Source organism: Lampris incognitus, chromosome 7 (genome assembly GCF_029633865.1).
Source record: "Lampris incognitus isolate fLamInc1 chromosome 7, fLamInc1.hap2, whole genome shotgun sequence".
In the NCBI taxonomy this organism is placed as follows: domain Eukaryota; kingdom Metazoa; phylum Chordata; class Actinopteri; order Lampriformes; family Lampridae; genus Lampris; species Lampris incognitus.
The window spans coordinates 66,388,877-66,456,376 of record NC_079217.1 but is presented as its reverse complement, the minus strand read 5'-3'; the positions used below and the strand labels follow the sequence as shown (position 1 = coordinate 66,456,376).

At 45.0% G+C, this 67,500-nt stretch overlaps 1 protein-coding gene across 5 annotated transcripts; it reads right to left on the bottom strand.

Moving 5' to 3' along the window:
• Positions 1 to 24,409: 24,409 nt before the first annotated feature.
• Positions 24,410 to 61,014, bottom strand: LOC130115640 (interleukin-1 receptor accessory protein). Of its 5 annotated transcripts, none has more exons than XM_056283381.1 (10): positions 60,824 to 61,014; positions 58,557 to 58,640; positions 54,405 to 54,612; positions 53,967 to 54,126; positions 50,020 to 50,091; positions 46,021 to 46,147; positions 45,231 to 45,379; positions 32,455 to 32,598; positions 29,820 to 29,963; positions 24,410 to 26,962 (listed from the first exon to the last, which is right to left on the bottom strand). In XM_056283381.1, the coding sequence occupies exons 1-10, from the start codon at positions 61,012 to 61,014 to the stop codon at positions 26,520 to 26,522; spliced, it is 1,722 nt and encodes a 573-aa protein (XP_056139356.1). In that variant the 3' UTR covers positions 24,410 to 26,519. The 5 variants fall into 5 exon arrangements, with proteins under 5 accessions (XP_056139356.1, XP_056139357.1, XP_056139360.1 ...); XM_056283382.1 differs by having other exon boundaries at positions 46,021 to 46,141; XM_056283385.1 differs by lacking the exon at positions 29,820 to 29,963.
• Between the last annotated feature and the right edge of the window lie 6,486 nt (positions 61,015 to 67,500).

Sequence of the window (67,500 nt, the reverse complement as noted above, 5' to 3'; positions counted from 1 at the left end):
CTAGGCGCCGGTCATGGATTTCCTCAGTCTCTCCATGTATAAGGATGTCATCCATGTACACCTCTGTGCCCTCTAGCCCGGTCAGAGTTTCCGCCATCTTTCTCTGGAAAATCTCTGGAGCACTCGTTATACCAAATGGAAGGCGGCAGAAAGCATACCTCCCAAATGGGGTGATGAAAGTGGTGAGCCCCCTGCTGTCTTCATGCAAGGGGATCTGGTAAAACCCACTTGCTGCATCCAACGTTGTGAAGAACTTTGACCCTGCGAGCCTTGGCATTATTTCCTCCATAGTGGGCAGCACGTATTTCTCACGTTTCACCGCTCGATTCAGCCTCCTGAGGTCAGCGCAGCAGCGAACCTCTTTCTTGTTCGGTTTCAGCACCGGCACCATAGCGGCGCACCATTCTGTGGGCTGAGTCACTTTTTCAATAATGCCCTCATTTTCCATGCGCTGCAGTTCTTTCTTAACCAGTGGTACAAGTGGCAGCGGTATCCGTCTGGCTGTATGCACCGCGTATGGCTGGGCACCCTCCACCAGAGCTATTTTCACTGGGTCTGTTTTCAGCAGTCCACTTGAACCGAAAACTCCACTGACCTCATTCATCCGCTTCACTAGACCCATCTCCACTGCCTCTGGACGACTCAGCAGACAGCTGCCTCTCCCCTTGATCACATACACTGGAAAGGAGTATTGTTTCTCCTTGTAGTTGGTTGTGGCTTGAAACTGTCCTATGCAGCTGATGTTTCCACCTGGGCTTACGAAGCATGTGTCAGGAGGTCCCAGTTTTATGTTTGGCTTCAGCTTTTTAAATGTCCCTTGGTTGATAACAGTAGCGTCAGCCCCCGTGTCAATTTTAAAGGTTATTGGTACATCACTTATTGTTAAACTAACAGTCCAATCTTCCTGACTGCTCTCTTTGCCAACTTCTCCCAGAAAGTACAGCTGTTTAACCTCTTCAGTGACTTCTCTCACCGCTTTAGAGTGACATACACGCTCCCAATGTCCCTTTTTATGACACTTGTTGCACTTACTGTTCGTTGCAGGACACTTCCGCTCATCGGTGTGCTGCGTCTTGCCGCACCTCCCGCATTCATCTACTTTGTTGGTTGCAGGTCTGCTGCCACCATGACGCTGTCCGCCCTTTTTGTTTTGGCGTCCGTCCCGCCGTCGGACAACATTGACGTTAGCCAGCAGGGCCTCTGGTTGGTTAGCTTGGAGGCTGAGCTGCTTTGTTATTGCCTCCGCCTGGCGCACTTGTTCAATGACTTTCACCAGAGCAAGGTCCGCTGTGAGCTGGAACTGACGGGAGAGCACCTTATCTTTTATGCCCACTACCAGACGATCTCTGATATGTTCATCCCTCTTGTCCCCAAACTCACAGTGTTCAGACAGCTCATACAATGTCCGGATGTACATCTCCGCTGTCTCTCCTGGCTGCTGGCTACGTTGATAGAAGCCCGCCCTCTCATGTATGATGTTACGGCGGGGAATAAAGTAGCCGTCGAACTTTTTCAGTACGATATCATAGTCCACTTTATCACCCTCCGCGGCGAAGTCAAACGAGCTGAATATCTTTTCAGCCTCGCTGCCCATTGCATAAATCAGCGAACTCACTTGAATCTCCCCGTCGTCTTTATCCAGCTTTGTCGCGAGCCTGAAGCGCGAAAACCGTTGTTTCCACTCCGGCCATTCAACGGGGCAGTCAAACTTGAATTCACTCGGCGGATTAAACTTCGGCATGACCGCTCGTGTTCCGATACACAGACTATTCTGACACCATGTAATGTCCGTAGACGCCTTGTCTTACTGACATAAGAATAATTCAAGAACGAGCCGACTTCGTAGGTTCTTAACTGTGTAGCTTTTACTAGCGTTCATCCGACATACAACCTTCATAACATGCGCTTCTAACTTCCTGTATACGTCACACGCACTGCACGTACATCCGTGAGTAGGTCAAGTTAAACACGTGACCTTTCATTCATTACACATGGTGTAGTTGAACTTGACTGGGATCTAACTGCACAGGAGACGTATTAATGATGGGATACATTGGAGTGGTTATGGGGCTACATAATTCCCCTTATTGAGCTGGTAGGAACGTTAGTTTACAGCTGCTGTTTCCTCGGTTCGGGTTTACAGTGACACACTTCCGCTGCGCGGGTTTTTTGTTGTAATGGTGGAAGGAATAAATGGTGCAGGTTGTGTAGCCGAAAGAGAAAGTTGTCACGACTCCTGCTTGAGCTCCTCTACAAGATGCTATTATATTGTAACGTGCATGGCTAAGTAGACACGTTGGTCCTTGACTAGCGGGTCGGACCCTTTAGTCGACTGGTCAACGTTGTCGCTTGCGGAGCGGGAGACAAAGGTTCGCGTCCCGGCCCATGGCGACGGTCTCCCAGACTGCCCCCCGAATTCGCCACAATATATTTACCTTCTCACTGTTTGCCACCAAATACTCTGATGACACTCTGTGTCTTATAAGTTTGCTTGCCTCTAAATCGTTTTGGGTAAAAGCATGCCCTAATGAACTACACTACAGCCAGATGACCCGACAGCGGCCATCTTTTGACCTCACAGACGTCACAGCGACGTGCTCGAGACAGGAAGACACGGCGGTTTGCTTGCTCTTGCTTTCCATTTGTCCATTATTTCCATAATGAAGGCTGAAATATCAATTCATCTTGCGTTGCATTTCTTTTTTCCGTCAGTGTATTTCAGATATGTCAGATGAACTGCCCACCACTGTCTTGGAGCCTAGTTTTGTTTTTAACATCATTTCATTAAGACTGTTATTTCTAAATGTGTTTCTGTAACGAGGCGGCCAATCGGTCGATTCAGCGTTAATAGGCGCACTGTCTCTTTAAGAGTCACGACAGTGAGCACATCTTTACGGCTGTAGCGCAGGGATATCAGAGCGGGAGAGTTCGCGGGGTCGCTTGACGGTAGAGACGAGAGAAGACTTAGCCGAGCGTTGGCTGCGGCTGTCAGGCCTCGTCACCGCCTCTGCCATGTTTCCCGGCGAGGTGAGCGCTTGTGTTGTGCCTGTATTTGTTCTGTGGAAAGAGGTTATTTTCTTGTATATGAGTCAATGTTCCTTTTAGGAAGTCAGAAGGGTAATCGCTAGCAACTTGCTAATCGCTAGAAAATTGCTAATCGCTAACTAATTGCGAACCGCTGGCTAATTAATAATCGTAGCTAATCGCTAGCTAATCGCTAATTCATGGCCAATAGCTGATCAGCCAGCACTCAAAGGAAGTAGCCCATGTTTGAAGGGTAGTAGCAGCTAGCTAGCTACCTCATAAAAATGTAAATGCGGCTACTCCGTTGTAATTGAGTTACAGTAATTGTTTAGAATTGCTTGTGTGTTTCATATTCTAAACGCTGAATATACTCTCTATAGTACCATAGTAATACTCTATATAGTACTCTACCCATCGCATACGGCGTTCTAAATTACTTCACTTGACTAAATGCTAGCGAAGACTTAGCCAAGTGTTGCCAGCCCCCCCCCAACACATTTTATTAATAAATTGCAAGAATAAATGGCGTCAATCAGTCAACAACAATATATACAGACATATGCCAGGGCTTGTGAGGTAAATAAAATATAAAATGAAAGAAAAAGGAATTAAAAAATAAAAAATAAATCGAGAGAGGTTCAGCAGTTCAGACAGCGATAGTTTACACAGGTCAAGAGTTTTTAAGGCTTTGGGGTTTGTAGAGTGCTAAATGGTTTGTATGTGTTGTTGCACTTCATTTATAAAAATGTTGAATGAAGGTTTTCTGTTATTGTTGCCACAGTCAAGTCACACATCATGACATGTCTGCCATGTTTTCATGCTAGCTGATGGATGGGACGGGAGCCGAGTAGATGCATCATTCAGCTTGGACACTGCAGGCGAGTTGGCCACCATCACCTACCTCTCTGCTCTCGGATCACTTGAGTATCAGAACATTTTTTTTTTCGTATAGAGTGCTATAATATATATATTTTCTTTTGTTTCAACTGTTTACTGGGTCGCATGGATTGAGGCGTGTCAAGTCAAGGATAAAGACATCCCTTTTTCGAGAGGTTTAACTGTTCGTTGTTCTACAACAGGACAAATTACACTTTGGATTAAGACTGAAAGACAAAAAAAAGATATTGAGCAAGACAAGAATCTGATGGACAAGAATCTGATGTTTTTATTTTTCTAAATATCTAAACCCGGGGAAGGTTTTTAAAGAAATTATTTTTTTAGGTGGATAATTTGTCTCTGTATTGGGACATGAGTGTCAGAAAATTACAAATTAATTGATAACTTTTTATTTGTATATTGCAATAATGTATGGTTTCACAAAATCCCATGGCACACCACCTGGACTTGCCCCACGGCACACCGGTGTGCTGCGGCACACCATTTGAGAACCTCTGATCTGAACTATATTGTCATTCTTTCATGTTAGTTATATTTTCATTCATGCATGTCACTCATTCTTTCAGTTATAAGTCAGAATTTATAAATTACAGCAGAAGATAATATATTTTGATTTTTTTTTGTGTTTACTTAAACAAAAGGAAAAACATCTATCTGAAAAGGTGGACATTCATTTGAAGAGAGGTGCATTCCAGTCCATTATTTGATGATTTGGACTTGGGTAGCATGCAACTACCAGACCCAGAAAAAAATGTTCTGTTTTTTTTTCAAGCAATATATTTATTGAATTTTGTTTGCAAATTACATCAAAACAAGTAATAGTACAGTACAGCAAACATTTTCACCCCCCCCCATAACCCCGTCCCTATAACAAGTAATACAATTCAAAGCGGGGTTAAAGAAAATAATAAAAACAAAAATTAAATTAAAAAAAATAAAATAAATAATAATATTAATTTCTTTCACAGACTGATTAGAGGGTGTGGTTTTTTTTCAGTTGCTTTTACCCATATAAACAATCAGATAGAGTTGTTTTACTCCCCCAGAGCTTGTTCTTGCTGAAGCAAGTTACCAACATTAGTATTATGTCTTAAGAAGTACAGAACCAATCCCCAGATTTTATCAAAAACACTTTGTTTATGTCTAACAATATACATTATCTTTTCCATTGACATGTTTGAAGCCATTTCTTTAACCCACATACCAACTCTTGGTCCATCAACACTTTTCCAATTAAGAGCAATTACACGTTTTGCTTGTAATATACACATATCTATAAATCTGAACTCATTGCTATGTAAATGTGGGATGGTAGGATATAAACCAAGAATAAAAAGCTTTGGACTCAATGGTAATTTCTTTGACAAAATTTGATCAATCATATCAACAACATCTTGCCAGAAGGTTTTCACTTCCACACATTCCCATATACAGTGAAACAGCGTCCCCCTTGCCTCACTACACTTAATACAGGTATCAGGGATATTGTCATTAAACTTGTGCAATTTAACAGGAGTTCTATATGTACGCATCAGACATTTATACTGTAGAAGCTTTAGGTTGCTGCTAACTGTCTGTCTCTGGGCCTCTTTACATGCCTCACTCCATTCTTCTAAAGATATTTCCTCCTCTATATCTCCCTCCCATAATCTCAGTTTTGTCTCTGATGATTCATCAGATCCAGATATAAATAAGTCATACATAGTTGAAATTAAACCTTTATCATAACAGTGTTTTGTGACTGCAACTTCTAATATAGAAATGGTAGGGATGTCTAATGAATGGCTTTGACAGGATGATATAAAACTCCTTAGCTGAAGATATTTGAAAAATGATTCCTTGGAATGTCATACTTGGTAGATATTTCCTCAAAGGACATGAATACTTCATCCTCCTCCCTGTACATGTCTTGCACTTTCCTTAACCCCTTTTCAGCCCATAATTTAAATCCCCTATCATTTTGCCCTGGTTTGAAATTGGCATTACCCCAAATAGGACTGAAGCGTGACCGGGACATATTTATATTCAAATACTTACAAGCATCGAACCAAACATCAATCATATTCAATATTATAGGGTTGTCTGTATTTTTCTTCAGATATTTACGGTCTGCTGAATACAAATACAGGTGCAATGGTAAGCCTGGTTTAACAGAGCAGGCTTCCAGATCAATCCAAGCTGGGGCACTTCCAGATGAGAAGTAAAACATAATCGACCTTAATTGTGCTGCCCAGTAATACCATTGGATATTTGGACATTTCAGGCCTCCTCGATCATATGGTAGATAAAGTAAAGATAGACGTAATCTAGGACGTTTATTTTGCCAAATAAAGTTGGTAAACAGTTTCTTGATTTTCGTGAACAAAAATGAAGGAGGGGGTAGGGGGATATTCTGGAACAAATAAAGAAATTTGGGAAGTATATTCATCTTTAGGATATTAATCCTGCCGATCATTGAAATAGGTAAGGATGTCCAACGCTCTATCGAAGCAATACTAGCGTCCAGGATGGGCTCATAATTTGACTGAGCAATCTTATTCACCTCAGGGACAATTTTTATTCCCAAATATGTAAATGTGTCTGTTGGGTTGAAGGTAGAAGCACAAACAAGACCATTCTTCCTCTCTGTTTCATTCAGTAACATTATAGATGATTTGGAGTAATTAACTTTATAACCGGATATTTTCCCAAATGATTCAATAAGGCTTAGGAGCGCTGGGATAGATTTATGCAGATTTTTAAGCATTAATATCACATCATCGGCGAAGAGTGCTACCCTGTGTTCCAGATGTCCCTCTCGAATTCCATAAATATCGCTGTGTCCTCACCGCTATAGCAAATGGTTCTATCGCTAGGATAAAAAGTAAAGGCGATAAAGGGCTCCCTTGAGGGCAATTTCTACAAATGTTAAAAGGTTTAGAAACCTTACTATTTGTCAAAACTTCTGCAGTAAGCCCTGTACAAAGCAATCTTACCCATTTGATAAATGTATCCCCAAGGCCAAATCGTGTTAACACCTCAAACAGATAAGGCCATTCAACACGGTCGAAGGCCTTCTCTGCGTCAAGTGAAAGTAAGGCCGTGTCAGGCGCCTCCCTCTGACTGTATAAAATATTGAGCACTCGTCTAACGTTATGAAAACCCGGTCTCCCTTGAATGAATCCGTTCCGGTCTTCCCCCACTACTCTAGGTAGAAGATCCTCCAATCTTCTTGCAAGAATTTTACAGAGTATTTTTGTATCAGAATTTAGGAGACTAATTGGATGCATATTTTCACATTTTGTATTTGGTTTCCCCGGTTTGGGGAGTAAAGTGGCGCCCCTCATAGATGTAGGGAGAAGACCATTCTCAAAGGATTTCTGAAACATCTCCAAGAGGGGTGGTATTAATTTGGTTTAACATTTTTTATAAATGTCTATAGGGATGCCATCTGGACCCGCTGATTTTCCAGCCTGCATACACCCAATTGCTTCTGCAATTTCCAACGCAGTTACATCTTGATCTAATACTCTACATTCCTCTTCCGAAATTTTAGGAATATTAAGATTGTCTAGGAATTGTGTCTGCGTGTCCAGATTAGCAGAGCACTCAGAGCTGTATAATTTCCCATAGAAGTCTCTAAAGGCTTCATTAATCTCTGTTGGGTCCACTATAGTTCTACCACTTGGGACTTCAATACAGTTAATAGACCTTTCTGTTTGTTGTTGTTTAATGCGCCGTGCTAGAAGTTTTCCGGGCTTTTCCCTCTGATCATAGTAGGACTGTTTGAGTCTCATTAAATCAGCAGCCGCTTTATTAGCTGCCAGTTCATTGTACTGTGCTCTAAGCAGTAGCAGTCTTGCATGAACATCTGTATGTATATGTCTATTATTATATATTTCTGTTTCCAGTTTTTAATTTCCTCATCTAATGTCTTCATTTTAAGTCGTGTAGCCTTTTTCAAAAAATGTCCTGTTACAGTACAATTTAAATCTGGTCTCATCTTGATTTATGTTCATTTAAAGAGGGACAAGTAGATACTTGGCTACATTTCCTCGTTCTCTGTCTACTTGGTGTCTGTTACATGTCTGTCTATTCTGGAGGAAGACTGCTCCTCACCATGTGGTTTGTTTGGACATATCAGACTAAATTTTTGCGCACAGTTATGATTGTATGATGAAGAACCTCTCATGGTTGCAGTGATTAAAAACCTCTAAAAAAAAAATTCTCTCGCTGTCACAGCGCCCCTCTCTCCATTCACTCTGTAATGTAATATTCATTTGATGGCTGGGAGAGTGGGACAGGCTAAGCTAACTGCTAGCCCATGGAGATCAGCAGATCCGATAACACCAAGGGCAGTCTGGCGGCAGGCTCACCTGACATTGACTGTGGTGTTTTTGATGTTGTCGTGAGGAGTCTGGGGAGGTGTGTCGAGGGTGTCTGGCTGGTAGAGCTGGCGCTGGATCGGCTGGGAGAGCTTGGTCTGCTTCATCTGGTGGGTCTGCTTCATTCGGTGGGCCTGGGGACCTGCAGCTCCAGGCCCTCCTCCAGTGCAGCTCCAGGCCGAGGGTGGTCTGACAGGTTATGGAAGCGGGGTGGGCTAAGCTAACTGCTAACCCATGCAGACCGGTGGTTCTGACAGTAATTCTGACTGGCGTTCGTTCTCTTGGACAGTGATTTTTAAAAAAAAATAAATTTTTTTTTAGTTTGGATATGTGTGTTGTAGTTTTTGGATGTGTTGTTGTCTTTGTATTGTGCTGCTGTGGGCTGAGGGAAACGGCATTTCGTTTCATTTCATGTACACAGGTGTATGAAGTGAAATGACAAAGTCCTCCTGATTCCTGAATGAGGTTTCTCTTGGTTCAGGGCTGAAAGACAATAGGATGGAGAGGAAGTGGCTCAGTGTTGTTGAACAATAACCAACAGGTACATTCATCAGAACTGGTTGAAGCCCCGTGTGGAGCTCCTACATGGAGGTCTCTCATACCTTGTTTGTCAATGGACCTAATCTGCCTCAATGGAAGCAGATGATCACCTTTCACTGAATGTGGCATTTCTAGGAGCTGGAGGTTAGATTACAGCACACACACAAAAAAAACAAACCTCGGCCGATTAGCTGAAAGAATGAATGCTGAAGCACTTCTGAGACGTCACAATAGATGTTGAGCAGGTGTGAAAACGTCTGTGGTCTCAGACGTGAACCCATAAAGAACCACGTGACCTTTTAGGTTAAGGAGGTGGAAGATTCTCCCTCTGTCTGTTATCAGTCAGTCATGTGTGTCCCCACACACACACACACAGTGTGGACAGGTAATTAATGTGTGTCAGTCATTGACACGGCTGTCTGCCAACATTCCCCAGAATCATTCATTCTGACCTGAACTGGTAGGATTCTCTGTCTGTCTGTCTGTCTCTCTGTCTGTCTGTCTGTCTGTCTGTCTCTGTCTGTCTCTCGCATTCAAATTCAAAAGTGCTTTATTGGCATGACAAATAGGCCCTTGTATTGCCAGATCAGTCATTACAAACGGAACAAAAAAGTCGCAGCATATACCAAACATGTACTCATACATAGACACATACAAGGAATCAGAACATATATGGGTGCAGTATAAAAACAGATAGGTAATTAGTTACCAGTAATATTTATTAATTATTTATTGTTTAGCTAATATTATCTTTATTTATTTTATTTAAAGCGGTAGGGTAGGACGACTATCTGTGCGTGCATGTGCATTTATGAGTCTCTGTGGGCTTGTGTGTGTGGTCTTGGGCTTCTTTGTGTAAAAAATAGGAAATATGTGTGTGGATATGTGTATCATTCAGTTTCCTCAGATGGTGGCAAGTGAGAAGGTATTGTGCAACTATAGTACAGCTATAGCTCTATATTATAGTATAGTAGTACAGCTATAGCACAGTAATAGTATAGTACAGCTATAGCTCTATAGTATATTGTATTATAGTATAGTACAGCTCTCTTTGTCTTCACCCAATAAGTTTACTGTGGTTTGGTAGAGCGTTGAATTTGGGGTGTTTTTCTCCATATTTTGGGAAGAAGCATCCGGGATTGATGTGAATGTTTTGCACTCTGTTGAAAAGTGCAGCTCTGTCTCAACTACATTGTCTTTGCACTACTGACACACACGTTTGTCTCTTGGCAGCCAAGTTTTTTTGTGTCTGTCAGTTTCTATCGCTAAGCGGTGCTCACTAAGTCTGTATTTCGTCAGTGTATTTCTCATATTTGTTGCTTTTATTTTAGTTAGGTAATCTGCTGATGTATGTTCTCTGTCTAGGGCCAAATAGCATTGCATCTTGATCTGTGATTTTGTTTTGGATTGCCAGTATTCGTAATAATTGTCTTTTAGGTTCGAGGAAATTTTTGTTGTGTATTTCTGGACCTGGTCTTGTGCCTTTAAGGTGTTAGTATGTGTTAGTGGAACAGGATGGCTGAAGACCAGGTTGATAGGAGAGTTCTTATCTTTGCTCAACTCCTGGTATTGCAAGGCTTTATAACAGAAATAGTGTGGGTCACTGAATTTTAGGTGTTTCCAGAATTTGGGCATCCTTTTTTGAAATTTAATCAGAAGAGGATATTGGCCTAATTCTGCTCTGCTGCAATGTTTGTAGTGTGCTGATGGACTTTTAGAATGTTTTTGCAAAACTCAACATGCAGGATCTCATTTGGATGTTTTTCCCATTTATTTAGTTCCTGGCTTGCAAGTGAGCCTCACACTTCACTGCCATAAAGGGCAATTGGTTCTATCACTGATGCAAATATTTTTATCCAAATTCTGATTGGAATTTTGAAAGGAATTTGTCTTTTTATGGCAAGTAAAGCCCTGTGTGCCTTGTCTCTTAGTTCATTCACTGCCATGTTGAATGTTCCTTTACAATTGATTCTAAGGCCTAGGTAGGTGTAATCTAGTGTATGTTCAATTTCATTTGGGCCTAATCTAAATATGTGCTGTCTTCCCTGATATCTGGATCTTTTTTGAAAGATTAATATTTTAGTTTTGTTCATGTTAACTGACAGGGCCCCCGTCTGCCAAAACTTTTGAAGAAGATCTAATTTAATCTGGAGTCCTTCCTCCATTGGAGAAAGAAGAACTAGGTCATCTGCATAGACTAGGAATTTGACCTTACTGTCATGCAGAGTGAATCCAGGTGCCGATGACTTTTCCAGTATGGTCTCCAACTCATTAATATATATGTTAAATAGGCTTGGGCTTAAAGAGCAACCTTATCTCACTTCGCACTCCTGAGGAATATATTGGGTTCTTTTGGATCCAGTTTTAATGCCACACTTAGCTCCTGAGTACATTGATTTTATAATGTCATATGTTTTACCCCCTACACCACTTTCAGTTAATTTGTAGAACAATCCATAATGCCAAATGGAATCGAATGCTTTTTTTCTCTCTCTGTCTGTCAAATTCAAATTCAAATTGCTTTATTGGCAAGACCATAACAAAATATAGTATTGCCAAAGCATTGTACAAATAACGAATGTTAACAAATATACATACAGAAAGAAGACGATAATATATACATAGAACACATAAATAAAAAGAAGGTAACTTAAAACTGGGGCCTGATGTAGATCAGCGTGTCATTCTTGATTCCCTCATGTGGTGGCAGGCAGAGATAAATTAACTGTCCTGCGAGAACGCAACGTCCAGTATCATTTTTTAGTTTTTCCTTATCTGATTTAATAAATTGAGTCTTTATTGCTGAATTTTGAGAAATATTGTTCCCTGATAAGTTTAAATTTTGGGCACTGTGTGAGGAAGTGCTGCTCTGTCTCTACAGCAGCTCCTCCACACTGTTGGCACAGTCGCTCCTCTTTCAGCAGCCATGTTTTCTTATATCTGCCTGTTTCTATGGCCAGGCTATGAGCCTCAGTCTGTACTGTGTTAACGTGTCTGTGTCTAGCATCAGTCTGTACTGTGCTCAGGTAGGTTACCACAGTGTACTGTCTTTTTAGGGCCAGATAGCATTGCATTTTACTTGGTATGTGTGATTTTGTGTTCCAATAGGTGAGGTACTTTTGTGTCTGTTGTGTTATAACTTGGTTGACTCTGATAGTCCTGGTGTCAGACTGGTCCTGAGGCAGAACACTGCTTGAACTGGGACGGAGCGTCAGGACCAGCTGAGTGAGGTGACCTTTGTCTTTGCTCATCTCTTGGCTCTGCAGGGCTTTGTGGTGGTAGGAGCGGGGATCACTTTCTTTTAGATGAAGCCAATATTTAATTGATCATTTTTGGATTTTCAATAATAATGGAAATTGGTCCAATTCAGCTCTGCAGGCATTATTAGTTGTAGTCCTGTACACTTGCAAGATGCTTTTACAAAATTCAGAGTGTGTATTTTCAGTTGGATGTTTTTCCCATTGTTCAAAGCTTAGGTTTGTTTGCGGGCCCCACACTTCGCTTCCATAGAGCAGAATGGGTCTATAATTCCATCCATTATTCAAACCACCAAATTAAAATTGGAATCTGAATGTGACTTTGTCTTTTGATTGCATAAAATGCCCTGTGTGCTTTCTCTCTCAGGTCCTTGACTGCTGGGTTGAAATGTCCAGTGGACTTATTTTCAAGCCTGAATAATCATATTCCAAACAGTTTTCCATTGTATGTGTTCACATTGTAAAGTGATAGTTGTTTCTCTGACTTCTGGATCTTTTTTGAAATATCGTTGTTTTGGTCTTTTTGATGTTAGTTGCAAGGGCCCAGGGCTGACATTCAAGTAACATTCAAGTATGTTCAGCCTCTGTTGAAGTCCATCTTTTGTTGGACTTAACAGTATTAAATCATCTGCGTAGTCGGAATTTGATCTCCGAGTTGTGAAGTGTAAGACCAGGTGCTGTGTCTGTCTGTGTCTCTGTCTCTGACTGTCTCTGACTGTCTGTCTCTGTCGCTCTCTCTGTCTGTCTGTCTCTCGCTCTCTGTCTCTGTCTGTCTGTCTGTCTCTCATGCTCTCTCACACACACACCAGACAACAAAAGAGTGGTGAAGAGTGACATCTAGTGGTTGTCTGAAGGCAGAAACAGCAGGTTGGCAGTTCCTGCTCTGTATTATTGTGTCAAAATAAATCAAACATCCACCTGGTCACCATGCGTCTCAAACAGCGTTTATTTCCTGCTGTCTGACTCCCACACAGCACTTTGCATGTTATCACCTTCACCATCCAGCTGTCACGTGATCAGTAGTGTGACGGACTAACCATTACTTACAATCAGTCCCCAGTAAACTTAACTTTCCCCACCATTTCAGAGATAAAGGTCACAAGGCTGCGTTTATGAACCGAGCTATCTAATTGATTTCCCAAACAATCTTGGGGAAGAAAATCTCTGAAAAAAGACTCAGATTAAAACAGATTACAGCCACGCCAACAGAATGAATAATTGATCTTCCTGACAAACACAACTCATTGAAAAGCTTCAGCTAAAAAAGTGATTAAATACATCAGCACTTTCAGCCCCATGCTATGCATTCATTCCTTTACTTATTTACTTAAATTAGCGATTAGTGCTACACTTGCATGTAATTGTGTGTGTGTGTGTGTGTGTGTGTGTGTGTGTGTGTGTGTGTGTGTGTACACCATGAGATAGAACCGAGTCACTGGTTAATGTGTATAAATATATGTGGTGTATAAATAAAGTCGTGTCTTTCGTCCATGTTGCAGCCTGATGAGCTGCAAGCACCTGCAGGGGTCAGATGTGGTGCAGGCGTGATGCATTATGGGACATGTGTGTCCGTCAGGTAACATCAGCTGTGTACCCATAAATCCTCTCTTCATTTTAGGAGTATCCCCATAGTTAGATCTTTTTTTAAGTCAGAAAGATGCTGAAATGCTCGTTCATGCTGTTATTACTACCGTTTAGACTACTGTAATAAACTCTGTGCATAACCGTAGTCCACTGACTTCCGGTTTCTACTGCAGCGGTCTTACCAGTTTCCTGTTTGTTGGCATGTGCTATTGACGATGGCATATTTTTTGCGACGCCTGCAAGATTTACCATGGATAAATGTCAACGACATGCACACAACTGTCCACAAATTTTCTCCACCTACCTGGAAATGGGTGAAAAGTTTCAAGTTGTACATATCAAGTTATGTCCACAATTCCGTCCATCCGTCTGTCCATCCTCATAATTGTGGACGTAACTTGATATGTACAACTTGAAACTTTTCACCCGTTTGCTGGTAGGTGCAGGTGAAAGTTTGTCGGTGACATTTATCCATGGTAAATCTTGCCGGCATTGTGAAAAATGTGCCACTGTCAATAGCACACACCAACAAACAGGAAACTGATATGACCGCTGCTGTAGAAACCGGAAGTCGGTGGACCACAGTTATGCACAGAGCCGATTGCCTTCTTATGGGATTACCTAACGAGTCCATAAGAGAAGTACAGCTGGTCCAGAATCGTAATGAAAACAAAAACATGGAGCAGGTCAGCCCACAGCTAAAGCCACTGCACTGGCCACCTGTGTCCTGTACAAGTGACTTTACAGCTCTTTTACTTGTTAATGACGCTCTGAAGGACCTTGCTCCTCCCTACATCAGAGATTATTTCATGTTCCAGCCAGCTCCAACTTCCCTTTCAGTTGTTCCTCATATGTCCCACAGAAGATCTGATCTGAGGGGAAGGCTTTTGATTTGATGTCATGTTATGGTCCGACCTGAGGGGGAGGCTTTTAATTTGGAATCATGGTCCAACCTGAGGAGGAGGCTTTTAATTTGAAGTCACGTTATGGTCCGACCTGAGGGGGAGGCTTTTAATCTGAAGTCGTGTGTGTGTGTGTAGATGTGAGAATTTTTTTTTGTCTTTAAACTTTGAATCTTGCTGGTTGAAGCACTTTGAGCTCCATGTTTGTATGAAAGGTAAATAAATAAAAGTTGAAATAAATAAAGTTGAGTCTTGCACATGCAGCTTACACACAAGTGCTTTGTAGACTCTGAACTACACACTACCTGCTTATCTTAAACCACTGGTAGTATGAGTACTATGGATGGTATAGGTAGTAAGGGTAGTGTTAGTAGTAGTAGTAGTACGTCTTTATGCATGCTAAATAATCCAGGTAAGGAAACCACAGAAAGGTGAATCAGTTCATGTGGACACGAGGGTCATCGGGAGAGGTCGTGTTCAGATGAACTGATTCACCTTTCTGTGTGTAGTATTAGTACCATGGGTAGTAAACGGTTGCGGACACAGATCAGGTTTTTTTTTGACTGTGTGTGTGTGTGTGTGTGTGTGTGTGTGTGTGTGTGTGTGTGTGTGGCCAGAGCCATAGTAAGTCTCTTCTATGTTCCCATTTTGCTGGACTCGCTGTACCAAGCTCTTCTCCCTTTTACTGTTCCTACCTTTACTACAAGGAATTCCCTCCACATTTCCATCCGTCTGTCTCCATGTGTCCTCTGACCTCCTGCTGGACTGACTGGTAGCTGGTGGGGTCAGGGGCGGGTTTAACAGTGGGGTCAAGGGTGTTGCTACAGGTGGGGTCAGGGGTAGGGTCAGGTGCAGGGCCAAGGTTAGAGTTAGGTTCATGGGGTGAACCAGTGTTGTGGGTGGAGTTTAAAAGAGAGGCGGGGTCTGGCTGCCTGTCTATCTCTCTGTGACCTACAGCATCTCTCTGACCAACAAAACCAATGCAGCCTGAGCCACTGCCACCCTGTTGTGGCCCAGCCCCTCCTCCTTTTAACCCTGCCTCCCTGCTGCAGCCCTGTTCGCTCTCGCCCCTGGACTTGCCCCTCCCTCTGGGTGGGGCCTCTCTGTCTCTGCTGCTCTCATGACTGGCTCTGGGGCTTGGGTCAGTCCCCGCTATGTTTTGGCAGTTGTGTTTCCTGTGTCTGTGGTTGCGCTGCAGCGCCAGCGCTGCCAGGTCAGAGTGAGACGAGGTGCTGTCAATCAACCGCCTGCCCAGTGCCAGCGGCCGTACCGGCAACACCAAACGCAGCCTCTTCCAGAATCGGGACCCCTGGTGTTCTGAGCGGCTCCCGTGCCAGACCACGGTGCTGCCAGCAGCCTGCCGCAGCTGGGCAACCTCGGCGCAGGGCGTCTTACTGACAGAGCGGTAGTGGATGGGGATGATGGAGACTCGTAGGGCATGGTGAAGGTAGAGCGCCAGACGACACTCCAGCAGACCGAAACTCTTCTCAGCCAGATAGTCTGGACTTAAAACCAACAGCAGTCGACGACTCCGCTGCATGGACCACATAATGGCTTCTGACAGGTCTGACATGGAGAGAGAGACAGAGAGAGAGGACCTCAGACATGTAAAGGATCAACAACATGTAGACCGGACACAGCCTAGTCTGTCTTAATGGATATGAGAAACTCATTTAGTGTTCTTATTGATACTGACCAAATCTGGTCAGACATATTCCATCCTTTCCTCTCGAGCCCATTGTGTTACAGATTTTAATGTCCCCCTAGAAATACTAGAAACTTTTCAGTAAGGATAACTACAACAAAAACAAAAAAAGGATCACACTCTGTTCAAGGCATGATCGACTCATTTTATCAACAATATCAAAAATTTTGCAAAGAATATGTATTAAACACTTAGTTTCAAACTGCAATGTATTTTTCTGTTGCCCAACTGGCCAATGTAAAAACCTGGGCCGAGTTCAGCCCTGAGAAAACAGCAAAATGTTTATGTAAACAGAAACGGTGGTACGTTGACCACCCTGTTGTGTTGCGCAAGCGTTGAAACTATGGCAGCCGAGAACGCCATTATTTGAACTCTTTTTGAAAAATTTTCTGAGCCTGATTAAATTGGTTTAAATTCGTTTAACACTACAAAATGGAAATGTCTTCAATTGTTGCATACACCCGGGTTCGAATTACGGGGGAGCTAAGGGGAGCTCAGCTCCCCTGGAAAGGACAAACAACATCTGAACAAAATGTTTCTGAGTAAATAAACCCTTTAAAACTGCCTATTCCGTTTGTTTCGATGTGAAGGGTTAAATGAAAGCAGTTCTTCGTGTCCCTATAAGAATTTTGCTGCCTCTGCGGTTGCTGGGAAGAAAACATTATGCTTTCAGCTCTGATTGGTGGGCCAGCTATAATATTCCAGAGGTCCGAGCTATAGTAATTCCATGAGAGAATTAATTTCAAATGACAGTAAAATTGACCAATCATATCTTCCCTCTAAATGGGTGGAGTTTGTTATCGCTAACTTAATGACAAGTTCCACCGACTGTGAAGGAACACAAGTAATAAGCTACCAAGAAAAAAATGCAGATGAACTAGCTAGCTAGCTAGACTGTTGGTTCATGATGGTTCGCGGACCCAGCCCTGCCATTGCAGTGGCCAGTACTGGACCAGGATGACACGCAAGTGACCGCCCAGCACCATGCCGTCCAAACGCGCCTTGAGCTCCAGTAGTGCTTGGGATCCACGTGCCGCATATCCCAGACTCGGAACCACCAACAACCTCCGGCTCCGACGCACAAAATTCAGTCTCATCTGTGATGATTAATAGGTTAATGATGGATGATTTGTCGGTGATTTGTCGGTGCCTTGAGAGGATTTGTACCAAGACTGGACTTGCTGTTCACAAACAAATGTCTTCAGATCATATACTCCATTACAAAAATGCTCTTCAACAGCTAAAAAATCTTACTATGCAAATAATATCAGTACAGTTGAAGGGAATACTGGAACGCTCTTCTCCACAGTTAAAAGGTTAATAAATCCACCTGAAGCCAATATGAACAGCAGCCTTTCTAATGAACAATGCTTTGCTTTTTTGTAGTTTTTCAACTCCAAAATTAGTACCATTCATGAGCAGCTATCCTCTACTATCATCATCGGCGGTCACTCGGGGTCGAGTATGACCGTCCTCCCTCTGGGTCCTCAAGTGGGCATAGAGGCCAATCCTGGAGCCGCATAATGGGTGGATACCTGCGCGTGACAGCTTTTTACGTGGAATGGCTGATGCACCTGCAACCACCACACAGTCCTTTGCAGGGAGTGGTCAGAGTCCAATGGCATGGAGAACCGAGACAATTGGGGACCACCCTCTGTTGCAGCCTTCATCCGCCTTCACTGCCATTGTGATCTGGAGATATCTTCCGCCAGTTCTGCTTTTGAGGTCTTTGGGGGGGGGGTCACGCTTCGTCTGGAACCTCCCTTGACCTATCTGCTTTGGGTGACCCTACCAAGAGCCAAGCGTCAGATGACATAGCTCTTGGGATCATTGGTACATGCAAGCTTCTCCACCACAGCAAGGTGGCGATCCAGGAGAAGATGTTAGCCTCTGCTAACATCATGCAGACTGACTTACCATTAGCAAGCACCATGAATTTGCCCCCATCCACTGTCTTATGTGACTTCACTCTTCCAACTGAAAATCACGTTTCTGAACTTATTACTAAGTCTAGCACCTCCATATGTCACCTGGATCCAATTCCCACAACCCTATTGAAAACCCGCCTGCCCTCTATCATCTCCCTGATAACCTCTATCATCAGCTGCTCTCTGTCCACCGGTATAGTTCCCACTTCACTGAAGGTTGCCATAATCGGACCAACTCTGAAAAAACTTTAGATTCTACTGACCAAAACAACTACTATTTTCAATTTACCATTCATCTCTAAACTCTTTGAGGGTGTAGTTGCATCTCAACTCCAGATCTGCCTTGATAACAATAACCTCTGAACAATTCCAATCTTGCTTTCACCCCAAACAGCACAGAAACAGCTCTGGTTAAGATCACTAATGACCTCCTTCGTGCAACTGACTCCATTCTACTCTACCCTCATCCTCTTTGACCTCACCGCAGCCTTTGATATCTCATCAGCTCCTCATGGATTGTCTGGCTAGCATTGGAGTTGGAGGCATTGTATGGCAATGGTTTGCTTTCTACCTTACAGACAGAACACCTTTTGTGCAAATTCAGAATTACCGGTCAGAAAGTTTGATATTTCCTCCTGGAGTTCCACAGGGTTTAGTGTTGGGGCCACTCCTGTTTATTATTTACCTCCTCCCTCTTGGCAACATCTTCTGCCACAATGGTATCCATTTCCACTGCTGTGCTGATGATACACAGCTTTATGTGTCCACTAAGTCCACTTCCACTCTCCCCTCTAGTACCCTCACTGCCTTTCTCCATGATATACAGATATGGATGACTAACAATTATCTGAAATTCAACAGTAGTAAAATGTCTGTGAATATTCTCATTCATCTAGGTCACAGTTATCCAAAGGAGTTGAATCAAGTGCAACTGGACTTGGTATATATCCGTGAAGACGTTAGGTAAACATCGGAACACAAAGAGCCATGGACATCTATAGCTCTGACAACGATTCCAAAGAGGATAAATTCTGAGTCTCATCACCAGCCAGTCAGACTAGTTTAGTCTAGTCAGAAAGGCACGAACTGAGGAAGCCTCTTGGATGAGAGGTGAAACATCTTCACGGATATATACCAAGTCCAGTTGCACTTGATTCAACTCCTTTGGATAACAGCAGTAAAACTGAGTTACTCCTCATTGGCACTAAATCTACTCTCAAAAACCAATATTTCCCTACTACCCATTGCTGGAGCCACCATACCTGTCTCCTCTCAGGCTAAGAGCCTTGGTGTTATCCTAGATAGTACCCTTTTCTTTTCCAGTCATATAAACAATGTCTCCCTGATTGCCTTTTTCCATATGCAAACATCTCCAAACTACGCCCTGCTTTAACACAACACTCCATGGAAGTCTGAGTCAATGCTTTGGTCACATCACACATTGACTATTGCAATGGGATCCTGACAGGCATCCCCAACAAACTTATTCACTGACTTCAACTCATCCAGAATTCTGCCGCATGGATTATTAAGCGATTTGAATAATGGATGGATGGATGGATGGATGGATGGATGGATGGATAAATGCTGATTCACTGGCTTCCTCTGTCAGCGGATTAATTTTGAAATTTTATTATTGACATTCAAAGCTGTTCATAATCTATCCCCTGCTTATCTCACAGACCTCCTTTAGACTTAAACTCCATCTTGCTCCCTGTGGTCTTCACCAGCAGGTCTATTTGCACTACAAGCGATTAACCTCGGCACAATGTGTGCCAGGGCTTTCTCCTATGCTGCAACCAAACTCTGGACATTACGGAATTCAAAACTGCTCTTAAAACTCACCTTTTTAAACAAACATACTCACTTTAACAGCATCAAATTCTTTTTTTAAACTCCTGCTTAAAAAAAAAATTCTCTACTGCTTGTTGTGTTTTGTTGATTGCACTGTTTTTTGGGTTTTTTTTTATTGTATTTGATGTAACTAGCGAATTCGGGGGACAACGCAACCACAGGAACTGCCGCGGCCGCAAGGTAACCTTGAGTGTCATGAAAGGCGCTTTTAAATAAAATATTTATTAATAATAATAATAATATACCCTGCGATGGCCTGGCGGCCTGTCCAGGGTGTCTCCCCGCCTGCTGCCCAACGAATGCTGGCTCCAGCATCCCGGCGACCTTGAGAGCAGGATAAGCAGTTTGGATAATGAAAATGTGATCTGAAAGGGATTGGAGATTGCAAGGTGGTGACGGGCTACAGGCAATGTAACTATGCAGCATCGGATGGTGGGCTTTAGGATGATTTTGGAGATCAAGAAGTGGAAGGGAGTGAAGGTAGAGCCAAGGATCAAATGGTGGAAGTTGAAGAAGGAAGACTTGTGTGGAGTTCAGGGAGGAGTTAAGGCAGACACTGGGTGGTAGTGAGGAGTTGCCGAATGGCTGGGCAAGCACCGCAGAAATAGTGAGGGAGACAGCTAGGAAGATACTTGGTGTGTAATCGGGACAGAGAAAGGAAGACACGGAGACTGGTGGCATGAGGAAGTACAGCAAAGTATACAGAGAAAGAGGTTGGCAAAGAAGAAGTGGGGTAGTCAGAGAGATGAAGAAAGTAGACAGGAGTACAAGGAGATGCAGCATAAAGCGAAGAGATAGGTGGCAAAGTCAAAAGAAAAGGCGTATGGTGAGTTGTATGAGCAGTTAGTCACTTACGGAAGGAGAAAAGGACTTGTACCAATTGGCTAGACAGGATGCCAAGCTAGGAAGGATGTGCAGTAAGTTAGGGTGATGAAGGATAGAGATGGAAATGTGCTGACATGCGTGGAGAGTGTGTTGAGAAGGTGGAGTACTTTGAGGGGCTGATTAATGAAATTGAGAGAGAGAAGGCTGGATGATGTGGGGATAGTGAATCAGGAAGTGCAGTGGATTAGCAAGGAGGAAGTGAGGGCAGCTATGAAGAGTGGAAAGGCAGTTGGTCCTGATGACATACCTGTAGAGGCATGGAGGTGTTTAGGAGAGATGGCAGTGGAGTTTTAACTAGATTGTTTAACACAATCTTGGGAAGTGTGAGGATGCCTGAGAAGTGGAGAAGAAGCATATTGGTACCGATTTTCAAGAACAAGGGTGATGTGCAGAACTGTAGTAATTAGTGTTACGGGATCATTTAGCAGATGCTTTTATCCAAAGCGATGTACAACTGAGAGTTAATACAACACAAGCAAGGATCTAGTCAGGAGACAACAACGCAAGTAAATGCCAAAAAACGAGGGTCAAGTCTGGCAGGACATAGAGGTCAACAGGCAGTGCACAAAGTCAATGCAAAGGGTGCTTGGAAGCGTTTTTTTTTTTTTTTTTTTTTTGATTTATTACCATCATTGAGCTGCGCCTGAGGGGGAGACACCGAGGACGGTCTGACGGGACGCGGAGACGGGTTAGGCTAGGCAAACTGCTAGCTCATCTGGTGGCCGAGCGGAATAAACCGCCGTTCTTGCAGTCCGCTCGTCATGTGGCTGTGAGGGTCGTATCCCAGACTCGCCGTAACCGGTCACGGCCAGAGCGTCCACGGGGTAAGGCATTCATTAGGCCACCCTTACCCGATGGATAGTGGGTGTAGATCGGTGTAGTGTTCGGGGACTCATCATTCTCCAGCGACCCCTCTGGTCCATCTATGCGCCTGCAGCCAAGCGACCGAAAGCATTCTCCTTACGTCTCCTTCGCGGCCTGAAAGTAATGCAATCCATGCGAGGCTTCAGCGTGTAAAATACTGAGAGCAGCCGACACAAGTTTGAAGGAAGCTGGTGTTACGGCTATCTCCTTCCTGTGGAAACGTGAGCCAGGGGAGTTATTCGACAAGAGTTCCGGCCATATGCCATTGGGTTAATCGGTTTGGATAAGGGGAAAAACTAGAAATAAAAACAAAAAAACTGCTAGCTCATGCAGAGACCGGCAGTTCTGTCAGTCATCCTGGCTGGCGTTAGTTCTCTGGAAGGTGGTGTTTTTGGAGTGTGTTGCACTGGGTGGACCATGTTGTTGGCTGTTTGTGTTTATTTTTATTTTATTTTATTTTATTTGCTTTGTTCTCTCTGTTTTTGTGTGTTTTTGGTGGTGTCGTTTTTGGATATGTGTTTTTGTCCTTTGTGTTGCACTGCTGTGGACTGGGGGAAAAAGAATTTCATTTCTTTTGTGTACGTAGCACATAAGATGAAATGACCAATAAATTGTTCCTGATTCCTTATCAGATTTGGAGGTGTTCATGAAAAAGCTGGGTCTTCTTCTTAAAGATGGAGAGGGACTCAGCGGATCTAATGAACTTATTCCACCACCGAGGAACTACAGAAGAGAAGAGTCTGGCTAGTGATTTACGGCCCCATTGTGGCTGAAGTGCCAGGTGCCTTTCATTGGCAGAGCATAGTGAGCGGGACTGAATGTAGACACGAATGAGGGCGTTCAGGTAGGTGGAGCTGTTTTAGTTGCTGTTTTGTAAGCGAGCATCAAGGTTTTGAATTTGATGTGGGCAGCAACTGGGAGCCAGTGGAGGGATATGAACAGTGGAGTGAGGTGCTGTTTTGGGTTGGTTGAAGACCAGACGCACCGCCGTGTTCTGGATCATTTGCAGAGGTTTGGAAGTGCATGCAGGGAGACCTGCCAGTAAGGAGTTGCAGTAGTCAGTGTGTGATATTACAAGAGCCTGTACCAGGAGTTTTGGTGCATGTTCAGACAGGTAGGGTCTAATATTCCTGATGTTGTACGGGGCAAATCAGCACGACCGAGCAATCGAGGCCACGTGAACCTTTAAAGGTTAGTTGGTCATCATGGTTTCAGGCAGACTTTGTGGGCTTGAGTTGAGTTGATCTGAGCTGGATATTGATCTGTTGTTGTATGGATGGACTGGTTGGGATGACAAGGAGATCAGTCTTAGATAGGATAAGCTGAAGGTGGCGTTCTTTCATCCATGCAGAGATACCAGCAAGGCATGACGATATCCGTGCTGAGACTGTGAGGTCATCTGGCTGGAATGTATTTCGAGAGGGAAGAGCTTGAGATGGAATGTACTGTTTAAGGAGATCAGACATGTAAGATGGAGCAAGCCCATTTAGGATTTTATAAGTCTGCAGAAGCACCTTGAAGTCTGATCTAACATGGGTAGGAAGCCCATGAAGGGGGGCAAGAATTGATGTAATGTGGTCAAATTTTCTAGTTTTAGTTAAGATTCTAGCTGCAGCATTTTGAACCATCTGAAGACTTTTAGTACTAGAACGCGGCAGACCTGAGAACAGAACATTACAGTAATCAAGTCTGGATGAAACAAATGCATGTATTAGAGTCTCTGCATCAGCCATGGACAGGAAAGACAGAATTTTAGCTATGTTACGCAAGTGAAAAAGGGCAGTCTTGGTGATTTCTTTAATGTGCTTATCAAAGGAAAGGCTGGGATCAAACGTAACATCAAGATTTTTGTCTGCCACATGTGACCATTACTGTGTAATTATTGTTACTTGATCAAATTGGTGTCTGCGTCTAGCAGGGTCAACGACCAGCATCTCTTTTATCCTAATTTAAAAGCAGAAAATCAAATTTTTCACAGCAGCCAAACAGGCCTCATTTGAGTACGATCATCAACCCTTGATTATTCAATCAAGCTACTGTACTGTATCTCCTGCAGATAGATGTAATGGAAAGATGGACAGATAGAAGATGTGTACTTCAAAAAGTACAAGTCTGCGTCATTATGATGTGAAGTCTGAGACGAGTCCTTAAAAATGGACTGGAGACTGAGTCTGTGCTGAAGTACTATGACGTATATGCTAGTCACAGGTCATAAATGTTCACGTGGTGAGATGGAAATCATCCCGCAAGATATGACAGCTTTTTATTCCCATCGACTTTGACCAGTCATCTAGTCTGACTGACCCCCTCGGTTTGTACATGTGAACAAGTAATTTGTCTGATGGAGAGAAACCAGGACATGAAAAATGAAATGACTGGTGTGTGTGTGTGTGTATTCCTCAAATAACACTAAACATATTTGTATGTATTTCATTCAAATCTGTTGAACGAGTTTTGAACACTATAAGAAAGAGAACTTTAATTGTTCTTAGATAAGTGTAGTAAGTCATGGTGTCAAATGAATTTACACTATCTGTAGTGTGTGTGAGAGAGAGAATCTGAATCATGGGGGGGTATGAAATGGACAGTGACTATGACATGAGGTGAACTCGTTTATTTTAAAACGTATGAAATAAACATCATGTGACGTTAACAGAACAAAGTGCGTTCTCCAATCAGGAGTCCGTTTAAAGGAGGACGAGAATAAACAGACATTACACGATAGAATTTATGCAGGAGATGAATGAATTAACTGTACAAAAATCTGGCTGGTTAAATTTGTCTCGATTCAAATTTCTGACCAATAGGAATCTTTCTCAGAATGACACCAGTACTGCAGTGTATTGTGGGTAATTTGGGTCTTTGGTGGATTTGGTCCAGACTCGATCAACACTTGTTGAAAGTTTTGATCTTTTGGAGTGGGAATTCTCCATGTGGGCTCTGGTCTACAAAGTGGCAGGTCTGGATCCAGTTGAGCTGTGCTGCAGTCTGTTTGTTTAATGGTACAAGTACGTTGTACTGTAAATACGTAGTATTTTGACTCTTTGTCCTGCATACTACATATTGAAATGATGGTCCAATATTGTCTGTTGTGACATCTCTGCTTTCTCACATGCAGACTTAGGGATTCATTTCCTGACCTGCTGTTGTCAGCATATAAACGGGTCTACTAAGCATTATAGCAAAGTTCAGTACATGTAAACATGATCATTACAAACTGCTTCTTACAGTCCTGCTCAAGTCAAGTTTATTTGTATAGCCCAATATCCCAAATCAGGAGTTGAGTCTGTCTGTCCTCTGTCTGTATGAAACATACTTTAATACTAACGCACATGAGAGAATGTGATGTTTCAGTCGTTCAGAAATAAAATGAGCAGACGTTGCAAAAAATAGGCCAAACATGGACAGATGATGTGAAATGCTTCATTTCTGGAAAATCTTGCTACTGATTTTACATCATTTCCTGGCTTTTGTTCTAGGAGCATACACATGAGTAAACCGCACAACTCTGTTCACACCGTCCCAAATAAACCTAACTAAACGTACAAACACACCATCTTCCTTCAAACTGCACCAAACATGTTGCGCGTGAATACAGCCTACCACTGGATGATGTGAAATTACTGGGACAAATACCATGCAACATCTTTCTAGAATCACTGGTAATTTTATTTTATTTATTTGTGGATTTTTTTCCCCTGTTTCCCCCCCCAGTTGTACCCAGCCAATTACCCCACTCTTCCGAGCCACCCCAGTCGCTGATCTGGGGAGGGCTGCAGACTACCACATGCCTCTTCCCATACATGTGGAGTACCAGCTGCTTCTTTCACCTGACAGTGAGGAGTTTCACCTGGGGGACATAGCACATGGGAGGATCACGCTGTTTCCCTCCCCCCTGAACAGGCGCCTCGACCGACCAGAGGAGGTGCTAAGTGCAGCGACCAGGACACATACCCACATCCGGCTTCCCACCCGCAGACACGGCCAATTGTGTCTGTAGGGACGTCCAACCAAGCTGGAGGTAACACGTGTATTCAAACCAGCGATCCCCATGTTGGTAGGCAATGGAATAGACCGCCACGCCACCCTCACACCACTGTGGTAATTCTAAATAGAGTTGTTTTTGAAATGCATCTTTTTCAGGTCTGTCCCTGTTTTACAGCTGAAACACCACACGGTTCAAACCCCTCGTGATTTTTGGACATTTCTGATCTGAAAGGTTGGTCCTGAAGATCGGTGAGTTGGAGAACACAGCTTAACTGGCAACCACATCAGTAGAGAATTCTCCATTTCCCCTCGCACTGCAGATCCGTTTGTACACACCATAGCTTATAAATGGATATAATCAAATAAAATGAGCCTCTTAGCAAGCTGAGCCGACACACAACAACAAGCTGTCTACACAACAGGATGGACCTGCACACAGGGTTCTGAGCCACAGTTCGGTCGACGCCATCAAGGAGCGACTAGCTTACTATAGTATTGGATATGGATGGTGACAGTGTAAATGAAATGTGCGCTGGATGAGAGAGAGTGACAGCGTTCATAATGAGTGGTCCAAACAGAATGAACTGCTTTTCATCTTTTCTGTTTGCAGAGACTTCAATTCATTGTTTTCTTGAAGCTATAGCTGTCTCTTTTTCTGTCTGTCTGTCTTTCAGTTCCATTTTCTCTGTCCATTCCCTTTTTCTCTCCCTGTCTCTCTCGCTCGCTCTTCAATACAAGTTGAGAACTTTCTGTGGTTCTTTCATTGTGTTGGTAATGAGTCCCGTTTGTGAACTGGTGCTGTTCTGACTCTCCAGCCTCCTCGGAGGGACCGCACCCACTTCCCCTGCCACTCCCCCTTCTGGCCTCCTCATGGGCAGCTCCACCCTCAGTCTCTTCCAGAAGTAAGACGTCAGCTCGTTTGACTTGTCTCCCTGCCAGCGGACCAGAGCCAACGCCACGCGGGCCCTCCTCAGCTCGCGGACCCAGGCATGCCGTTGCAGTGGCCGGTACTGGACCAGGATGACCCGCAGGTGGCCGCCCAGCGCCATGCCGTCCAAACCCGCTTTGAGCTCCAGTAGTGCCTGGGATCCACGTGCTGCATAGCCCGGACTCAGAACCACCAACAACCTCCGGCTCCGACGCACAAAAGTCAGAGTCTCATCTGTGATGGCTGTAGGAGAGAGTGCAGAGGTTAGTGGATGGATGGATGATGGCTCAGATGATTAATAGGTTAACGATAGATTTATGAACACTTAATGGGTTAATGGTGGATGAGTAGATGGATTGATTAATGGGTTAATGGATGTAGTAGCGGGGTGGATGGTAGATGACTGATTAATGGGTTGATGGATGTAGTAGCGGGATGGATGGTGGATGACTGATTAATGGGTTGATGGATGAATGGTTTAATGGATGTACAAACCCCAATTCCAATGAAGTTGGGACGTTGTGTAAAACGTGAATAGAAACAAAATACAATGATTTGCAAATCCTTTTCCACCTATATTCAATTGAATACACTACAAAGACAAGATATTTAATGTTCAAACTGATAAACTTTTTTTTTTTCAAATATTCACTCATTTTGAATTTGATGCCTGCAACACATTCCAAAGAAGCTGGGACAGGGGCATGTTCACCACTGTGTTACACCACCTTTCCTTTTAACAACACTCAATAAGCGTTTGGGAACTGAGGACACTAATTGCTGAAGCTTTGTAGGTGGAATTCTTTCCCATTCTTGCTTGATGTACGACTTCAGTTGCTCAACAGTCCGGGGTCTCCGTTGTCGTATTTTGCGCTTCATAATGCGCCACACATTTTCAATGGGAGACAGGTCTGGACTGCAGGCAGGCCAGTCCAGTACCCGCACTCTTTTACTACGAAGCCCCGCTGTTGTAACACGTGCAGAATGTGGCTTGGCATTGTCTTGCTGAAATAAGCAGGGACGTCCCTGAAAAAGACGTCGCTTGGATGGCAGCATATGTTGCTCCAAAACCTGTATGTACCTTTCAGCATTAATGGTGCCTTCACAGATGTGCAAGTTACCCATGATGCCATGGGCCCTAACACCCCCCCCCCCATACCATCACAGATGCTGGCTTTTGGACTCTGCTCTGATAACAATCTGGACGGTCCTCTTTAGCCCGAAGGACACGACGTCCATGATTTCCAGAAACAATATGAAATGTGGACTCGTCAGACCACAGCACACTTGTCCACTTTGCATCAGTCCATCTCAGATGAGCTCGGCCCAGAGAAGCCGGCGGTGTTTCTGGGTGGTGTTGATATCTGGCTTTGGCTTTGCATGGGAGAGTTTTAACTTGCACTTGTAGATGTAGCGACCAACTGTGTTAACTGACGATGGTTTTCCCAAGTATTCCTAAGCCCACGTGGTAATATCCTTTACACAATGATGTCGGTTTTTAATGCAGTGCCGCCTGAGGGGTCGAAGGTCACGGGCATTCAGTGTTGGTTTTGGGCCTTGCCGCTTACGTACAGAGATTTCTCCGGATTCTCTGAATCTTGTGATGATATTATGGACTGGAGATGATGAAATCCCTAAATTCCTTGCAGTTGTACGTTGAGAAACGTTGTTCTTAAACTGTTGGACTATTTGCTCACGCAGTTGTTCACAAAGTGGTGACCCTCGCCCCATCCTTGCTTGTGAACGACTGAGCCTTTCGGGGATGCTCCTTTTATACCCAATCATGACGCTCACCTGTTTCCAGTTAACCTGTTCACCTGTGGAATGTTCCACACAGGTGTTTCTGAGCATTCCTCAACTTTCCCAGTCTTTTGTTGCCCCTGTCCCAGCTTCTTTGGAACGTGTTGCAGGCATCAAATTCAAAATGAGTGAATAGGTGGAAAAGGATTTGCAAATCATTGTATTCTGTTTTTATTCACGTTTTACACAACGTCCCAACTTCATTGGAATTGGGGTTTGTAGTAGCAGGATGGATTAATGGGTTAATTGATGGATTGATTGATCAATAGCGGGTTAAAGGATGGATGGTTGATGGATCAACAGGTTAATGATAGATGGTTGGATGGTTAGATAGATTAATAGAATGATGCATGATGGAGACTAAATAGAAATGGATGGATCAGTGAGTGAGTGCATGTGTGGTAGGGTTCTGTTCCAATGGTCATTGTGTAGCGTTCTCACTCAGGTCCTCATTTTACCATTATGATTAGAAAAAAGATGGTGGCTTCTATTTATCCTTGAGGAAGGAAAGAGTCATCTTTTCTCCTGCACCCCTCACAGGGAGGTCAGAGGTCACCAGCACAACAGAGTTCATGAGGACTTCATGTGTCGCTCAAGGAAACTTCGGCAGAGCAGCGGTGGAATCCAACCTGGGTACTGTGGTTACCGCCTGTCCACTAGTACATGTGTAAGGACTATACAACTAATGTAAATCTTCTTTTTTTTTCTTTTGTATTTTTTCCCTTTTTTTCTCCCCAACTGTGTCCAGCCAATTACTGCACTCTTCTGAGCTTTCCGGTCTCTGCTCCACCCCCTCCGCTGGTCCGGGGAGGGCTGCAGACTACCACATGCCTCCTCCCATACATGTGGAGCCAACAGCCGCTTCTTGTCACCTGACAGTGAAGAGTGTCACCAGGGGGACACAGCGTGTGGGAGGCTCACGCTATTCCCCCCCAAACAGGCGCCCCGACCGACCAGGACACATACCCACATCCGGCTTCCCCCCCGCAGACACGGCCAATTGTGTCTGTAGGGACGCCCGGCCAAGCCGGAGGTAACACAGGGATTTGAACCGGCGATCCCCGTGTTGGTTGGCAACGGAATAGACCGCCACGCTACCCGGATGCCATACTTTTCTGATTTTTCAACACGTGGATTATTGAGCATGCATTAAGATGATAATTGTAGTAGTAGAAGTAATAGTTATAGTGGTAGAAGTAGTACTAGTATTTTTAGTATTAGTAGCAGCTGAATTAATTGTAGTAGTAGTAGTGGCAGTCCAATACTAGTGGTAGCAGCAGTAGTATTGGTGTGTACTCACTCCCTCCAGGCAGGCTGTCTCTGTCAAATATACAGACGGTGTATCCAAGCTCGTTCTCCAGAACCCTCCTCAGCGTGGACAGAACGAAGTTCTCCTCCTCATACTGACGCGCGTATGAGATGTATACGTCAAACTCCTTATCGTCTGTCAGGGGAGACGAGAAACAAACGCACACGCCATCACCTCACACGGACTTACACAACCATTCAGTTTGTTTTCTTCACAGTTGTTAACAGAGCGTGATAATATCATTCAATAATTCATCAACAAAGCAACAAATGACATCACACGCTAACTCCTGTTTATCCGAGCTTCCACCAGTACCTCCTCTCTGGCTATTTTTTAAGTGTCAGCGACCTTCCTCGCGTCCTGTCAGCTCAAAAATAAACTTAAACTAAAAAAAAAAGCACCGGACACCGTGTGTAATCCCCCGAAAGCTTTTCATTTTAATGGAATTCTACAAAAATTGGGTTTTAACCATCTGCCTCGTACATGCTTTTCATTTATCTCAGCAGAAATATGAAGTGGGGGCGTCCGGGTAGCGTGGCGGTCTATTACATTGCCTACCAACACAGGGATCACCGGTTTGAATCCCCGCGTTACCTCCAGCTTGGTCGAGCGTCCCTACAGACACAACTGGCCATGTCTGCAGGTGGGAAGCCGGAATGTGTCCTGGTCGCTGCACTAAAATTTGTTTTAGATCAATTGCACAAAAGTTCTAGAAGATCGACCTAAAACGACCATGGACAGTCATCATGACCGTGAAGTTCATTGCTGTGTCCCAGAAACACACTAGTGTCCGCCAGTGCAGAGAAATAGTCTAAACTTGATGTTTGATTATGTCCCAACATGTCTGGTTACAGACGCACCCTGACTACCACCGAGGCGTTGCAGTATTTACAGCCGTTGGACAGCGGCCATTTTAAATTGTATTAAAGTTGTTAAAATGTTAATTTTGGTGTCAGTTAGTTTCATAACAGACATACTAACACATGTAATGCATTGTCTCAACTGTGTATTTATCTTGACACAGTATAGAGTTTAAAAACCAGCCCTCATTTTGACCGCCTATGGTGGTTTCAGGTAGGAGTGAAATCCCGGTCGTTGTAGTGTTAATGAACACCAGTACAACCCCAATCTGCTACTGTTGGTTACTGGGAGCTGACATCATAACCACAGTTTCAAAATTAAAAGCAGCCATCAGATAAAACTGTAGTAAAGGTGTATTGATGCATGATCAATACTCCAGCTGTAGAATCCCAGAACGTTGAATCAGTTCATATGGACAATGTTTTACTGGGAGAAACATTTCATCACTCAACTAAATGACTGTCAGTCTGACCTGACTGCAGGTATTCCCAACCTTATAAACAGCAGCTGCATAATGACCAAAACCAGCGATTGGTTTCATATGCAAATTGACATGGCCATGTGTACTAGTCACAAAGGATTGAGGAATTAGTTGCAAAGTTTAACTCTGTGGACACCACATCAAGTTCACCAGGGAGGATGTGGAACATGACAGGGTAGCCTTCTTACACTGTGAAACTGCAGTTGGTGATGGGGGACATTTGATTGTTGATGTTTACTGTAAACCAACACATACTGATCAGTACATAAGGTTTGACTCTCATCATCCACTGGAGCACAAACTAGGAGTCATTAGGACGCTGGACCACCGAGCTGACAAAGTCCCCACCGACACAGCGGCCGGGGAAGAGGAGAAATCCCACATTAAACAGGCCCTGGTTAAGTGTGGTTATCCTACCTGGGCATTTCTCAAAGCCAGGAAGACCCCAAACAGTGCACCAGCCAATTGAAGAGAGGAGAAGGACAACAGCTGTCTAAGGGTAAACCAGTGGTGATTCTGTATGTGGTGGGAGTGTCAGAACAGTTGAGACGTGTATTTTCAAAACACCGCGTCTCAGTTGCTATCAGATCCCAAAACTCACTGTACCAGAAGTTGGTCCACCCCAAGGATTGGGTCCACTGGTATAAACAGAGCAGTATAGTGTACGCTGTTAAGTGCCAGGAGGATTGTCGTGGTTTGTACACTGGGGAAACCAAATAGACGCTGGCCAAGAGCATGGCACAACACAGGAGAGCTACCTGGACTACCAGGACTCCACCGTCTACACCAGGGGTGAGCAATCTTATCCAGAAAGGTCCAGTGTGGGTGAAGGTTTTTGTTCCTACCAAGCAGTTACACAGTTCTGGATAAGACTGCCCACCCCTGGTACACCCATCTACAGGCCAGTGACCACTCTTTCAAGGATGAGGATGTACACATCCTTGATAGGGAGGAACGCTGGTTTGAACGGGGAGTCAAAGAGGCCATCTATGTGAAGAGGGAACGACCATCCCTGAACCGGGGGGGGCTAAGAGTACATCTGTCACCACCTTACAATGCAGTGATTGCAGCCATTTCCAAATCCCTCATTTCATTTTTAACATGTGCCTGTACATTGTTTTTAATGACAATAACATTGAATTGAATCCTGTGTGAGTACTACCCGTGGCCATTGTAAAGTAATGGTCATGTTAATTTGCATATGAAACGTGTTAGATAGGCGGTTTTGGGAGTTATGCAGCTGTGCTGTTTCAAAGGTTGGGGATACCCGTTACTGAGTGGTACCTGTGTAGCGTTCATCGGTGCCGAACCAAGAGCGGTAGAAGAGAAGCAGCTCCAGCCAGAAGACGTGATAAACACCGAATAGAATTAACATCAGAACCAGAACCACACCAAGACCACACCCAAGCTCCACTGATGGCAGATTCTCTGAAAGACATGCACAGGCAGACAGACAAGGTAAACTTTTACTCAGACAGCACATTTCATACACAAGGCTTTTCAAAGTGTTTTGTATAAAGCAAAAAAATAAAACAAGACTGCAGTAAAACAAAGAATAAATTTGATCAAAAAGGGAAATAAAACAACAAAACTAAAGTCTCAGATCTTGTGGATTTTATTCTAGAAAACCCACAAGACAGTCGTAATGACCGTCTTGGATTTTCAAAGTTTAATAACTTTGTGGGGGGGGGGGGGATACAGACCTGCCGCTCCCTGAATGCTTCTAAAATTGCATATATTTGCATTAAAATTAGTATTAGATCAGTTGCACAAAAAAAAACCCAAAACAACCATGACTGGTTAAAATAACCATGTAATTTGCGCGTCATGTCAGTATTTATGACGTGTGTTGGTCGCATCATTTCCTTGGTGAAGTTCATTGCTCTGTCCTAGAAACACACTAGCATGCTCCAGTGCAGAGAAATAGTCATAACTTGATTTCTGATTATTGCCAACATGTCTGGTTACAGACGCACCATGTCTACCACCAACCCATTGCAGTATTTACAGGCGTTGGGCAGCGGCCATTTTAAATTGTTTGAAAAATAGTATTAAAGTTGTTAAAATGTTAATTTTGGTGTCAGTTAGTTTCTTAACAGACATAACATGTAATGCATTAATTCTCAGTTTATCTTGATAGAATGTAGAGTTTAAAAACTGACCGTCATTTTGACCGCCCATGGTCGTTTTAGGCAGGAGTGAAATCCCAGTTCTAGTGTAAAATCAGCGTGTAGGCATCACCTAACTCTGGTAGTGAGAGGTGCAGCTGAATCGAGACTATAGATGGTCAAATTTAAGTCACTAGTGAGATTTTCAACAGAGTCAGTCACTACAGTGAAAAGAGCCAAGACTTAAGGCAGCTGCTGGCCAAATGTAGCTACAGTGGAGGGACCAATGTGGCGACATTAACTGGACAGTGCAATAATGCTTCAAATTTGATGAGAAAATGATCTGACACAGCAGATATGGTTGGCAAGACAGTCAGATCAGAGGCTTTACTTAGAGGATCAGCAGCCTTATTCAGATGAATATTGAAATCAAGAATTAGAATCTCATGAGTAACAAGACCTGAGATAAATTCTCCAAATTCTTCAAGAAATATTAAGGGCCAGCAGGTCGATAGAGTATCACAATTTGGACTGACCAGATTCTGTTCATGGCTGAGGAAGATGGACTTAGAATAACAGCCTGAAAAGATTTGAATTTGGATTCAAGTTTAGAAGTTAAATTGAAAATGGACTTGAATACCTTACACACCTTGTTTATTTGCCCAAGCTGTGTGGGCATAAGTATAGTCAGGTGGGGAAGCTTCACTTAAGGTAAGGAAAACATTTGGTTTCAGCCATGTTTCACAACCCAATCATATCTAAACTATGTTCAAGAATCAGATCCTTTATTCGTAAGGCTTTGGTAGACAGTGATCTAATATTTAGGAAACAAAATTTAAGCATCTTGTTGAAGTGATCAGTAGTAGGCAGAACTTGCCAACAGATATATGAATTGGAATTATACACCTTGTCTTATTAGTTGAAGATTTTGAAGACCAGCGCTTTGAACAATGTACGGTCACATCTCTCATGGTGTGCCCGTTACATCGACCAGCTGAAAGAAGCTGCTCTAACACAGATACCTATCTAACTGCCAAACAGTCAACACACACCATCATTTTAATGAGACTGCTTTGACTGCAGTTGCACTAAAGCTAACTGCTAAGCTAGGCTAAGCTCGAAGCTAGTATACAGATGAGGAACAAAAGGCTGTCTATTAAAACACGAGTCTTTTGAGAAGGAGAACTAGCTAAGCACAGAAAATAGAGAAATCAGTTGGATAAATGAAGTGAATGAGGAAGTGCAGTGGATTAGCAAGGAGGACGTGAGGGAAGCTATGAAGAGGATGAAGAGTGGAAAGGCAGTTGGTCCTGATGACATACCTGTGGAGGCATGGAGATGTTTAGGAGAGATGGCAGTGGGGTTTTTAACTAGATTATTTAACACAATCTTGGAAAGCGAGAGGATGCCTGAGGAGTGGAGAAGAAGCATACTGGTACCGATTTTCAAGAATAAGGGCAATGTGCAGAACTGTAACAACTACAGAGGTATAAAGTTGATCAGCCACAGCATGAAGATATGAGAAAGAGTAATAGAAGCTAGGTTAAGAGGAGAGGTGATGATCAGCGAGCAGCAGTATGGTTTCATGCCAGGAAAGAGCACCACAGATGTGATGTTTGCTTTGAGAATATTGATGGAGAAGTATAGAGAGGGTCAGAAGGACTTACATTGTCTTTGTGGATTTAGAGAAAGCATACGACAGGGTGCCGAGAGAGGAGGTGTGGTATTGTATGAGGAAGTCGGGAGTTGCAGAGAAGTATGTAGGAGTGGTGCAGGATATGTATGAGGGCAGTGTGACAATGGTGAGGTGTGTGGTTGGAAAGACAGATGGGTTCAGGGTGGAGGTGGGATTACATCAAGGATCGGCTCTGAGCCCTTTCTTGTTTGCAATGGTGATGGACAGGTTGATGGACGAGATCAGGCAGGAGTCTCCGTGGACTATGATGTTTGCGGACGACATTGTGATCTGCAGCAAGAGTAGGGTGCAGGTTGAGGAGAGCCTGGAGAGGTGGAGGTATGCACTGGAGAGAAGAGGAATGAAAGTAGGAGCAAGACGGAATATCTATGCGTGAATGAGGGTGAGGATGCAAGGAGTACAGGTAACGAAGGCATATGAGTTTAAATACTTGGGGTCAACTGTCCAAAGTAACGGGGAGCACAGAAGAGAGATGAAGAAGCGAGTACAGGCAGGGTGGAGTGGGTGGATAAGAGTGTCAGGAGTGATTTGCGACAGAAGGGTACCAGCAAGAGTTAAAGGGAAGGTTTCCAAGATGGTTGTGAGACCAGCTATGTTATATGGTTTGGAGACAGTGGCACTGACAAAAAGACAGGAGGCGGAGCTGGAGGTGGCAGAGTTGAAGATGTTAAGATTTTCATTGGGAGTGACGAAGAAGGACAGGATTAGAAATGATTATATTAGAGGGACGGCTCAAGTTGGACGGTTTGGAGACAACGCAAGAGAGGCAAGATTGAGATGGCTCGGACATGTGTGGAGGAGAGATGCTGGGTGTATTGGGAGAAGGATGCGGAATATGGAGCTGCCGGGGAAGAGGAAATGAGGAAGGCCAAAGAGGAGGTTTCATGGATGTGGTGAGGGAGGACATGCAGGTGGCTGGTGTGACAGGGGAAGATGCAGAAGACAGGAAGAAATGGAAATGGATGATCCGCTGTGGCAACCCCTAACCAGAACAGCCGAAAGTAGTAATAGTAGTAGGATAAATGAAGAGGTTAGAGCAGAATAAAGATGAGAAGAGAGAGTAAGAAAATAAACAGCAGTTATTGATCTCACAAAGGCAGAAACCGAAAACTCTTCTCCTCGGATTGTCACTTTGTCATGGTGGAGAAGCTTGCGTGGTCCTGAGATCCCGAGAGCAATGCCATCTGGAGCTATGCTGATAGGGTCACCCATGGCGGTAAGGGTAAGGGGGAGTTGTCCCTGACAAAGAGCAATCTCACCAAGACCTCAATGGTGGAACAAGCAGAGGACGATGGCTGACTTCTTTAGGGAAGCATCACAGTTGCTGGGAAGGCGGATGAAGGCTGCAGCAGAAATGGGCACCCGGACCGTGTGGTGGCTGTCTGTGCACCAGTCTCCCCACGTTAAACAAAGTCATACACAGGCGTCCTCCATATAGACCCTTTTACAGCCTACGTCGTCAAAAGTATGTGTGCGCATTTAGGCAACGGAAGTGAAATGCTACCCCCAAGTCTCCCATTCATTCACGGCTTCAGATGAGGAAGAGGAGATTACAAAGTTTATTCAGAAGTATAAGCAGCATCAAAATGTCCGGTTGTTGTGTGTTTGGCTGTACGAATCGCTACTCTACCAATAGCGAACTGAAGTTTTACCGAATCCCGACGGGATCACGGCCATTTCAGAGCAACCGGAGGCGCCTGTGGTTGCAAGCCATCAAACGTATTGATGAGAACTGGACTGAGGACACGATCCAAAATGCTGGCGTTTGCAGTGTCCATTTTCTATCAGGTACGTTATCTATCTACTCTGTGGTTTCACTGGAATGCCTGGTTTAGATGGAGACTAATGTCTACAGTAACCGATAAGCAGCGTTAGCCGCTATTATCTGGCTAATGTGGTGTGTCTGGCTATTTACAGGTGAGGCGTCCCTGGACTCACAGAATCCTGGTTTTGTGCCCTCTGTGTTTAAGTACACAAAACAAAGTCAGAACCTCGAGGCAAAGGTGGAAAGGTCAGAATAATTAGGCCTAACACTTCCTAATGGTTTTAGAATGACTTTCCCCCTCTTTCATTTCATGCTATTCAGAGCACTTTGGAGCTTGCAGCTGCTGGCTTTGAGAAAATGGGGCTGTATTACAAATGTTGACCGTCTTAAGGTTAAAGTGAAGATAGGGATGTCTAAGATAGGATTTTTCTCCAGTTGGTGTTAAGCAAATCATAACCTAATATCTAATCGTAACCAAACAGTTAAGATAGGATCTGCAAGTTAGGAATGTCCTGTAATATGGCCTTTGATCAGTATTTCTGTTCATTAATTTAGCTTTTTTATGTTAAGGTACCATAGGAAGAGGAGACGAGATGAAAGGGTTTACACTCCACCCAATCAGCCTGCTCCTTCTGAAACTCCAGGACAAGTCAGCAGCATGGATCACTGTCCTGGTAAGGAGATATTTTTGTTGCGCAATCAACCAATTTGTTGTGAGCTTGTGCTGGCATATCCTAACTGTTCGCTTTTCTGTTAAAGCTGAAGAGGACATCCCAGTCCCAAGGACAGAATATGATGATCTGAACCTGAGGTACACTCAGCTTCAGAATGACTATGTCAACCTGCAGCAGGAGTGTGAAAACCTACGGGCTGAAAATGAGAAGCTTAAAGAGGAGCTGCAAAACTCTACGTTTTCCTATGCCACTATTAAGTTCAACATGGGACAACTGATTTTTTTCACAGGACTTACCTCCGTTATCTTTGACTGGCTGTGTGCAAAAATAACAGACAGTGTAGAAAGAATTAGCCAAAACCTCTCGCTACAGGATCATCTATTGGTTGTGCTAATGAAATTAAGGCTGGGCCTAACTAATACTGATTTAGCCTATAGATTTAAGGTATCAAAAACCACCTTATCAAATATTTGCTATGGCCATATTCCTCAAGCCACTCATTAAATGGCCAAGTAAGGGAGCTACACTTGACATCTTTCCGGCTTAGGTCTTTCCACACACGCTTCAGCTGTAACTGCTGCTTTCTCTGTCCTCCCCATCCTAACACAGAGCTCAACTTTAAATAAAATTGCTGCTGCATGGCTGCAGCATGACCCAAGTCTGAAATGTGAAAAAGACAGAATAAAACATATTGACTTATCCAATATATGTTTTAATTTGATGACCAGGGCTTGCAATTAACACTTAATCTCAGTCAAAATTAGGCTGTGGCTGAGAAGACTGTAAATTCTACTATATAATTGCGCATTTTTCCACTGCAAATGAATAACATCCACAGCTGGAACTCTGAATCAACAAGACACTGTGTGTAGTTCATGATAATGTGAATTTCATGCCCCGTTTATCAAGACTGACTTACAGGGAAAGGCACATTTTGATGTGATGAGGGGAGAAAATGACAGTAAAATAGAAGCAGATTTCATGTTTGCACAACAACTAGGCCGATATCATTAACCCTGAGAAAACTAGAAAAGCAACAGGACAAAAAATACCCACCCTGCCTTGCAGGTATAATTGGCTGTGAGGACGTAGTTCTCGGGTTTGTTTATGATGACTCATGCCTCGTACATAGCCGTCTTGTGTCCTTGTCTTTGACTTGGCAAGACTTCGGATTTCAGGACACAAAAGTCAGAGTCTATGTCATGGTATTTTACATTTTGTACGTGACCACAGACAGCATAGCTGTAAGCATCCAGTGACTTGTATGCCTGCAACTTCTCTCTTGTGTATACGCTTGGTTTCTCCGCCAAATATGTATATATATCTGGCCACTGGATATTAGGCCACTTACTAATCTCTTCCACCCACTCGGTAATACCACATGGATCTGGAAGTCGGTTGTCGTTCGCCAAAGCTAATTTATTCAGGTAACTTTGGTGATCTTTTGTTGTTAATCCCCTTGCATCGTTTGACAAACTAGCTAACTCCGCCATACTTCCGTTGCCTAAATGCGCGCGCATCCACACCTACGTCATCACTGTTTACAAACAGTAAAAGGGTCTATAGGGGATCCACCCTAACATTATCCTAACATAATATCGTCACCTTAAAACAATGGCCCAAGTCATATTTTCAAGTTTTTGAAAAAAACAGAATAAGCTGAAACAAATATAGAATATATGATATTTCTTAATCATTTCACACAAAAAGGTTATAACAATATATGACTTGACATTTGTATGTCAATAGTCATATATTGTCATATTATTTTAAGAAGGTGACAACATGGTGACCAGCAAGTGGTGACGAGTCATGAGCCGGCACATCAGGCAGTGCGTGCTAGAGTCAGTAACTGGGCTCTTGGAATGAGGTAGAAAACCCCTTCGGTAGCTGCACCCACGACTGAGCAGCCCTCTTTAGGATCCACTCTACTCACCCCACCTGGGGAAGCGGCTAGAAAAGGTGCCCTAAAAATAGCCTGCCTCAAACCTCCTGACTGGATTACCGCATCCAGAGGGATCACCACATGAAGTCAGAAACATAGAAACATGAACTTTGGAGCCTGGAATGTGTGCACACTGATGGATAGTGCAACCAGTGACAGACTGGAGAGGAGAACCGCAATCATCGCTAGAGAACTGAGGAGATGTCAGATTGACATAGCTGCCCTTTTTGAAACCTGACAGGCAGATGAAGGACAAGTGAAGGAGGAGAAGGGTGGCTACTCTAGAAAGGAAAAGCTGCTGATGAGCCCAGGATCCATTGCATTGGATTTTCCATGAGGAACCAGATCAGTCAGCTGTCTGAAATTCTTGTGGCAATCAGTGAGCGTCTCATGACCATCTGTCTGGTGCTTGCCAACAAGCAGCTGGCAACAGTTGTGAGTGCCTGTGCCCCTACGTAGACTCGGAAGAGGAAGTATAATAGACCTTCTACGCCTGCTTAGACGAGACACTGTCAAGAATCTGCAAAGAGGATAAGATTATTCTCCTAGGAGACTTCAACGCCAGGGTCAGCTGGGGTCAACACCTCTGGAAGGGTACTATAGGAAAGGAAGGCATCGGGAACATCAACTCCAATGGAGTTCTGCTTCTTAGCAAATGTGCTCAGTATGACCTCAACATCACTAACACTATTTTGCCAGAAAAAAAATTCAGGCATCTCGGAGACACCCCCGGTACATACACCCCTGCTCCAAACAGTGGCATCTCATCGACTGTCTTTCTACGAACTGCGGACTGCCATAACGTGAACATCACGAGGGCCATGATCGATGCAGATGGCTGCTGGACAGATCATCACCTCCACTCCATGATGTCCATCAAACTCGAGGAAGAGGAGGTTTCAAAAGAAGCAGATCCAGCTAAGACTGAACCTTGAAAGCCTGAATGAAACTGCCACCCAGCAGCAACTTCAGGCCTCTCTTGGGGAAACCCTCCAACAGGAATATCCTGATGACATTGAGAAGCACCGGAGCCTGATCAAATCCACCATCCTTGACACCTGCAAAATCACCCTTGGGTACAAGTGCAGAAAACATCAGGACTAGTTTGATGAGAATGACACAGAGAAAGAACAAGAAAAGGAAAGCCTTTCTTGCCTGGCAAAATTATGTAACCTGCAAGGCTAAAAGAGTGGCTCGCTCCAGAGACGGATGAGGGAGCTTAAGAACCCGTGGTGGATAGAAAAGGCTCTGGAAATCCAGTGACTGGCAGCCTCGGGTGACACCAGAGGCTTTTTCAACACTACTAAGGCCATCTATGGTCCAAGCAAAAGCTGCTTAAACCCCCCTGCACTCAAAGGATGGGCAGGAGCTGCTGAAGGACAGTGAGTCCATTAACGCCCTATTGAAAGAGCACTTCCAGGAACTCCACAACAGCACAGCTGAACCAGATATTGCCTACCACACTGAGTCCCATCAGAGAAGATATTGGGGAACCTCCTGCCATGACAGAGATTCAAGATAACATCAGGAGCAGCCTTAAGAACAACAATGCTGCCGGTCCAGATGGGATCCCAGCTGAGATCTTTTTTTATTTTTATTTATTTATCCCCCCTCCTTTTTCTCCTCAATTGTACTTGGCCAATTACCCCACTATTCTGAGTCATCCTGGTCGCTGCTCAACCCCTCTGCCGATCCGGGGAGGGCTGCAGACTACCACCTGCCTTCTCCGATACATGTGGAGACACCAGCCGCCTCTTTTCACCTGACAGTGAGGAGTTTCACCAGGGGGATGTAGCACGTGGGAGGATCCCACTATTCCCCCCAGTTCCCCCTCCCCCCCCGAACAGGCGCCCCAGCCGACCAGAGGAGGCGCTAGTGCAGCGACCAGGACATGTACCGACATCCGGCTTCCCACCCGCAGACACAGCCAATTGTGACACCCGACCACGCCGGAGGTAACATGGAGATTTGAACCAACAATCCCCGTGTTGGTAGGCAACAGAATAGACCACTACGCTACCTGGACACCCCCAGCTGAGAGCTTATATGAAGGTGGACCAGCGCTCCTGTGCCACATCCACGCCCTTTTTCCTCAAGGACGGGGAAAAAGAATAACTTCCCTCAGAGCTCAGGGATGCTCTAATAATGGCCATATTGAAGAAAGGGGACAATGCAGAATCGCTCCCCAGACATCAACAAGCAAAGTCCTCACAAACTGACTGCTACCACTGGCTAACGAAGTATTCTGTGAATCTCAGTGTGGCTTCTGTCCATCCAGATATACAGCAGATATGATATTTACAGCAAACCAACTCCAGGAAAAATGCCATGAACAAAGGTAGCCTTTGTACATGGCTTTCATAGACCTGACAAAGGCCTTTGACTCAGTAGACCGTATGCGCCACAGAGCCTGGCGGTCAAGATATGGCCGCCCTGACAAATATCTCAGAACATTGAGGCCTCTATATGACAACATGTCAGTCACAGTGCTCAGCAACAGCAGCTCTGAGTTAGAGCCCTTCACTGTGGAAACAGGAGTCAAACAGGGATGCATCATTGCACCCACCCTGTTTGCCATCTTTATTGCTGCCATACTCCACCTCATGGCGAAGAGCTGCCATGGGGGATCCTAATCCTATACAGAACTACCTTGGCTTTGAATCTATATTACGATAGGTTTAAGGTCAAGAGTAAAGTCTGCAACACCACCATCATGGAGCTTCAGTATACAGACAACAACACCATCGCAGCACACTCTGCAGAAGACCTCCAGGACATTTTGAATGTCTTTGCCAAGACATACAGAGCCCTGGGTCTAGCATTAAACATCAAGAACACCCAGGTCTTATATCAACCTCCACCCAACCAGCCATCTACCCAGCTCACCATAGAAGTGGACAACAAATTATTGAAAACATTGATCACTTCCCTTACTTCGGGAGCCTTTTCTCCTCAAAGTTGACATCGATTCTGAGGTCACCCATCACTTGAGTTCTACGAGTGGCGCTTACACCAGACTTAGGAAAAGAGTCTTTGAAGACCGAGACCTAAAGGCCCAAACAAAACTCCTGGTCTGTAGAGCTGTTGTTCTCCCCACCCTGCTGTTTGGAGTAGAGTCATGGACCACCTACAGCAGCCACCTGGGAGCCCTGGAACAATACCACCAAAGATCCTGAGGATCAGCTGGAAGGATAGATGCACCAACATCAGCGTTCTGAAAGAAGCCAACATGACTAGCATCACCACCACAATAATGCAGCACCAACTCCGTCTCCCCAAACAGATCCTGTACTCCAGCTTAAGGAAGGTTAGCGAGCTCCCGGCGGGCAAAAGAAACGTTTCAAGGACAATATCAAGACCAGTCTGAAGAAACTCAATATCACATTGAGCAACTGGAATACATTGCACTGGATAGGCGCTCCTGGAAAAATATCTGTGCAGGAAGGAGCTTCACGTCATGAAATGGAACTCCACTGAGTCACAGAGAAAAAGCAACAGCACCGCAAGAAGAGAGAAAAAGGCTCAGCCACCACCACCAACACAGTCCCCAGTCCACACTGCATCAAAGTATGTGGATCACGGATCGGCCTCTTTGGCCATCTGAAGACCCACAAGTAGACAACCCAAAGGACAGGACCATCATACTCGCTTCGAGTGATTGCTGATGATAATGAGATGGCAATGAACACCATACAAAAGAAACATACACTCCCCACCGGGTATATTAAGAAATATGCCACTATATGCATATTAAGCCATATTAACACACGTTCTTTTCTAATCAGTCTGTACAGGAGAATAGCTGCTACTTCACTGGATTTTGACATGAATATATCACTGCAGTCTTACAGTGAGTTGACCACGCTTTCGCTCAGCGGCCATTTCCCATCTCTGGCTTTGCCCTCAGCAAGCTCTGGACCGTGTGAGACATCATGACTGTGATATCACCTGACTCAGTTGCTCTGTTATTGACCCCCGTGCTGAATAGGCTGGTGAGTTAAAGGAGAGCCTGTTGGGGTTTCATTGTCCTCCTGTGAGAAAAGCAGGACCACCTCAGAAATGGGTCTGGAGAATATCTTAACCATTTTATTTCTTGACATTTTGACTTATATATTTCTTACCAGTCCATGATTACTGGGAATAGCCTTCACAATTATTCCCATTAGCCAATGATTTCTTTTTCTCTGACTGTCATTCATCAGAACTAAGTCTCCTTCTTTGAGGTTGTATTTCTATGATTGCCACTTCTGCTGAATTAGTGTGCTCAAATATTCTTGCCACCACCTAGCCCAGAAGGTCTCTCTGCCAAGGCTTGAAATCTTTCCCACTAGTTCTTGAGCAAATCTGGGGAAAGAGAATCACCTGTTTTCCTTGTCAGGAGCATGGAGGGGAGCTTCTGGGTTGGTGTATACAGAGATTAACGGCCTGGCATTCACAATGGCACTGACCTATGCCATAAAGGTGAGTAAGACTTCATGAGTGAGTTTTGAAGGTCCAACCAGGGGCATGGAATCTAGAATTCATGTGACTCCAATCATGCGCTCCCAAGCACCACCCATATGAGAGGAGTGTGGAGGGTTGAAAACCAAGGTTCATTTTTGTTGAAGGAGGTAGTCTTCTATGCTTGAATCACAGGGACACTGTGAATCCATTTTCAGATCCTTACATGCTCCAATAAAATTGGTCCCACAGTCTGAAGCTGTTTGGCATATCTTCTGGAGAAAAATCTTCTGAGCACATTTATGAAGCTTGAGGAGGTTCATGGCATCGATTACCTCAATGTGAATGGCACGCATGGACATATATGTAAATAAAACTGCCCACCTTTTGTCCCTGACTTGACCACCCCTGGTACGACACATGATGACTTCCCACAGCCCAAAGACATCATGTCCGACTTGGGAAAATTGGGGATCTACTTGCAGGTATCCCCCAACCTTATAAACAGATCTGCAGTCATTTGCGACTGAAGAGGTCACTTGGATGAAGACGTTTCTATTATGCAAAAATAGAGGAAATCAGGAAGGGGGAAATACTTTTTCATGGCACCGTATGTTGAAAATTGTGTATTCAAAGTAGAAATTAGAATAACAACGAATCTGTTCTCGACAAGACAAACTGGAAACCAGCAGCAGTAAAATTGGGAAAAATGTTAATGAAGCAGAGAGCAAAGCGTGACCATATGGTCAGTCTAAGACAGTTCATATAAGTTTTAATATTTTAACACAGAATCACGAGTTATTTGTGGTTTTAATGCTTGACAGGTTTTATCTGTCTTTTCTTATCCCCCTTTACATTAAAGTAAACCAGTGTCATAAACCTGAACACCAAACTGCTGTATAGTCATATTTCATTTCTCTTAGTTGAAGTGTCACAGCGAACGAGGCGGCGGGTCAAAGTCCCAATGATGAACCCCCCCCCCCCTCCCAATTGTACCTGGCCAATTACCCCACTCTTCTGAGCCGTCCTGGTCACTGGCTCCACCCTCTCCTGATCTGGGAGAGGGCTGCAGACTACTGACTGAGGAGTTTCACCAGGGGGACGTAGTGCGTGGGAGGCTCATGCTATTCGCCCCAGTTCCCCCTCCCCCCTGAACAGGTGCTTCGACCGACCAGAGGAGGCGCTAGTGCAGCAACCAGGACACATACCCACATACGGCTTCCCACCCGCAGACGGCCAATTGTGTCTGTAGGGACACCCAGCCAAGCCGGAGGTAACACGGGGATTTGAACCCAAGATCCCTGTGTTGGTAGGCAACGAAATAGACCGCTACACTACCTGGACCCCCCCCCCCCCCAAATGATGAAAACTTACTTGGCAAATAAAGCAGATTCGGTTTCTGAACAGCTGTGGACTGAATTGATTTCCTCACCTTCCTTCTGCAGCGTGGCTGTCCGTGTGGCGTTTCCTTTCTGGTTTCTAACAGAACATTGGTATTTTCGGTCCAGATCTGCAGTCTGGAAGTCTTGAATCAGTAAAACGCTCTCCTCCGTCCTGTCCCCAAAGTCAGACTTCACCGGCCTGAGAAAACAACCACCTTCACTTCAATACCTAATTAAAGCCATGAGGACCCAGCTTGAGAAAACTTGAATACAGCACATTCCCTGCAGCGCCACTGCACCCATCTGAAAATAACATTCAGCTTTATTAATCCGTCCAGCCATCTTCTGAACCGCTTATCCTGCTCTCTGTCGCAGGGATGCTGGAGTGTATCCCAGCAGTCATTGGGCGGCAGGCGGGGAGACACCCTGGACAAGCCGCCAGGCCGCTGCAGGGCTATTAAAATATTATAATATAGGGCTTTATTAAATCCACTTCTAAAAATATGAACGCTCCATATGATCTTTCATATGATATATAATTTAGCATTTCATTACTTTAGCTAGCTAGATAGATAATTTTACTTGTTCTGCTTCTGATGAAATTTGAGGTACATATTTGATTTGGCAAAAGTTTTACACCGGATGCCCTTCCTGACACGACACTCCCCATTTATCCGGGCGTGGGACCGGCGCTACGAATGCAGTGGCTTGTGCATCCTCTGTAGTAGTAGTTAGTTAGACTAGCAGCAGTACATAAAGTAGTAACCAGTTAGTTTACTCTTGCCAGCATATGGAGTTATTACCAATTAGCTGTACTGGTGCCAGTTTACCAGGTGTTACCTGTCGGTTTTGGAGAAGCGAGTGTCACTCAGCTGATCCACCGTCTTCCCATCCACCGTCCACCAAATGTGTAATGGGCCCTCCAAGTATGGAAACATTCCTGTGCACTGTAAACGCACCTCTGTGTCTGGCAATACACACAACAACACAGATATTAACATAACAACACCACCACCACCACCACCACTGCAACTCCTACTACCACCACCACCACCACAACTACTACACCACCAGTACAACTCCTACCAGCACCACTATAACTACTACCACTACTACTACCACCACAACTACAACTACTACACCACCACTACAACTCCTACCACCACCACTATAACTACTACCACTACTACTACCACCACAACTACCACTACTACTACTACCACCACTACAACTACTACAACTACTATACCACCACTACAACTACCACCACCACCACTATAACTACTACCACTACTACTACCACCACCACTACAACTACTACCACAACTACAACTACTACACCACCACTACTACTACCACCACCACTACAACTACTACACCACCACTACAACTACTACCACTACTACCACCACCACCACTGCAACTCCTACTACCACCACCACTACCACCACCACTACAACTACTACACCACCAGTACAACTCCTACCACCACCACTATAACTACTACCACTACTACTACCACCACCACCACAACTACAACTACTACACCACCACTACAACTCCTACCACCACCACTATAACTACTACCACTACTACTACCACCACCACCACTACAACTACTACCACTACTACTACTACCACCACTACAACTACTATACCACCACTACAACTACCACCACCACCACTATAACTACTACCACCACCACTACAACTACTACCACAACTACAACTACTACACCACCACCACCACTACAACTACTACCACCACCACTATAACTACTACCACTACAACACCACCACTACAACTACTATACCACCACTACAACTACTACCATCACCACTACAACTACCACAACTACTACCACCACCACTACAACTCCTACTACCATCACCACTACAACTACTACCACCACCACTAAAACTCCTACTACCACTACCACCACAACTACTACACCACCACTACAACTACTACTACTACCATCACCACTACAACTCCTACCACCACCACTATAACTACTACTTCTACTACCACCACCACCACTACAACTACTACCATCACCACTACAACTACTACCACCACCACTACAACTCCTACACCACCACTACAACTACTACTACCACCACTACAACTACTACTACCACCACCACCACTACAACTACTACTACCACCACAACTACTACCACCACAACTACTACCACCACCACTACAACTACTACCACCACCACTACAGCTCCTACTACTACTACACCACCACTACAACTACTACTACTACCACCACCACTACAACTACTACCACCACTACAACTATAACTCCTACTACAACCACTACTACAACTGACCACATATTTGTACTGAAGGAGAATGGTAACAATTAATGTTTCTTAAATTAAACTGAACCAGACCAACTACAACAAACATAACTGAAGGGCTGTGAATATATATTATTATTATTAAATATATTATTATTTTATATCAATATTCCCAATAACTTCAAGCTGTTGTAATTTCACATTCACAGAGGACAGATTTGATCAAATGGAGGGGCTGAAACAGTCATTTCAATGTATTGATCAGACAAACTTTTCACACACACACACACACACAGTGATATATGATTTGTAAATAAAGTGATCAATTTATTGACTGATGTAAGCACTAAAAATGTAAGGTCAACAACTGTCTTTTGAATTCTAATGGGGAGTGACTCAGTTTATTTGCTATCCTGTTAGCAGTTGGAGTGTGTGTGTGTGTGTGTGTATGTGTGTGTGTGTGCGTGTGTGTGTGTGTGTGTGTGTGTGTGCGAGTGTAAATAAAAAACTGATGTCTTTTCCTGCGTGCAGTGAGACACCAGATCTTTGGAAACGGTTCCCGGCCCGTCTGGACGGTACAGGATGAGGTGATGCGTGCGTCCACCACAGTGCAGCTGAAACAACAGTTTAACAGGAACCACAGAGGAGCAGGCTGGACAGGCCGGTCTGAACCCGACCTGACAACAAGACTAACTTATAAAACCAGACCACATGTCCCGGCTGAACCACTTTGCCTTCGCACGACATCCATCAGACATCGGGACACCGAATCCCCAACGCCTCAGCTTCTAATCAATAACAAATCACCATCTTACAATCCATCACCATGACAACCGCATCTTTCAATAACAGCTGCTGAGTGTCATCTACGCTGATGGATGGGTTGACTGGTTCTGATGCAGGGGAACATCCCCACCCACCCACACAGGTGCTGATAACACCCATAAGTCCCGGTACCCGATAACACCCAGAAGTCCCGGTACCCGATAACACCCATAAGTCCCGGTACCCGATAACACCCATAAGTCCCGGTACCCGATAACACCCATAAGTCCCGGTACCCGATAACACCCATAAGTCCCGGTACCCGATAACACCCATAAGTCCCGGTACCCGATAACACCCATAAGTCCCGGTACCCGATAACACCCATAAGTCCCGGTACCCGATAATACCCATAAGTCCCGGTACCCGATAACACCCATAAGTCCCGGTACCCGATAATACCCATAAGTCCCGGTACCCGATAATACCCATAAGTCCCGGTACCCGATAACACCCATAAGTCCCGGTACCCATAAGTCCCGGTACCTGATAAGACCCATAAGTCCCGGTACCTGATAAGACCCATAAGTCCCGGTACCTGCCCAGCTTTATTTTGGTTATTCTATGAATATGTGCAGCACTGTGTGTTGTTTGCGTTCAATCTCGCTGCAGTTAAATCACATTGCAGACACACACACACACACAGAAAACAACAAACTGTATACACACACACACGCAGAAAAAGAACAAAATGTACACTCACACACACACAGAAAAAACTAAATGTATAGACACACACACAGAAAACAACAAACTGTATACACACACAGGAAAAAAATAACAAAATGTACACACACACACACACACACACACACAGAAAAAGAACAAAATGTACACACACACGCACACAGAAAAAGAACAAAATGTACACACACACACACACAGAAAAAGAACAAAATGTACACACACACACACACACACACACACACACACACACACACAGAAAAAGAACAAAATGTACACACACACAAAGAAATAGAACAAAATGTACACACACACACACGCAGAAAAAGAACAAAATGTACACACACACGCAGAAAAAGAACAAAATGTACACACACACACAGAAAAAGAACAAAATGTACACACACACACACACACACACACAGAAAAAGAACAAAATGTACACACACACACACACAGAAAAAGAACAAAATGTACACACACACACACACACAGAAAAAGAACAAAATGTACACACACACACACACAGAAAAAGAACAAAATGTACACACACACACACAGAAAAAGAACAAAATGTACACACACACACACAAAGAAATAGAACAAAATGTACACACACACACACGCAGAAAAAGAACAAAATGTACACACACACACACAAAGAAATAGAACAAAATGTACACACACACACACGCAGAAAAAGAACAAAATGTACACACACAGGGAAAAAAACAATACACCTACACACACACACACACATGCACACTTTTGAAGTGAGGTGCTTGTGAATAAACAACAATAAAAAAGTGAACAAACAATCTTCCTGCTATATACTGCATATATACTGCATATATACTGCATATATACTGCATATATACTGCGTATATACTGCATAACACAAAATTACTGTAACAGGACAGACACACACACACACACACACACACAGACACATGAACTCATGAAACACTTGAGACTGTCTGTGCTGTCAGTGATGTCATGGTGGTCGTCATGGTAACTGACCCAGTTTGACAGTGTAGACGTGGTCCTGGGTTGGGTACAAGATGCTGGGAACTTTGGGTAACCGAGACGGAGCTGAGAGAAGAAAACAAATACTTGTATATATATATACACAGAATATATTCAGGAACAACCCAGACCCGCCCGCCCCGCCCCTGCAGTTCTACATCCGTTATTACCGGTTGTACAACTCGTAATTAAGGGTGTAAGGGGGGGAAATTGCTACATTTGAGTATCATGACACCAACTTTCCCAGTATTATACTGATTTCCCAAAACACTGTACTGGTTCATCAGATGACAGAGGGTTCTGCGTCTCTACTTCATGGTGTATTTTCATCTATGCCCGCTAGGTGGCAGGTGCAGCGCTGTAACAGGGCTGTATTAGTGTCCCACCAGCTGACTGATTACTCTGATACAATAGATGCTGAGCTATTTATGACAGTTTTCTAACACTTTGACAAAATATTGAAGTATATCACAGTGTGGTATACTGAAGTATCACGCCAAATTGAATTATTGTGCTCGTACTGTGATACGAACCATATTGCCAAATTCTTGTTGCTACACAACCCCAGTAGCAAAGGTGTAGTAGAGGTAATACTATAGCAGTAGCAGTTAAGTAATCAGCAATAGTATTCTAATTGTATTTTAGTTAGACTGAAGATACCCGGTGACATTTAAAGTCTGTACCTTCCGGTCAGGATGTTAAGATTATTATTATCATTAACAGAAGCAGTATAACCCAGCCAGTGTGGATGCACAATCCAGTGCATTCTTAGTGTCAGTCTCCAGCCCAGATAAATGGGGAGGGTTGCGTCAGGAAGGGCATCCGGTGTAAAACCTTTGCCAAATCAAATATGCGGATCATAAATCAGATTTCCATACGGGATCGGTCGAGGCCCGGGTTACCAACGACCGCCACCGGTACTGTTGTCCAGCAGAGTGTCGGTGGAAACTATGCTACTATTGGGTGAAGGAGAAGGAGAGGGGGAAGGCATGTCCAGAGGCAGCTAGAGAGGAGGAAGGTTAGAAGTGTGGAGGTGAGAATCGGAATTTTGAATGTTGGCACTATGACGGGTAAAGGGAGAGAGCTGGCTGACACGATGGAAAGAAGAAAGGTTGGCATACTGTGTGTGCAAGAGACCAGGTGGAAGGGGAGTAAGGCCAGGAGTATCGGAGGTGGGTTCAAACTCTTCTACCATGGTGTGAATGGGAGGAGAAATGGGGTAGGGGTCATTCTGAAGGAAGAGTATGTCAGTGTGCTGGAGGTGAAGAGAGTGTCAGACAGAGTGATGAGTATGAAGCTGGAAATCAAAGGTGTGTTGCTGAATGTTATCAGCACATATGCCCCGCAGGTTGGGTGTGAGATGGAGGAGAAAGAAGAATTCTGGAGTGAGTTGGACAACATGGTGGAGAGGGTACCCAAGGAGGAGAGAGTGGTGATTGGAGCGGACTTAAATGGGCATGTTGGTGAAGGGAACAGAGGTGATGAGGAGGTGATAGGAAGGTATGGAGTCAAGGAGAGAAATGTGGAAGGACAGATGGTGGTGGATTTTGTGAAAAGGATGGAAATGGCTGTGGTGAATACATATTTCAAGAAGAGGGAGGAACACAGGATAACGTACAAGAGTGGAGGAAAGTGCACACAGGTGGACTATAGCTTATGCAGAAGGCGCGACCTGAAAGGGATTGGAGACTGCAAGAATGTAGCTAGGCAGCATCGGATGGTGGTCTGTAGGATGACTTTGGAGACCAAGAAGAGGAAGAGAGTGAAGGCAGAACCAAGGATCAAATGGTGGAAGTTGAAGAAGGAAGACTGTTGTGTGGAGTTCAGGCAGGAGGTAAGACATGCACTGGGTGGTAGTGAAGAGTTGCCAGATGGCTGGACAACCACTGCAGGAATAGTGAGGGAGACAGCTAGGAAGGTACTTGGTGTGTCATCAGGACAGAGGAAGGAAGACAAGGAGACTTGGTGGTGGAATGAGGAAGTACAGCAAAGTATACAGAGAAATAGGTTGGTGAAGAAGAAGTGGGCTAGTCAGAGGGATGAAGACTAAATGGGACTACAAAGAGATGCAGCGTAAAGCAAAGAGAGAGGTGGCGAAGGTAAAGGAAAAGGCGTATGGTGAGTTGTATGACAGGTTAGACACTAAGGAAGGAGAAAAGGACTTGTACCGATTGGCTAGACAGAGGGACCAAGCTGGGAAGGGTGTGCAGCAGGTTAGGGTGATCAAGGATAGAGATGGAAATGTGCTGACAAGCGAGGAGAGTGTGCTAAGAAGGTGGAAGGAGTACTTTGAGGGGCTGATGAATGAAGAAAATGAGAGAGAGAGAAGGTTGGATGTAGGGATAGTGAATCAGGAAGTGCAGTGGATTAGCAAGGAGGAAGTGAGGGCAGCTATGAAGAGGATGAAGAGTGGAAAGGCAGTTGGTCCTGATGACATACCTGTGGAGGCATGGAGGTGTTTAGGAGAGATGGCAGTGGGGTTTTTAACTAGATTGTTTAACACAATCCTGGAAAGTGAGAGGATGCCTGAGGAGTGGAGAAGAAGCATACTGGTACTGATTTTCAAGAACAAGGGTGATGTGCAGAACTGTAGCAACTACAGAGGTATAAAGTTGATCAGCCACAGCATGAAGATATGGGAAAGAGTAATAGAAGCTAGGTTAAGAGGAGAGAAAGAGTAATAGAAGCTAGGTTAAGAGGAGAGGTGACGATCAGCAGCAGCAGTATGGTTTCATGCCAGGAAAGAGCACCACAGATGTGATGTTTGCTTTGAGAATGTTGATGGAGAAGTATAGAGGAGGCCAGGAGGAGTTACACTGTGTCTTTGTAGATTTAGAGAAAGCATATGACAGGGTGCTGAGAGAGGAGGTGTGGTATTGTATGAGGAAGTCGGGAGTGGCAGAGAAGTATGTAGGAGTGGTGCAGGATATGTATGAGGGCAGTGTGACAGTGGTGAGGTGGTGGTTGGAATGACAGATGGGTTCAAGGTGGAGGTGGGAGTACATCAAGGATCGGCTCTGAGCCCTTTCTTGTTTGCAATGGTGATGGACAGGTTGACGGACGAGATCAGACAGGAGTCTGCTTGGACTATGATGTTTGCGGATGACATTGTGATCTGTAGTGAGAGTAGGGAGCAGGTGGAGGAGAGCCTGGAGAGGTGGAGGTATGCACTGGAGAGAAGAGGAATGAAAGTCAGTAGGAGCAAGACGGAATACCTATGTGTGAATGAGAGGGAGGACAGTGGAATGGTCAGGATGCAAGGAGTAGAGGTGACGAAGGCAGATGAGTTTAAATGCTTGGGGTCAAATGTCCAAAGTAACGGGGAGTGCAGGAGAGAGGTGAAGAAGAGAGTGCAGGCAGGGTGGAGTGGGTGGAGAAGAGTGTCAGGAGTGATGTGTGACAGAAGGGTACCAGCAAGAGTTAAAGGGAAGGTTAACAAGATGGTAGTGAGACCAGCTATGTTATATGGTTTGGAGACAGTGGCACTGATGAAAAGACAGGAGGTGGAGCAGGAGGTGGCAGAGATGAAGATGATAAGATTTTCATTGGGAGTGATGAAGAAGGACAGGATTAGGAAGGAGTATATTAGAGGGACAGCTCAGGTTGGACGGTTTGGAGACAAAGCAAGAGAGACAAGATGGAGATGGTGTGGACATGTGTGGAGGAGAGATGCTGGGTACACTGGGAGAAGGATGCTGAATATGGAGCTGCCAGGGAAGAGGAGAAGAGGAAGGCCAAAGAGGAGGTTTATGGATGGGGTGAGGGAAGACATGCAGGTGGCTGGTGTGACAGAGGAAGATGCAGAGGACAGGAAGAAATGGAGACAGATGATCCGCTGTGGCGCCCCCTAATGGGAGCAGCCGAAAGTAGTAGTAGTAGTAGTAATTAACAGAAGCAGAATGGGGCAATTGTGCTAGCAGAGTTTCTATTGGTCTCCTTACAGACGGCGGTGACGTTGATCACCCGGGTGAAGCGCAGGTTCTTCCCGTGGCGGTGGTAGCTGACAAAACAGTAATAAAGATCCTGGTAGTTTTCCAACATCAGGTGGATAACCAGACGACCCTTCTTCACCTCCCGGTCACTGTTCCAGAATCTGTTGACCTTACAGAGAGAGAGACAGAGAGAGAGAGTCAGCAAGACACACACACACACACACACACACACACACACACACACACAGACAGACAGACAGACAGACAGACAGACAGACAGACAGACAGACAGACAGACAGACAGACAGACAGACAGACAGACAGACACACAGACACACACACACACACACACACACACACACAGACACACACACACACACACACACACACACACACAGACACACACAGACACACACAGAGACAGAGACAGACCCTTTGTTGTCTCACATTGTGCCAAGTGACAGTGGGCTGGTCGTCCGCCATCTTGCTGATGTCCTGCAGGTTTGGACACTCGAGTGTCTCTCCTTCCTGGAACGGGATGACCACATGAGTGGGTGCCACAGCAACAGGGACCTCATGGGCCTGCCCCGGGCCTGCCTCCTCATGTGACAGCACCTCCAGACGCATGGCAATCTTGGTGCATGACGACTTGTTGCTGTGGAAAGATGGATTTGATATATTTTTATTTCAAACATGTATAAAAAAAACAACATTGATAATAAAATGAAATGAACAATAAACCTATACAACAAACTCTCATAAACACCACAAATTAAATATCACCTGTTCAAAAAGGAGTAGGAGGAAGTGTACACTTGTTCCCATTCCTTCTCTACTACCCATTAACTAACTCACAATCTTTATCTGATATACAGTTTATAAACAATTATCCCAAATATCCCCCAGCGTCAATAATACAAAACTTACAAATAACTTATATTGTTCTGTTCCTGGACAATGTTTTTATGAGCCCATAAGCGCCAGGTGTGTGGACACCCAGCAGGACTAAAAACAAAACCTGTTCAAGGGCGAATGAGTTCCTCTGTGAACCAGCAGCCATCCATACCTGGAGAGGAGCTAGGGACCACCAGGTACGCCCCCTACTGACACACAATGAGGACTCAACCTGTCGAGGCATCAACTGTGCTCCCACGACCTCCACAGGTTACGGAACTGATGATGACGAGCTCTAACAGCATGTTCCCAAAGCCAAAATATGATTCGTTTTATTAATAAATTAAAATATAGTGCTTGCATAAGTATTCAACCCCTTGTGCTCTGAAAGCTCCAAGTTTACACACCTGACAAATTATTCCTAAAACAAACTCAGGTAAACACAGCTGGACATAATTAGTGTGCAGCTGTAAGATATTAAAGTAAGGGTCTGGTTTATGGCTATAAACGCACTCTGTGTAAAGTCCATTAGCCGGGTGTGAACTCCATCAGAAAATGAAGACAAAGGAGCAGAATACTGAAGTAAGAGACAAAGTGATTAAAATGCAGAAGGCGGGAAAGGGACACAATACAATATCCATGTGTTTCGATGTCCCACTGTTGGATCCATTGTCAGAAAGTGGAAGCTGCATCACACCACCCAGACACTTTGTAGGACAGGCCGTCCCTCAAAGCGAAGTGTCCGAGCAAGACGTGGGCTGGTGAGGAAAGCCACAGAGGATCCTGCAGTCACTCTGAAGGAGCTCCAGAGGTCAATGGCTGAAACTGCAGTAAATGTGCATGAGTCACCATATCAAGGGCTCTCCATAAATCTGGCCTGTATGGGAGGGTGGCAAGAAAGAAGCCGTTGCTCAAAACTGTGCATATAAAAGCACGCTTGGAGTTTGCTACCAAGCATGAGAGAGACCCAGTTAGGATGCGGGTAAAGGTTTTGTGGTCAGATGAGACCAAAGTTGAGCTTTTTGGCCAAAACTCAGTGTTTTATGTGGTACAAACCTAACACTGCTCATGTCCTAAAAAACACCCTCCCCACAGTGAAGCATGGTGGCGACATAATGCCATGGGGTTGCTTTTCCTCTGCAGGCACTGGGAACCTTGTTCAACTTGAGGGAAGAATGGATGGAGCTAAATACAGGGAACTACTGGAAGAAAACCTGTTGCAGTCTGCCATAAAACTGAAGCTTGGGAGAAGGTTCACCTTCCAGCAGGACAATGATCCTAAGCACAAGACTATGTATCAGTCCTCTATCAGGTCCTCACTATGTTTGCATGCAGTCAATAATGTGACGACTGTAAATAACTGAATTAAGTTGACAGTGTGTTTAAGGCGTCTACATGGGTTTAGTAGGCTGCTCCCGTTAGCGGGCGCCACAGCGGATCATCCATTTCCATCTCTTCCTGTCCTCTGCATCTTCCTCTGTCACACCAGCCACCTGCATGTCCTCTCTCACCACATCCATAAACCTCCTCTTTGGCCTTCCTCTTCTCCTCTTCCCTGGCAGCTCCATATTCAGCATCCTTCTCCCAGTATACCCAGCATCTCTCCTCCCAGTATACCCAGCATCCTTCTCCCAGTATACCCAGCATCTCTCCTCCCAGTATACCCAGCATCCTTCTCCCAGTATACCCAGCATCCTTCTCCCAGTATACCCAGCATCTCTCCTCCCAGTATACCCAGCATCCTTCTCCCAGTATACCCAGCATCTCTCCTCCACACATGTCCAAACCATCTCCATCTTGCCTCTCTTGCTTTGTTTCCTTCATTTTACTGTGTCTGTTTTCTGCCACGTGCAAAAATCTACTGATTTATGAAAAATCACTCTTTGTTAAACCCATCATACTGGTGTCAATTCAGACTTAACTTTGGTTAAGATATTTCAGTTTAAGTGTTTATATGGCAGATGCAGCAGTCAAGATATTGCCTTAATCTGATAAAAGGTTTTTAACTTGTATGTAAAAGAGAAGATTTTCCCTTTTCATCACATTAACGTACCGATGCTGGGCGTCACGTACGGTTGTTGGCGTGTCACCAAATGACCGCTGTGAATTTCAGGCTCCAAATCTCAATCTAACTAAAAGTGGAGGCAAGCGCCCTGAAACACTCACCGACCATTTAGCTGATTAAACGTTGAGCAGCCAAAGTAACTGGATTAAGATTTTACCCAAGATTACATTTTCCAAAGAAGCCCCACTGTCCAAAGCTTCCATACGTCCCTGATTAAAGATCAGTACGTCCTGTTCAATATGTCCCTGATTCAAGATCAATATGTCTTATTCAATACGTCCCTGATTCAAGATCAATATGTCCTGTTCAATATGTCCCTGATTCAAGATCAGTACGTCCTGTTCAATATGTCCCTGATTCAAGATCAATATCTCTTATTCAATACGTCCCTGATTAAAGATCAGTACGTCCTGTTCAATATGTCCCTGATTCAAGATCAATATGTCTTATTCAATACGTCCCTAATTAAAGATCAATATGTCCTGTTCAATACGTCCCTGATTCAAGATCTGACCTGACTGAAATGAACAGTTGCTGATCAGCAGCCGGAATAATGCAAAAATGTAGGCAGCACGTTCATCTTTACTGTATGAATTCTTCCGCTCAGAGAGACAGGCAGGGGATCCCAGCGCTCAAGACCCCGCCTCAAATTAGATAATAGAGGCTGCTGATAGTTAGCTGCATACAGATAGTTATGTGTAAACCATACCCCAAGGTACTTGAATTTCATAGGGTTCATTTTAAAAGGAAGCAAGTCCAAGGCATCTGACCGGCTACAGTGCAACACGAAACAGCTCACGTTTCTGAATATTAACTTTGCAGCCAGATATTTTGCCAAATTCTGTTAGTAAGACCGTTAACTTAGGGGGAACTCAGAAAGGGCTGCAATATGTACCATAACATCATCCGTGCAAAGTGAAACTTTATGCTCAAATCCTGCTCGCTGGACTCCCTTTAAATCAGTATTCTGCCTCGGCGGTAGAGCAGGTGGTTCCATTGCAACTGCAAGCAGAAGTGACAAAGGACACCCCTGCCTTGTGCCACGGTGGAGCTCAAAGTAGGTGGGCAGATTATCGTTAGTGCGCATGGCAGCCGTCTGAGATGTATATACAAGTCCAATCCATGATATGAACTAATGGCCAAGTCCAGACCTCTCCAGTGTGTTGAAAAGATAGCCCCACCGCACCCCCTCAGATGCCTTTTCAGCATCGAGGGAGAGCACCACCTCTGCCACGCCGGGTGGAGAGGGGCTACAAAGGATATTCATAAGGAATCTAATGTTAAAAAAAGAATAACGGTCCTTCATGAAATGCGTTTGGTCAGGTGATATGATGGAGGGAAGAACCCCCTCCAAGCAGTGCATCAGAACTTTAGCAAGGATTCTAGCAGGAGCATTTAGAAGAGCAATTGGAGCAGAATATTGTTGCTTCCATTTTTTCATCAACATTTTACCAGCAGACTCAAATACCAAAACCTGTGTTCAACCTATCATCGATCCATTCATCCATCCTCTGTACATCAATCCATACATCATCCTCCCATCCTCCCATCCATCATCCATCATCTATACATCCATCCATCCATAATCTATACATTCATCCATCAAGTATCCATCCATCCATCCATCCATCTCTGCTTACCTCAGCATACAGATGTACTGCCCTTTGTCTTCCATGGTGGCTGGTTGGAGCCACAGTCTCTCTCTCTCTTTACTGAGTCTCTGGCTGGACCATAAAGCAGATTACAATCAGTCAGGCGGAAAGAAAATGAGTTTGGATTCAGTTACAATTCAATTAGAATAACTCTTCTGTCCTAAATGAGATTAATTTAAGTGCCCATTAAACCCCAACCATTCATTACATTAAGATCAAATCTGGCCGCTGCTATTAAGGAATCGAGTTGCCTTTAAAAAGCTCTATCATTTAGTTAAAGGGTGGAGTTAGGAGCATTTGTTGGTTGCAGTTTGCAAACACAAAATGCAGCGTACACCCCTCCTCCGCGGCTCACCGGCACTGAAAGTGCTCGCCCAGGGTTTGCTTTAGAGTGGCTTTCAGGGGAGCCCCATTTTCTGGTGCACTACTACACATGTCACACGCATGCGCATACATGGACATGCACGGTCAGTTGCAGGGTTTCTGAGAAAGACAGTCTACTGTTACACACTCGGTCAGTAACATTTCCCTTCATACAGAGAAACTCTAGCCATGCCGGTGACACCAAGAGATGAAACACAATTCACTGCTGCAATGTCTTTATAGCCGTCGAACAACCACAAGAAATCCACACAGCATCCAGATGTGGGCCACTTCAGGCACTGATGTGGCACTGATGGTCTTCTTCTGGCCCTGACCAAGTGGATGTGACCCTGAAGTGGCCCGTGTGGTAAATGGTGACTATGGAGATCTTTCAATCAGTAAACAACGCGAGAATTATTTGGGATCCGAGAGCAAAGCCAAAGGGTTTATTATTAGGCGGACACCTAAATATACGAAGCTTAGAATCCAAAAGTGATCAGATAATTCACGTTATTAGAGTCCAACTTGGATTTCCTGTTTATCAGGAACTTGGCTTCATGATAACTCCCCATCTGCTGTTGTACAACTTCCGGGTTATAGCATTTTCAGGAAAGACTGGCCAGACGTAAAGGGGCCGGGGTTATGGGGCATGTGAAGGACGGCTTTCATTGTAATGAGATTCCATGGCAAGAGTCAACTGATCTGGAACGTAAAGGCCTAAACCTGGTTTTACTCAGTCTTTTATCAACCACCCTCTTCAAACACGAGCTTTTATGATAAAGTCGAGAAGATGTTACGTCAATGTGATTTCGAGAAAGAGGTCATTGTAATAGACGACTTAAGCTTGGGGAGACGAGTCCTAGTATTCGGTATCAATTCATTCATTGGAGGGAAAACAAGTTAACGATAGAAATACAGTGAGTTACTATCATAGTGCCTTAAACGTCACGTTCCGCCATCGTGTTTGTCCAAGCCGACTTGGGCGTTAAGCATTTTGTCTCTTCTGTAAGGAAGAGGGACACCAGCGGAGTTTCTCAGCGGAGTCACTCAGCACGTTTACATGACGGTCAACATGGCGAGGGCTGGAGCGAGAACCACGCATTTCTGGACCGACAAGGAGACAAACTCCATGTTGTGGCAGCTAAAGGAGGTGAATATCCTGAAGTACATGATGGAAGGAGGACGCGGAATGGCGAACTATTTGAGAAAGTGGTGGAAGAGTCAGAAGAAGCGGGATTTGAAAGAACCCCCCCGAGTAAATCCATGTTGGGTGGAAGCGCCTCAAACAGGCCGGCGGCTGCTACTGGCCTGCTAACTTGCTTGTGGCTTGTTTTGTATGCGATGCAACAGGTCAGCTGGAAGGAGGTCCAACAGCAACCAGCTGAAAGGGGGCATATCGCCACCTACTGTACTGGGGTGGGACACGCTTCCGTCAAGAAATCGATTCTCCCCGGTTCTTGTATACCGGGACAACGACAGTAGTCCAGTTACATGTCCTACTCGAGCTGTAACCGTAGCTCCACCTCACTGTGCATGTAAACACAGTTTATGTGACATCACACATCGCTCTTCCAGCAGACTGTATGGCGCCTCCTAGTGGCATTACAACAAACCTACAGGAACACTCACCACTTTATCACTAATGGACAAACAGGACTGACTTTTATCCCAGGACCTCAGTATTACACGTGTTCACATTGTCCATTCAACCGAGTGTTGTGTGGCCTCCATACCGACTCGGACTCCTACGATGTGATGACGGGTCGGGGGGAGGTGGGAGTGCCAGCAGAGGCGCTGGACTTTTACGTGCCTGTAAATACGGCACCATCCATCACAGGAATCAGACCAATGACGTTGCAGTTACAGGTCACACTGTGACTTCATCAGCATACCTGTACTCTATTGGCTGCTCCAGGTCCTGTCCAGCAGGGACATGGTACCAGAACAGATTGAGTCCGGCACGCTGGGCAGAGGTGTAGTTGTAGACGGTGGGATGAGAGAAGAGAGGACAGGACAGCCAGCTGGTCTCCCCCTCCAACACACGGACCGCCCGCTGACCGGCCTCCCCCCAGTCATGACACATCGACTCTGAGAGACAGACAGAGAGAACGAGAGACAGACAGACGGGGGGGGGGGGGTTAATACCAAGTGATGTTAATGCAGACCAATCATACTTTTATCTTCAAACACACACACACACACACACTAGCAGGGTAGCAGAGCAGGATGGATGGTGGGGAGAGGACCTGGACTCTGACCAAGACAGACAGACAGACAGACAGACAGACAGACAGACAGACAGACAGACGGGGGGGGGGGTTAATACCAAGTGATGTTAATGCAGACCAATCATACTTTTATCTTCAAACACACACACACACACACACTAGCAGGGTAGCAGAGCAGGATGGATGGTGGGGAGAGGACCTGGACTCTGACCAAGACAGACAGACAGACAGACAGACAGACAGACAGACGGGGGGGGGGGGGTTAATACCAAGTGATGTTAATGCAGACCAATCATACTTTTATCTTCAAACACACACACACACACACACTAGCAGGGTAGCAGAGCAGGATGGATGGTGGGGAGAGGACCTGGACTCTGACCAAGACAGACAGACAGACAGACAGACAGACAGACAGACAGACAGACAGACAGACAGACAGACGGGGGGGGGGGGGGGTTAATACCAAGTGATGTTAATGCAGACCAATCATACTTTTATCTTCAAACACACACACACACACACTAGCAGGGTAGCAGAGCAGGATGGATGGTGGGGAGAGGACCTGGACTCTGACCAAGACAGACAGACAGACAGACAGACAGACAGACAGACAGACAGACGGGGGGGGGGGGTTAATACCAAGTGATGTTAATGCAGACCAATCATACTTTTATCTTCAAACACACACACACACACACACTAGCAGGGTAGCAGAGCAGGATGGATGGTGGGGAGAGGACCTGGACTCTGACCAAGACAGACAGACAGACAGACAGACAGACAGACAGACAGACAGACGGGGGGGGGGGGGGTTAATACCAAGTGATGTTAATGCAGACCAATCATACTTTTATCTTCAAACACACACACACACACACACTAGCAGGGTAGCAGAGCAGGATGGATGGTGGGGAGAGGACCTGGACTCTGACCAAGACAGACAGACAGACAGACAGACAGACAGACAGACAGACAGACAGACAGACAGACAGACAGACAGACACAGACAGACAGACAGACAGACAGACGGGGGGGGGGTTAATACTAAGTGATGTTAATGCAGACCAATCATACTTTTATCTTCAAACACACACACACACACACACTAGCAGGGTAGCAGAGCAGGATGGATGGTGGGGAGAGGACCTGGACTCTGACCAAGACAGACAGACAGACAGACAGACAGACAGACAGACAGACAGACGGGGGGGGGGGGTTAATACCAAGTGATGTTAATGCAGACCAATCATACTTTTATCTTCAAACACACACACACACACACACTAGCAGGGTAGCAGAGCAGGATGGATGGTGGGGAGAGGACCTGGACTCTGACCAAGACAGACAGACAGACAGACAGACAGACAGACAGACAGACAGACAGACGGGGGGGGGGGGGGGGTTAATACTAAGTGATGTTAATGCAGACCAATCATACTTTTATCTTCAAACACACACACACACACACACACTAGCAGGGTAGCAGAGCAGGATGGATGGTGGGGAGAGGACCTGGACTCTGACCAAGACAGACAGACAGACAGACAGACAGACAGACAGACAGACAGACAGACAGACGGGGGGGGGGGTTAATACCAAGTGATGTTAATGCAGACCAATCATACTTTTATCTTCAAACACACACACACACACACACTAGCAGGGTAGCAGAGCAGGATGGATGGTGGGGAGAGGACCTGGACTCTGACCAAGACAGACAGTCAATAGCAGCTCTCCATCACTCCTGTCCACCCTGCCCTCCCACTGATGGAGGCCATCCATCTATGAGTCAAGCAGAGCTCAGACGATGTCCTCAGAAGAACCTCCGGGAGACACCGTTAGCCAGGCTGCAGCAACCCGTTCTGTGCATGACTGCAGTCCACTGACTTCCTGTTTCTACTGCAGCCGCCACACCAGTTTCCTGTGTGTTGGCGTGTGCTGTTGACAATGGCGTGTTATTCATGATGCCTGCAGGATTTACCATGGATACATGTCCACCACATGCACACAACTGTCCACCAACTCTCACCTGCACCCACCAGCACACGGGTGGGAGGTTTCAAGTTGTACATGTCAAGTTACGCCCACGATTATGAGGATGAGAATGGATAGTGGCTGGATAGAGGATGGATCTCACACACACACACACACACACACACACACACACACACAAAATGACCACCCTCTCTGGAATGATCCATCTCTGAGCTAGCAGGGGCGGAGTGGGGGTAGATATTTAATTAACCCTGTTACTTCAGGGTCACCCTCCACACAGGAAGTAGCTTTCACTGAGGAACAGATCTCTGACAGCTCAGAAAAAGAACAACAACATTGTGAAGGCAGCCAGCCGAGTTTCCTGCAGACCAGACTGGCTGAGGTGGTCTCATGACTGGCTGAGGTGGTGTCATGACAGGCTGAGGGGGTCTCATGACAGGCTGAGGGGGTCTCATGACAGGCTGAGGTGGTCTCATGACTGGCTGAGGTGGTGTCATGACAGGCTGAGGGGGTCTCATGACAGGCTGAGGGGGTCTCATGACAGGCTGAGGGGGTCTCATGACTGGCTGAGGTGGTGTCATGACAGGCTGAGGGGGTCTCATGACTGGCTGAGGGGGTCTCATGACAGGCTGAGGGGGTCTCATGACAGGCTGAGGTGGTCTCATGACTGGCTGAGGGGGTCTCATGACTGGCTGAGGGGGTCTCATGACAGGCTGAGGGGGTCTCATGACAGGCTGAGGGGGTCTCATGACTGGCTGAGGTGGTCTCATGACTGGCTGAGGTGGTGTCATGACTGGCTGAGGTGGTCTCATGACAGGCTGAGGTGGTGTCATGACTGGCTGAGGTGGTCTCATGACTGGCTGAGGTGGTGTCATGACTGGCTGAGGTGGTCTCATGACTGGCTGAGGTGGTGTCATGACAGGCTGTGGTGGTTTCATGACTGGCTGAGGTGGTCTCATGACTGGATGAGGTGGTCTCATGACAGGCTGAGGTGGTCTCATGACTGGCTGAGGTGGTCTCATGACTGGTTGAGGTGGTCTCATGACTGGCTGAGGTGGTCTCATGACACGCTGAGGTGGTCTCATGACTGGCTGAGGTGGTTTCATGACAGGCTGAGGTGGTCTCATGACTGGATGAGGTGGTCTCATGACAGGCTGAGGGAGTCTCATGACTGGATGAGGTGGTGTCATGACAGGCTGAGGGGGTCTCATGACAGGCTGAGGGGGTCTCATGACAGGCTGAGGGGGTCTCATGACAGGCTGAGGTGGTCTCATGACTGGCTGAGGGGGTCTCATGACTGGCTGAGGTGGTCTCATGACTGGATGAGGGGGTCTCATGACAGGCTGAGGGGGTCTCATGACAGGCTGAGGTGGTCTCATGACTGGCTGAGGGGGTCTCATGACTGGCTGAGGGGGTTTCATGAAAGGCTGAGAGGGTCTCATGACAGGCTGAGGGGGTCTCATGACTGGCTGAGATGGTCTCATGACTGGCTGAGGTGGTGTCATGACTGGCTGAGGTGGTCTCATGACTGGCTGAGGTGGTCTCATGACAGGCTGAGGTGGTGTCATGACTGGCTGAGGTGGTGTCATGACAGGCTGAGGTGGTCTCATGACTGGCTGAGGTGGTGTCATGACTGGCTGAGGTGGTGTCATGACAGGCTGAGGTGGTCTCATGACAGGCTGAGGTGGTCTCATGACAGGCTGAGGTGGTCTCATGACAGGCTGAGGTGGTGTCATGACAGGCTGAGGTGGTGTCATGACTGGCTGAGGTGGTGTCATGACTGGCTGAGGTGGTCTCATGACAGGCTGAGGGGGTCTCATGACAGGCTGAGGTGGTCTCATGACTGGCTGAGGTGGTCTCATGACAGGCTGAGGTGGTCTGGTGTCTACGAGAGCTGGGAGAGTTTATATGGGACATGGCAGACCTCCGTCTCATGAGGCTCACAGAGGGTTTGCCGGTAGGCTGCATTGTGTGATAAAATGTGAATAACACCACAAAGTTGTGGTATTGATACAAAATAAAATGCCAACGCACTAATAACAAGGCAATGCAGCCTGTCAACAAACAGGAAGTTGGTTGTCACCTGCACAGACTGGCCGCCGGCGACACCGCCGGTAGACAAGTTTGGTGGCGTTTCAGAGTTCGTCCACACAAACACTGAGAAAGCTGAGAACATCGTTTTCATGATCAACACAGTCAAGTGCTCCACCACTGGAGCTGGTTGTTGATCTGAGGAGGGACATGACACCAGGGACCCCCTGTCTCCATCCAGGGGGCCAGTGTGGACACTGTGGAATACTACAAGTACCTGGGGGTGTCCAGGGGTGGGCAGTCTTATCCAGAAAGGGCCGGTGTGGGTGCAGGTTTTTGCTCCAACCAAGCAGTTACACACCTGATCCCACTAATCCACCAGCAGAGTCTTTGCTGAGGAACCTGATCAGGAGACACAGGGGTGTAGCTGCTTGGTTGGAGCAAAAACCTTCACCCACACCAGCCCTTTCTGGGAAAGACTGCCCACCCCTGATGTAGACAATGAACTGGACAGGGCTAAGAACGCTGACGCCCTCTACAGGAAGGGACAGAGCCGTCTCTCCTGTTGAGGAGGCTGAGGTCCTTCAGCATCTGCCAGACGGAGCCCAGGATGTGGTGTGGGTCTGGGGTGGCAGGAATCTCCTCTTTGCTGTTGTGTGTTGGGGCAGCAGGTTGAGGGTAGCGGAAGCAAACAGGCTCACTAAACTGATCTGCAAGGCCGGTGACGTGGTGGGGGTGGAGCTGGACTCTCTGGCGGCGGTTTCTGAGAGGAGGACGCTGTTGAAGTTATCGTGGACAATGTCTCCCACCCACTCCATGATGTGCTGGTCGGGCACAGAAGTACTTTTAGTGGTAGACCCATTCTGCCGAAGAGCACCGCAGGAGGTCATTCCTGCCTGTGGCCATCAAACTTTACACCTCCTCCCTCAGACTCAGACTCAAACTTTACACCTCCTCCCTCAGACTCAGACTCAAACTTTACACCTCTTCCCTCAGACTCAGACTCAAACTTTACACCTCCTCCTTCAGACTCAGTCTCAAATTTTACACCTCCTCCTTCAGACTCAAACTTTACACCTCCTCCTTCAGACTCAAACTTTACACCTCCTCCCTCAGACTCAGACTCAAACTTTACACCTCCCCCCTCAGACTCAGACTCAAACTTTACACCTCCTCCTTCAGACTCAGACTCAAACTTTACACCTCCTCCCTCAGACTCGGCCTCAAACTTTACACCTCCTCCTTCAGACTCGGCCTCAAACTTTACACCTCCTCCTTCAGACTCAGACTCAAACTTTACACCTCCTCCTTCAGACTCAAACATTACACCTCCTCCCTCAGACTCAAACATTACACCTCCTCCCTCAGAGTGTCGGACCCTCGGAGTTAATGATCACTGGACTGCCCTTGCCCTTGTATGGGGTGTGTCTGTGCTGCGATAGTGCAGTATAGATAGGGTGCCATGTGCACCGTGCTTGTTGATATATTCTGTTCTTATTTCTATTTATCTTTTATTTCTGTCTGTTTCTGTTTTCTAGTTTCTATTTGTTTCTGTTTTCTAGTTTCTATTTGTTTCTGTTTTATTGTTTCTAGTTGTTTCTGTTTTCTTGTTTCTATTTGTTTCTGTTTTCTCGTTTCTATTTCTGTTTTCTAGTTTCTATTTGTTTCTGTTTTCTTGTTTCTATTTGTTTCTGTTTTCTAGTTTCTATTTGTTTCTGTTTTCTCGTTTCTATTTCTGTTTTCTAGTTTCTATTTGTTTCTGTTTTCTCGTTTCTATTTGTTTCTGTTTTCTTGTTTCTATTTGTTTCTGTTTTCTAGTTTCTATTTGTTTCTGTTTGTTTGTTTTCTAGTTTCTATTTGTTTCTGCTTTCTTATTTCTATTTGTTTCTGTTTTCTTGTTTCTATTTGTTTCTGTTTTCTAGTTTCTATTTGTTTCTTATTTCTATTTGTTTCTGTTTTCTTGTTTCTATTTGTTTCTGTTTTCTAGTTTCTATTTGTTTCTGTTTTCTTGTTTCTATTTCTTTCTGTTTTCTTGTTTCTATTTGTTTCTCTTTTCTAGTTTCTATTTGTTTCTGTTTTCTAGTTTCTATTTCTTTCTGTTTTCTTGTTTCTATTTGTTTCTGTTTTCTAGTTTCTATTTGTTTCTGTTTTCTAGTTTCTATTTGTTTCTGTTTTCTTGTTTCTATTTGTTTCTGTTTTCTAGTTTCTATTTGTTTCTGTTTTCTTGTTCTATTTGTTTCTGTTTTCTTGTTTCTATTTGTTTCTGTTTTCTAGTTTCTATTTGTTTCTGTTTTCTCGTTTCTCTTTGTTTC

Coding starts and splice junctions, on each gene's coding strand:
- LOC130115640 (XM_056283381.1), bottom strand. CDS start 61,014: ATGTGTCATGACTGGGGGGAGGCCGGTCAGCGGGCGGTCCGTGTGTTG. Junction 58,641..60,823: donor GAGCAGCCAATAGAGTACAG/GTATGCTGATGA, acceptor TTTATGGTCCAG/CCAGAGACTCAGTAAAGAGA. Junction 50,092..53,966: donor GATCAACGTCACCGCCGTCT/GTAAGGAGACCA, acceptor TTCTTCTCTCAG/CTCCGTCTCGGTTACCCAAA.